Here is a 54,650-nt window from a genome sequence, read left to right on the forward strand (position 1 = left end):
GAAAATGCAAGGTATTTGGGGAGTAAAGGAACACCATGTATACAACTTACTTTTTTTTTTAAGAGGGAGACTCACTCTTTTTTTTTTTTTTTAGTTGTAGATGGACACAATAACATTATTTATTTATTTGTAAGTGGTGTTGAGGATCAAACTCAGTGCCTCACACATGCAAGGCAAGTGTTCCACCACTGAGCTACAGCCCCAGCCCTACAACTTACTCTTAAATCATCAGCGTGTGTGTCTGTGTGTGTGTGCACACATACACATACATACTAAATATATGAAAAATAAAGTAAATACAGCAAAGCAAATTTAAGGAACCCAGATGAAAGGTATCCAGGAATTCTTGTACTGTTCTTGCAATATTTTTGTAAATCAAAAATTATAGGGATAGAAAAGATTGTAAGGGACTGGGGTTGTGGCTCAGGGTAGAGTGCTTGCCTGGCATGTGTGAGACACTGGGTTTGATCCTCAGAACCACATAAAAAAACTAAATAAACAAAATAAATGTATTGTGTCCATCTACAACTAAAAATATTTTTTAAAAAGAACAAAAAAAGATTGTAGGGACAGGGCACTGAGGTAATGAATGCAGCATGCTCAGTCAAGGGCATGGCACAGGTCTCAAGTCCAGGCTTCCCCTTGGATTGTTAGGCCCTAGAAGAAAAGTTCCTCTGCATACAGAACTTGAGCAACAGCTTCCATGACCAAAGGTCCAGGCCCTATGAGTTTTGTCCACTGGAAAAAGCAGATACCCATCCACATTTGCAGCTTTCCCCAGCTCACAGGAGGTGCCTGCCTCCAGTACAGAGCAGAACCCCAGAGTGGGGCACATGAAAGTAAATCAAGGGGTATATCCCCAGGAAACCTAGTTCAGATGGGGAGATCCACCAAACTGTGGGTCCTACTCCACACTCCTTTGTCAGTTAACCAAGACCCCGACCGCTATTTCACTCAAAACATAATGTGAACCTTCAACACTTACATGGGAAAGGGATATTGAAAAGGGTCACCCTCATGGTAAAGTTTTCATGACCTGATTAGTCCAACCACCAGGACTCAGGTGCATATATTTTATAGATTTTTCTTTCTTTCACCTTTTTAATCTTCTCTTCCCTCTTTATCTCCCTTTCCTTTCCACACATGCTAGGCAAGCTCTCTAGCACTGTACTACTGAGCTATATCCCTAGCCCAAATGCACAGATTTGATACCATCAATCCAAGTTCTCAGCAGACCCAACTCACAGAAACACTGCTCATTACCTTCACCCTTCACTGAGGTATCCCAGCTCAGTGACACTGAGTTCTTCAGACCACAGGGAAGAAAGACATAGTCTGCCACCAAAGGTTGGAGTTCTGCCACTGGCTACATTAGAGGACAGGAGGGTCAGGGGCAGGAGTAGACTTGGGCAGGAAAGTGATCATAGCCAAGAAAGGCTGATGAGCCAGGTAGGAACTTTTGGAATTAATGAGACAGATGTCCTCATTTTGAGACTCCTTTCCCAGCAGAGGCATCCCAGAAGCTGTGTTTGTTCTCGAGACACTCCTCCCCAACTGGGAAGCTAGCCATATTGGACAAAGGCTAGGAATTTGGAATTGGGATATATGGTCATTTAGGCCAGTAGCTTGTGCTGATTATGATACCTGATGGCTATGTGGCTTCTCTACACAGAAAGTGGAAAAGTCTACAGAGAAAAAAAGCGGTGGGCAGAAGGGTGTGCAGGGGTGTGCCCTGCTCTACAACTGGCATGCACCTCTATGTTAGTCAGTTTTTTCATCCCTGTGACCAAAGTATCTGACAAGAACTACTCAGAGGAGGAAAAGCTTATTTGGGGCTCACAGTTTCAGAGCTTCTGTCCATGGTCAACTGGCTCCATTGCTCTGGGCCTGAGGTGAGGGAGAATATAATGTCAGAATCACACGGTGATGGAAAGCTGACCGCTTATGGCAGCCAGGAAGCAGAGAGAGAACGAGCAACAAAGTGCCAGAGACAAAATATAAACCCCAAAGGCACATTCTCAGTGACCAACTTCCTCCAGCCACACCCTACTGCCTACAGTTACCACCCAGTTAGTCCATTCAAATTATTAATCCTTCAAGTTGATTAATCCACTGATGAGATTACAGCTCTCATAATCTAATAATTTTACCTCTGAACATTTTCTGCATTAACACAAGAGCTTTGGGGGACACCTCTTATTCAAATTATAAACCTCCCACAACCTCAAAGCATCTGGATTTTACCTGAAAACAGGAGAATTATGAGAAAGGGCAAGAAAATTAAATTTACCTTTTGAAAAGCTAAGAGCACCAAACACAACTTAACAAATGAAGGCAGCAACCATAGAGGAAAAGTCCTCAAAAAGAAATTATAATGCAGTCCATGATACTGCCAGTCCGGGCTGAGCCATGTGGTGCCCCAGACCTGAGCAATCAAAGAACATCCCTGCTGGGCACCTGATCCAGGCTTCTGCCAATCAACACTGACCATCTGGTAGGCTCCTACCTCACACCAAATACAAAAACCTACTCCAGAGCCTGTTAAAGAAGAGGACTTTGGAAAAAGGTAAGAACAAGAGGTATAATCTCAGAATGGCTGGGTGTGCACTCAACACAAACAAACCCAGAAAGACTGAAGTGTTGAACATACCTTTTAAACTTTTGGGGAAAATATTAGAAGCAAATGTGGAAGAACATTTTTATAATTTTGAGATGAAATGCTTTTTTTAACAAGATTTGAAGCCTCCAAATAAGAAAATGAAAATTGAAATTCATAAAAACTGAATACTTTTGTGTGATGAAAGACATTGTTAATCAAGTTTTAAGTTAAGCAATAGACTGGGAAGATAGAACATATTTGATAAACAAAATTTATAGGTATTGTAGGTGGGTTCTAAAAAAATCACAAATCAATTAATTAGTAGAAAATAATAGCAATGGTTATAATATAAAATATCCCTAAAGGAAGAAATGTAACAATGAATAAACATATGAACAGGTATCCAGCATTTTGCAATTAAAAAAACAATTATGTGTGTCTGGTTCTCAATTCCAATAATTTAATGAAGATCTAAATAAAATGCTAGGTTCAAAAGAAACCAATGATATCAGTAAAAACCATAAAGTTTTATCATCTCAAACACAGACCAGGATGTAGCCAAATGTTGGCAAAGAATTCACTGGTGAAGCCATTAGAGGAGGTAATGTTGTCCTATCAATCAAAATGTTAAATGTGTACAGCATTTCAACTAGTAATTCAGCCTCTATAAACTCTCTAGAAGAAACATTTGCACATTTTTACTCAGCTGAAATACTAAGATTTCTATCTCAGTCTTGTTGATGATATTAAAAACTGAAATTGCCTCCAGGACTATAAATAGGAGGTTGATTTTATAATATAATATATCCATCTGGAGAGATCTTACTGCTGCTCCTCCTTGCTTCCTCTGCCAGAGCTCCCTCTGCTTGATCCTGAGTCCTCTTTGCTGTCTCTACTGGACACCATCCAATACGGTAGCCACAACCCACATCGAGTGCTTAAAAAACAGCCAATCCTAAATGAGAAGTACTGTGAGTGTGTAACACACACCAGATCTGTGTCCTAGGTCAGAAACGCCACATTTTGTTCCAGACCATTAAATGAAACCCCAAGCCAGCACCTGAGGTTGCTCCAGCACCTGGCCTCCTGCTTCTCCACCAGGTCTTCCTACTGCACTGCTGATGTCTCCAGAGGCATTTGAGCTGCAAGGATGAGAGATTAGGTGTGCATCCTGGGCTGAAGCTTCTGAGTGGAACAGGAGAAGCATATTGGCCTCAGCTGGACTCATGTGGGCCAAGCCAAAACTCCTTCGTGATCCTCAGCGCACACGGCAGTGATAGCAGCCAAGATGCCAGCTCTTTTCCTCTGGTTTTCAGACATGAAGACCTCTGCTCATTATGACGTGAGTGTGGGAGACCCTGAGACACTGTCCTGGGAACTGAGCAGGTGGTAATGTCTTACTAGGCTGGAAATCACTGTGGTGACAAGGTGACGGAGTAGTCACCATGGTGATGGAGATGGAGGCCTTTGGCCATAAGTCCCAGTTTTCTGCATGGCAGCTCTAATGACAGAATGGTCACTATGGCAACCACGGCCCTCTCAGGAGCACAGAGGCCCTGCAGGAGAGTCCCTTACTCCACACCTGGCTAGAGCAGGAAGTACTGAGTGCTACCGAGCCCAGGGAAGCTGGTTGGAGTGTGAGGGACACAGTCACTTGTGGCCTCATTACTCAAAAGCCGTCCCCAAGCCACTGGAGGATACAGACCTTTTCTGCTGAGTCTGTCTAGTGGACAGCAAGCCCTCACAGCTCAGCATAGCCAGAGAGAAAGCCGACTAGCACTGAGGACGCTGCCTCAGAGACGCCATGGCCCTGCCTAGAGAACACCCGGCCTGATGAGGCCTTAGCAAGGAATAGTCCAGAAGAGAACAATGAAAAGGAGGAAATTGTAATTGAACTTCAAACCCCAAAGCAACCTGAGGTAGACCATATTCTCCCAGAGGCCCAGGGCTGGCTGTGCTCAGTGCTGGGGAGAAGCCTGGGATATCTCTGCTTTGGAAGCCTGGTAGGAAAGGCTGGGGCCCAGCTCCCCCGAGCTGGCTGCTGTGCAGATGCTGGATGACAGAGCCAGGATGGAGGCTACCAAGAAGGAGAAGGTAATTCTGCCTTATGAAGAGTTTTAGAAATGTCTGGTTTTGAGTACCCAACACTCGGGTTCATATGGCACCTGCAATAGTTTGTACCTCGGAATCAGCTTTATATATAGGTTCTTTAAAGATGTGGCTGGGGTGCCCTGTGGGGCAGGAAGGCCCCTGATTTCTAGACTGGCCCTATGATCTGGGAGTCAGGCTGCCAGGAGGCCTGGAAAGCAGCCTCCACTGGGAAGAGGCTGGGAGGGAGTTCAGAGCCCCAGCTAGAGGGCTTGGGGGCTTGATTTTGACTCAGTAGACATCATGATAGGTCAAAGGCACCTCTTCCTCACAGGAAGCACCTATAGGATCCTGAGAGTTGAGGCTCCCTGGTGAGGAGTACAGAGAAGTTAGTTTTTCCAGCAACAAAGAGATCCAGGCATTCTCTGAACCAGCCCTAGGTTGAACAGTGAGCAAGGAGAAAGGTGGGACAGAGGGCATTTGCTGTGAAATGTTGGGGAGAACACACCCACATCTCTCATGCTAGATACTGATCAGAACGAGGAAAGACATGATCAGTGAGCAGGATTCAGTCACTTTGGGCATGTTTTCCTCTGGCTTCTCTCCTCCTCTATGTGAAATGACGTGGTCAGCATAAACACCCCACTGGTCTGCTTCTAGCAAAGCTAATGATGTTAGGAGAAAAACAACCAGCCCAAGTCATAGGGCCTGCACAGTGAAGTCAGAGGAAGGTGCCCAACCAAGTTTAGAGAAGAGATTCTGCCCAAAGGGGCTACTTCAGGCCATCTGGGGAGAAGGGAAACATGTTTTTTGGTTGATGCAAGCAGAGAAATTGCTGAAAGTTGTGAGAGCTGAGTGTATGGGCTGGAGATCTGGTGCTGTTCCCAAAATGGGGGAGAAACCATGGTGTGTGCATGTATATGCTTTCATGCTTGTGTGTATACAATGCCCTTCAAAGAGTTGCCCCCAAACCCCTTCATTCACAGAAGCTTATGGGGTGAGATGTAACTCAGGCTGGTTGAGTATTGATTCTCAGAGTATGGGGCTGCCCATGCCCTTTCCATTTCTGCCCCACAGGGAGGGAGTGCTGGTCTTCACCAGGTCTGTGGACTTCAGGCCCCAGGGGGCTCAAAAATAAACTTTAAAGGAGTAATAAAATGTCAGTCATCAAGATATTTTTAAAAAATATTTACTTTTTAGTTGTAGTTGGACACAATACCTTTATTTAATGTATTTATTTTTATGTGGTGCTAAGGATCGAACCCAGGGCCTCACACGTGCTAGGCGAGCACTCTACCACTGAGCCACAACCCCAGCCCCATCAAGATATTTTATCACAATATTTTTTAAAATATTTTTTTAGTTGTAGATGGACACAATATATTCATTTTATTTGTCTTTATGTGGTGCTGAGGCTTAACTCAGTGTCTCATGCATGCTTAGCAAGCACTCCACCACTGAGCCACAACCCCAGCCCTAACACAATATTTTTAAAAGATCAATATTAATTCAAAAAAATTATGATGAGCAAAATATCAAATGCTAAATGAAAATAGAATGAGTATCACTAATTCTGGCACTATGTAGTAGGACCCAGGGTCAGATGAGGGCTGTGGAACTGCAATGCCCATTCCCCTCCCCTCTTCTATGGCTGGTCAAGGATTCACACCCCCCCCTTTTTTTTCTTTTTTGTTTTGTTTTTAATTTTTTTTTTAGATGTAGATGGACACAATATTTTTATTTATTTATTTTTACATGGTGTTGAGGATCAAACCCTGTGCTTCACACATGCAAGGCAAGTGCTCTACCACTGAGCTATAACCCCAGTCCCCCCTTTTTTTGAGGGTAGCCTGACTTATATTTAGGATTGTCTTAAGCATCTGTCTTCTCTGAGCTTCCCAGGTCCCCAAGGTCTACTTCTTTATCCCTGAGAAGTGCTGTCCCCTGCTCAAGCCCAGGTCTAAACTTGGAGCAGCCCGCAATATCTTTCTCACACTTTCAAAGTTGTTCCCTAGATTTCAACTGTGGTTGAATCTATGCAAGCTCCTAGAAGGAAATGGGGCACTTAACCACTGAGCCACATCCTCAGCCCTTTTTATTTTGAGATAGGGTCTCCCTAAGTTTCTTAGGGCCTTTCTAAGTTGCTGAGGTGAGCTTTGAACTTGCAGTCCTCCTGCCTCAGCCTCCCAAGTTGCTGGGATTACAGGCATGCCCCCTTAAGTTTGGCCCATTTCCTTTTTTGATTGCATTAAAGGAGATCAATTTTGCTCTTTCTATTTCTCTGACTGTGCACAGCCATCTTGCTTGAACTGACCTTCAGGGACTCACCTGTGGTCATTTCTTTATGATCTGCAGAAGCAGCGTGTCCAGTGGATTCCCCAGATGGCCCTCAGCTCCTAAGGGGCCAGCCTGATCCTACTAACATGCCCTTATTCCTTACAGCCCCTTCCCCACTAGCTATGGCTGCTGAGTACCCACCACTTCTGGTCCATTCCTATGGCATTTTCCTCCATTTCTTGATGGACCACCACTTCAGGTGACCTGAATATTAGGCCTTGAGGACTTTTTGGTCCGTATTTTCCTCTCCCTTCACTGTGGTCCTTCTGCTGGTCCAGAAAAACAACTGGGTGACCCACATTTTCCACAGATCACCTGGTGGGGTGATGAGGAGTTCACAGCAAGTATGTTTGTTAGCATGGCACTTTTGAGGAAGGAAACTGAAGAGGTACTATTCAGGTATATTGATCAGCTGGGCTGCCATGCCAATACCATAGGTGGGATGCTTTAGAAAAAGAAAGTCGATTTATTTCTGCCTATCTCTCTCTCTGTGTCTCTCTATTTCTGTCTGTCTTCCTCTGTCTCATTTCTACTGCAAGAGCCTGATACAAACTTTGATCTTTTCAGGACCCAAGTCTAGCAGACTTGAGAATGTCATCTAAATAGAACACTTATCCTGTTGGGAACAAGCAGGCAACAACACACCTGCATCCCTCTTCAGACACTGGTAGGCTACCAGGTTCCTTCCTTCATACCCATTCCCAAGGCCTGGGCCTTGTCCACTAGAATGAAGATGAGTTTTTCTTAGATTCATCTTTAGCTTTTCTGTAGATTTAAAATTCCTACCACTCCTTCTCATAGAACTGCAAACAGTGTCAACTCTGCTTGAAAGTCCAGAGTGGCTGAGGCCCTTCCATAGTAGGACTAGAGGACAGCTTGGCTGCTACTTCTGCTTCATCTTCACTGGGCTCCAGGAGTGTCCCTGAGACTCAGAGGTGCACGTGTGTGCCTGTGGGGTACATGTTTATGGGATCCCATGACAGTGAAGCCTCAGGCACAGGTGAGAATTGGCCAGAGCCAATGTAGTAAGGAACTGTTAGTAGGTGCAGGGCCATTGGGAAATTTTCCAGTCTCTCCAAACCCATTGAATTCCCAATTCCTGTTTCTATCTCCATAGGCCACCAGGTATTCGAGCTCCTAGTTACCTGTAGCTCCTGCTACTGTTGCCACATCCCAGGCCTTGCTGATAGAGCCCTCTGCACCCCAGACAAGGTCTGTGCACTTCCCATATGCATATGCACCTGAGTCTGTCCCTGGGGGAGGTAAGTGCTGGGCCTCAGTAGACAGACAAGCATTGGGGGTCCAGGGGCTGCCACTCAGCCTCTCTGGGCCCCTGGCAGGTCACTAATTGAAATAATGTTTTCCTCCATCAGCTGCTAAGGAAAGGAAGGAAACATTCCTGATAGAGTAGTTAACTGTGGGACAGAAGATGACCTGAGTTAGAGGGAGAGTTGGACATACTTGAGGTGTGGGCACTCAAGTGACCAAAGGCTACAGCTCTGGTGTTTGTGGTCCAGCAGGTACCAATAGCCTTGACCCACTCCCTGGGGATTTCTCACAACTCATCTCTGTGCACAACTGCTCTAAGAAGTGAACATCTCCCCCCGTTCTGTGATGATGGAATGAAGGTTGACTAATGTCATGCTAAGATCACACGGAAAATACAAACTGGGACGGAGCCAGACCTCTCAATTTTGAAGCCATGTGCATGGCTCCATGGCCACTGCTCTGGACCATCCCAACAGCTAGAGCCTTTTACTAAGCAGCAAGTCTGAGAGCTCTAAGGGCCTCTTGAGGTGCAGGGGCAGGGTAGAAGGATGCTTCCTGCCCTAATCCCATGACACTGAAAATTATCTGTTGGTGTCAGCAGGACTGGTTCCTTCTGGGGGATCCAGAGAAGAACCTATTTCCTGTCCTTTTCCAACTTCTAGAGGTTGATGGAATTCCTTGACTCATGGGCCCTTCCTCTATCTTCAAAGGCAGTATTGTATTCTTCTCACCTCTGATTCCATCATCACTGCTTCTCTGACTTTCCTACCTCCCTCTTCTATCTTATTTGCATCCTTGTGATGACATTAGGTTCACCCAAATAATCAAGCATAATCTCCTGATTCTGAGGTTCTTAATTAAACCACGTCTGACAGTAAGTCCCTTTTGTCACATAAAGTCACACATTAATGGGTACTTTAAGTCATCTTTAGGTCACTTTTAACATCAACACAATATAAATGCTATGGAAATAGTTGTTACACTGTACTGTGTAGGGAATAATGAAAAGAGAGCGTATATACATGTTTAGTACAAACACATTTCTTCTGAATATTTTTGTTACATGTTTGGTGGAATCCATGGACACAGAACCCAAGGATACAGAGATCAACTGTGCACCACATATCCCAGCTCCCCCCAGGTGAGGTCTTCATGATCAACTGCTGCCTCATGCCAGGAACCATCAGCACTCCTCTCACCACCAGTGATCCTCATGTCATCAGCTGAAAAAAGTTCCACCTCTAGTGGCTGACACCTAGGGTCACTATGGTACTGACTGTTTTAGGTTCTAAAAGCAGAGCATTAAGATGAGGATTCATACACCTATGGTGTATATGAGTCTCTCTGAAGCAGGGCCATCTTTTGTACTCCTACATCCATCAGTCATTGGGGGTCCCTGGGGAGAGGCTAGAGCTGCCAGATGTAGCACATAACATTTTCAAGATACCCAGTTAAATGCAAACTTCAGATATGCAACAAGTAACTTTTTAATATATATCTCAAATAATGCATGACATACTGTATTTTCTCTGCCAACCACAGAAGACCTAACCACCCACATATTTCTCTCTGAGGCAACTTTGTGGATCAGGGAGCAAGTTCCAGAAGAAGAGCCCAGCTATGACCTGTTAGCAGCCAGCCCTGAGCTTTGGTGAGGGGCCATGGACCAGCAGGTGCCACAGCATCTGCAATATTTGCAATGAACAAGATCATTACATAGATACACAGACATATCTACTCTTGAGTTATTTAAGGATCAAATAATTAGGTAGTTAATGTTTTAAAGGTTTTTATATCATGTGGAAATATTTGGTGCACTGTTATATCTAGAGAGAACTTTAGTGGCATTTGGGAATTAGATGGGTTTATGGATAGGCATCATGCTTTTTCTCATTTAAAACCATTACTCCTCGGCTGGGGCTGTAGCTCAGTGGCAAAGCACTTGCCTAGCATGCATGAGGCACTGGGTTAAATCCTCAGCACCACATAAAAATAAACCAATAAAATAAAGGCATTCTGTCCATCTACAACTACAAAAAACAAAACAAAACAAAAAAACCATTACTCCTATAGAATAATGCTGCTATCAGAAAATCAGCTGTCCTGTACATTTTCAAAATGGCTGTAAATGTATAGATATCAAGATGGGTGACTCCCAGGAATATAATGCATAGCAAAATCCTTAGCACATTTAGCTAGTACCATTTACATAAATCTCAAAGAAGTAGAAAATGAAATACATTACTGAATAAAAGGACATGTAAACTCCACAAAGTAAAAATAAAGGAGTGAAAATTTAAAAAAAAATGGCTGTAAATGTCACAAGTGTGGTTCCCCCATTCAGGAAACCCATGAGGGGCAGCATAAGCTGGGTTTAGTTGAACAGTCAATGCTAAACTAAGTCGGCAAGTAGAATAGATACTTCCTTTCAGTCTTTTCTGACACAGCTCACACCACTGCATCAAGTTACCTTGTGAACTTTAGCCTCTTGGAATTAAGCAAGGTGGTCCAGTTGGGTTGGGAAGATCAAGTCAAGTAAATCCTTGGTATGGAGGCAGTCAGACAGCAAGAGAGCCTCAAGCTGGGAGAAGGGAGATGGCTCAGGGTGATCTTATGCACAGATCTTGGGGTTAAGGCTATAGATGAGGAGGGAAGCTTGTATTGTCTGTGCTCAGCTCCTCCCTGCATGATGTCAGTTTAGAGTGCTTATAACAGAGAAAACAGAAAAGGCCACCAATCAGGCATTTTCCATGCAGACCTAGTTGTTAACCTTTTTTCAGCATAGCACAGGGCTTCTACCACCTTGCAGGAAGCTTCCCCTTGCAGGCTCCTGATTCACCTACTTTCCTGATCCCAACCCCACCCATCTATGGTCACTACTTTGTGTGCCCTCCTTGACTTCTTTAGAGCTCCTCTTCCTCACAGTCCAGGGAAGATTGGTTAACACCACTGTGTCAGTTAGGGCTATAGGCTGTACCGGATACCTGACTAAACTGAGTTCATCAATAGGTTTTATTACCTTGTATGATCAATAGTCCAGAGGCAAATTCTCATTCTGATATGGGACTCTGGGTTAGCTCTTCTGATTCTCTTGACTTTACTCTCATGGCTGCCAGATATTGCCACAAGCTCCAGAAACCAGGTCTAGCAGATGAATGCAGGTGGAATGAGGTGAGGCAGGCCCATTCCTGGTGCTGGGCATATTGACACCTGACCCTGAGCAGAATGGAAGTCCTGTGGGCAAGGAGGAAGTCAGCACTGGTTCATAGGAATAAGAAAGTGTCTGCCTCACCCCCAGGAGCTCACGAGGCCAGGAGCTGTCCCAGGGGCCTCTCCAACACAGAATACCAGGAAAGTGAGCCTGAGCCTGCCTGCAGGGTGTGGCTTTAGGTTTCACTGGCCTCTGGATGATAGAACCATTATTGAGTATTGAGAACCCATGATGGACCCAGCCCTGGGACTCAGAACCTGCAGAAGACCCACAAGTTCTGCTCTTATGGGATCTGCCTCTTAGAAGATGGCAATGGCACTTAACCCTAAACAAATAAAATGGGAAGTGGTTTCCAATAGTGACAGTCTCTGTATTAGTCAGATTTTTGTTGCTGTGACAAAAATGCCTGACAAAAACTTAGAGAAGAAAAAGTTTATTTAGGGCTCACGGTTTCAGAGGTTCATTTCGTGGTTGGCCAACTTCAATGCTCTAGGTCTGAATGATACAGAGTATCCTGGAAGAAGGGTATAGTAGAGGATAGCTATTCAGCTCAAGGCAACTGGGAAGCAGAGTCAGAGTGGGAGGAGCAAAGGACTAAATATATAATCTCAAGGTACTCCCACTACCTCCAGCCATACTCCACCTGCCTACATTTACGACACAGTAATCAGTTCAAATTATTAATCCACTGATTAGGTCCACAGATCTCATAATCTAGTCATTTCACCTTCTACATTAAAATGGAAGCTATTGGGGATCATCTTATATCCAAACCATAACAGTCTCCAAGTGACATTTGGGCTGAGAAAGGAAATTGGATTTTGACCAGATACCTTGCTTTCATGATATTTATTCTCCCACACTCAGGAGAAGTAGCCTGAGGTCCAGGACACTGGACTTCAGGAGTTCTGGCTCTCTTGGACAGAGAACAGAGTTTTCCCCTCTGGGAACCACATCTTCTTGGCTCTATAACAAAATAAAATCTCGTTTGAATAATAGGATTTCTCATCTAATCCTTTGGAGTCAAGTGGCATCTTATCTGTTTTATAGGAGTGGACACAGAAGTTTTCAGGGAATAAATTGCTTGTCCGTAGTAGCTAATAGGAGTCCCACCAGCTCCCCAGAGCCTTGTCTTCTGCCTGAAGTACCATTGAGAGAGCTGGAGAATGGGTTCCTTAGTGCTCTATCCCCAAAGGGAAAGATGTAGCTCCAGTCTCTCTAGGCAGCTGCTGGCATCTGAGTATTTTCAACTTCATCTTCTGCTCTTCATTAAAAAAAAAAAAAAGCTTAAGGTATAATGTCCACACAATAATATCCACCTTTTGCTGGGTGCAGTGGCACACACCTGTAATACTAGAGGCTTGGGAGGCTGAGCCAGGAATAACCCAAGTTCAAAGCCAGCCTCAGCAACTGAACAAGGCCCTAGGCAACTTAGTGAGACCCTGTCTCAAAATAGAAAATAAAAAGGAGTGGGGATGTGGCTCAGTGGTTAGGTGTCCCTGGGTTCAATCCCTGGTAGAAAAAAAAAATCTGTTTTTAAGTACACAGTTTGATGATCTTTGTCAAATGTATATGGTGATATAACAGTCATCACCACCAAGACAATATTTCTATCACCCCCAAATCCCCTCAGGCCCACCCCTTTGGAAACACTTGATCTGTTTGCTTTCCCTTTTGTTTTTTGACCTTTCCCAGAATTCTCTATAAGTGGAATCGTCATGTACAGAACTCCTGAGTGTGGCTTCTTTCCCTTGGCATGAGCTTTGCATAGATCAGGAGTATATTAGTCTTCCCCCTGCCTATTGCTGAGCAATGTGTGTCTACAGTTGGGTTGTTTTCAGGCTTTGGCTGTCATGAAGGAGGCTTCTGTAAACATTCCAATACATATGTGTGTCTTCATTTTGGAAAGATAAATGTCTGGAATAGTATTGTATGGTAAATGTATATTTGACTGAAGAAGAAATTGCCAAAGTGGTTTACCATTTGTCACTTCCACCAGAAATGTTTAAAGATTCTAGTTGCTTCACACACATGTTCCCCAACTCTTGGTTTTTCCCAGCTTTTAAATGGTAGCCATTCTGAACCGTGTGTAGTAGTACATAATTGTGGTTTTAATTTACATTTCTCTTCTTGACCAATGATGCTGTATATATTTTTGTATCTGTAGTGAGCATTCTTTGGTGAGTTTGTTTATTTGTTAATTGGTTTCTTGTCATTTTATTGAATTTTATGTTCTGTGTATAAGGCATTTTGTCGTGTATGTACTTGCTTATGGGTGTATGGCTCTACATAGATCCTGATAAGCACCCTGGGCCTGAGTCTGTGTTCATTACTATGAACACTGTCCACACTCTCTACTTACAAGACCTATGCCCCAGAATCCTTCATCCATCACCACTCCCTCCGCTATGATGGTTCAGCTTATCTGTCCCTCCTCTAACTCTCAGAACCAGAATAACTCAGTGCTTCAGAGTGGGTCTTAGAAATAGGGTTCAGGATTTAAACTTCATATTAGCGAAGCTGAGAAGCGTAACTAAATTATTTTATCTCTCTGCAACATAAGGACTTCACTGAGGAAAATAAAGATACTTCATAAAGATGTCTTGAGGATCAAATAAATTAGTCCACATAAAAAGTTTAAGACAGTGTCTGACACAGAGTACAGATTCTCCTTGACAGGTATGGGTTTACATCCTGGTAAACCCATCATAGGTGGAAAATGCATTTACCATGCTTAACCTACCCATCATAATTGAGCAACACAGCACACTATAGAGTCTCAGTTGTTCCCCATGGAAGCTGTGGTGGTACCTGCAACTGCCCAGGATTATGACAAAGGATTGTACCACTTGCCCAGGGAAAAGATGAAAAATAAAAATTTGAAGTACAATTTCTATTGGATGTGTATCACTTTTATACCACCATAAAGTTGAAAAGTCAAAAGTCCAGCTGTTGTAAGTCAAGGAACATTCTGAATACATGCATATTAAGATCATTATTCTCCTAGCCCCTCTGTCAGTATCCTGACTCCACATCCCTCACACATATTCCCTGACAGCCAACAGAGCCTGTCTATCATCCCTTATTTATTTATTTTGGTACTGGTGATTGAATTCAGAGGCACTCAACCACTGAGCCTCATCTCCAGCCCTACTTTGTATTTTAAGTTAGAGACAAGGTCTCACTGAGTTGCTTAGCACCTCACTTTTGCTGAGGTTGGCTTTGAACTCGTGATCCTCCTGCCTCAATCTCCCAAGATGCTGGGTGTCATCCCCTTATTTAGTAATCCATTGTAAGTCTATCACCAGCCAAAACAGGCACATATTTTTTAAAAACTAGCTGGTTTGGTGTTCTTGTAGGGAGAAAGTTCTTCTACAATTAATAATATTTTTCTGTTGTTATCCACATATTCAGTTTTTTTCTGTCTTCCTAAGTCAATTTTGAAAATTTATGTTATCTGAAAATCTTCCTTTTCCTCTATATTTTTAAAATGCATTGATGTCTTATATATAACTCATATATTTTTCAGCCTTCCTTGTATCTATAATTAAGTCACTTCCTTGTTCCTGAAGTTATTTATTTGTGTATTTTCTGTTACCCTTGATCAATTACCAAGTGATTATATATTTTATTGGTCTTTTAAAAGAACTGGGTTTGAGATTTCTTAATCAATTTTACTGTTTGGTTTTTTGTGTGGGCAGGGGTAACTGGGGTTGAACTCAGGGGCACTTGACCACTGAGCCACATCCCCAGTCCTATTTTGTATTTTATTTAGAGACAGGGTCTCACTGAGTTGCTTAGTATGTTGAGAGCCACAGCCAAAGGGGCCCCAGCAAACTTCCAGCTGCCAGCAAACTTCCAGCTGCCGGCTGATGATTGGCTCACAGCAGAAGCCTGGCCATTGCTGAGACTGGCTTTGAACTCTCGATCCTCCTGTCTCCGCCTCTGGGATCACAGACATGCGCCACTGTGCCCAGCTACTGTTGTTTTGTTTGTGTATTTTCTATATAAAATACAAATAGTTTCTACTTTTATCATTACTGATTCCTTTATTCTGATTTTTGTTTTATTTATTTTTATCTTCTTTATGTTCAAGCTTTCAGCATCTTGAGAGAATCCTTTGCTCATTGATTTCCCATTTAGTTTCTAGTAAGTGCATATGAGGATGAAAATGTTACTTAAGCATTGCTATGTCTATTATACATATGTTTTCTATTCAGTACATTCATGGTCATTCACTCATAAAGGGTCTATAATCCAATGCTGTGTCCCTCTTTGGCCCAAATGCCACTTACAGAAGTACTTTTCCCTTTCCAAGTGCACAGAATTTTGGGTTGCCCTTTTGTTCATTGCTAATCCTTGGCCAAGCCTCATGTGCCAAGTGGACCCTCTGTGCCTTAAGTCTGAGCCACCTGAAACATTGGTATCTCTCCAGCCACTTTGACACTGTCTTTAGGGACCTCCATCTGAAATGTGCTTCTTACTCATGTACTACAGCCTATGGGAAATTTTCTTAAGAAAGCAAGAATCTCCAGAAAAAATCTATTAATCTCTTTTATGTTTCCTAAAAGTCCCTGTAGCTTTGCCAATTTCAGTTTTTATTAAGTCTTTTGTCTCTTCTGCTAGATGGTAAGCTAAACCCTAGTCACTGTGCTCATTTTGGCAGTGTTATGGGTTAACTATTAGGTGTCCCACAAAAGCTTGTATGTGAGACAATGCAAGAAAACGTAGATGTGAAATGATTGGGTTATGAGACTCTTAACCTAATCAATGCATTAATCCCCTGATAGGGATTAACTAGGTGGTAACTATAGGCAGGCAGGGTGTGGCTAAAGGAGGTGGGTCATTGTGGGTGTGGGTTTGGGATATGTATTTTGTCCCTGAAGAGTGGAGTATTCTCTCTCTCTCTCTCTCTCTCTCTCTCTCTCTCTCTCTCTCTCTCTCTCTCTCTCTCTCTCTCTCTCTCTCTCTCTCTCTCTCCCTCCCTCCCTCCCTCCCTCCTGGTGTGATGTCCTGAGCTACCACACACTCTTCTGCTGTGATGTGCTGCCTCACCTGGAGCCATGAGGAATGGAACCAACTTTCTAAGACTGAGACCTCTGAAACCATGAGCCTTGAAATAAACTTTTCCTCCTCTAATTGTTCTTGTCAGGTATTTTGGTCACAACATTGAAAAAGCTGACTGAAGCAGACAACAAGTATTCTAACATTGGAATGAGAGAGATTAGCATAGCTCCTGTGCAAGAATGACATGCAAACTCATGAAGAGTTCTATATTTTTCTGAACATACCTTCCTTAAGAACTTCCAAAAACAAAAAGAAAGAAAATAAAAACTAGTAACTTTCATAAACGCAGACTGAGCATGAACTAGGTACTCAATAATGTTGAAGGAATGAGTGATCTTGTATTCCCTTCCAACTCGTTTTTGGTCACTAATGCATTCATTCTGAGTTTATAAGGGCACACTTTGTTGCTATAACAAATACACTGAAACCAATACCACATAGAATTGTATTTCCCACAACAATCAAATGCAGGTCTTCATCAGCTGGGAGATTCTCCCCTACAGAGTCATTTAGGAATCCAGTCTCCTTCCATTCCATTTTAATGGCTCCACCCATCCCCTAAAGTTGAGTCATTATCTGCATCTAGTCAGGAAAAAAGTATGAAAGAGTTACTCTCTTCTTTAGTGCCTGAATCCCCAAATGGTATGTATCACTTCCACTCATATTCAATGGTGTTTTAGTTAGCTTTGCATTGCTATGACCAAAAGACTTGACAAGAACAATTTAGAAAAAGAAAATTTTATTTTGGCTCATGGTTTCAGAGGTTCAGTTCATAATTGGCTGACTCCATTGCTTTGGGCCCAAGATGAAGCAGAACATCATGATAGAAGTGAGTGGCAGAGGAAGATAGCTCAGGAAATGACAGCTAGTAAGCAGAGAGCTCTGTTCATCAGGGACAAAATGCCCCAGTGACCTACTTCTTTCCTCCAGTCATGCCCTTCCTGCCTACAATTACCACCCATTAATTAATTCAAATTATTAATCTAGCAAATGGATTAATCCACTGATTGTGTTGCAGCTCCCATAATTTAACAATATCTCCTCTGAACACTCCTGCATTGTTTTACACATGAATTCTCAGGGATTACCTTAAATACAAACCATAACATTCTGTTCCTGGCCCCCAAAATCTCATGCCCACCACACAGTGCAAAATACATTTAATTCATTTCCAAGCACCCCCACAATCTTAACAGTTTGAGCATTTCCCAAAAGTCCAAATCCAAAATCTCATCTGAGACTCAAGGCAAACTCTTAGCTATGAGCACCTGTACAGGTCAAAAGCAAGTTACATATACTCAACATATGATGGTAGAGTAAACATTTTCATTCCAAAAAGTAGATATAGGGGTATAGAAAGACAGGATAGGACCAAAGCAAGAGAGAAATCCAGTTGAGCAAATAAGTCCTGTAGTTCCACATCTAACATCTGGGGCTCATGACATCCTGAGCCCACATGGACTCTCCCTTGGATTGTTTCTGCTTGATTTCTGCAGATTTCCTCAGTAGACATTCCATGTTTCAGGAAATCCTTGGCACCTTCAGTTTTCTTTATATATCTTCACATATTGCCCTCTCAGGGGCTGCCTATAGGGATTCTGACCCTGTTACGCTCTGCCTGCCCTCCCAGACTTTCCTTCAAAATCTCAGTGGAAGCCAGATGTGGTGGCTCACACCTATAATCCTGGCGACTCAAATGGCTGAGGCGGGAAGATCACAAGTTCAAAGCCAACCTCAACAACTTGGCAAAGCCCTAAGCAACTTAGCAAAAACCTGTCTCAAAAATAAATAAATAAGGTCTAGGGATGTGGCTCAGTGGTTAAGTGACCTGGGGTTCAATCTGCAGTATAAAAACACAAAACAAACCTCAGTGGAAGGCTCCATAACCCCTTGACTCCAGTATCCTGCATTCCTGTAAAACAGCCCCATGCGGATGATGCCAAAGTGTGTTGCCATCTTGAGCAGTAGCCAGGCCTCCTGGAACCATGGTTTCGGGGCATCTGAGCGCCTTAGTAGCCAAGCATGATCAAACAACTTCCTAGGCCACTCTGTGCAAGCAGGCTGCCCCCCATGGTCTTTTCTCAAAGGAATTTTTACATCTACACCCTTGAATATACAATATGTATGTCCTTGCCAAGACCAGAGACACCCTTAAGCCATCTTTCCTATTGTCTCTCCTATTTACAAATCACTTAGCAACTCTTTAGTGCCTGTAAAATTTTAAACAACCATAACTTTCTTGGCCCCAGCTTTATACTAACTAACTTTTGTTATTTGCTTTACACTCACTTTTCTGGTCAAATTGCAAGTTTTTCAAATCTTTTCACTATGCTTTCTGCTCCTCTCAATAAACTTGGCTAAAAGCCACTAGCAATGTACATGTACTGCCTGAATGCTGTGCTGCCTTGAAATTTCTTCCACCAGATTAATTAATCCATCACTTTAAGTTCAGTCTCACAGAAAGTCTCAGATCATAGGCAAAATGTAGACAATTTTGCCAGAATGTAACATGAGTGTCCTCTGGTCCAAGTTTCAATAGAGCTTTTCTGTTCCTCTAAAACTATCATGAGCCTTACTGTTCATATTCCTATCAGCATTCTGGTCTTCTCAGTTCCCACCAAAATTGCTCATTAAGGTCTGCTTACTATATTCTAAGGTTTCACCAGCCTGCATCTCCAAACTTTTCCAAATTCCTCCCACAAATGAGTTCCAAATGCTTCCAATCCACATGGTTTATTTAGTCACAGCAGTGACCCCACTTCTGGTACCAATTTCTGTGTTAATTCTGGAAGAGTGTAGGAGCTGGACTCTGATGTCCTCAGGCACTTCAGCAGCAATCAAAGCACCTTCTCAAGAAGAATCAAGTTTGCATCTACATCAGATTCTTCATTCTTCCACATGCCAATCATCCTAAAACACCCTCACTGACAAACCCAGAAACCTCTTAATCTTAAGCATTTCTTAATCCAATCAAGTTTGACAATACAGATAGACTATCATGAATAGATTCATCTCACTTCAAGGGAGGAAGAAAAACACAGAAGCTTGCCATCCAGGTGCTCAGCATTGCAATCACAGTGGGGAAAAAATGTCATGGATCTGGGTCCACAGCTAGCAACCTCTTCCACAGTCCACTCCACCATGTGACTCAATCCACCCATGTATTTCCTTCTTACACACAGAATACACAACCCCTCATGCAGTCTCTGCATCCAAGACAAAGTCTAAGATGGGGGGAAAGAAGAAGTTCTCAAATAATGCTATTTTGTGAATTAAAAATGAGTCACCCAACCACCATGGAAAAGAGGATTGTGGGCAGGGTGTCTATGTTAGCTTTCCATAATCAACTTATAAAGAGAACTTATAAAGAGAAAAGGTTTATTTTGGCTCATGGTTTTATAAATTTTAGTTTATGATCAATTAGCCCCATTTCTTTGGGCCTGCAGCAGCACATCATAATAAAAATATACAGAGTTAAGCAAAATTGCTCATTTCATGGATGGAATGCAAAAGAGAGAGGAAGAGGAAGAGACTGGGTTCATAAAATCCCCTTTAAAGATATACCTCCAATGACCTAAAGGCTTCCCTCCAGACCATGCTTTCTAAAGATGCAGCACCTCCCAATAGCACCACCCTGGGAAATAAAACTTTACCATTCGAACTTTGGTGCTCACTTAAGGTTCAAATTATAACAGTATCTTCTTTTTAAAAAACGATTTGGCTTTGTGTGGTGGCACATGGGAGGCAGAGGCAGGAGGATCACAAATCTGAGGCCAATCTCAGCAGTTTAGCAAGATCCTTAATAATTTACAACCTTTCTCAAATTATAAAAAGGACGACGGATGTATCCAGCACTCCACCCCCGCCCCCAAAATCTTCCATTTAGTAAGAGAAAGGATGGGAAACAAAATGCTTCCATAGCAATAATAAAAATCTCACTTAACAGGCAGGAGGACCCCCACCCCTTGCCAGATTGAGCATGTTTCTTGAAAGGAATCTGGATCTACCTCCACAGTGAACCCAAATGTCCACTGTCCTCTGCAGCCTCAGCCCCACATTTTGGGAGATCCTTTTACTACCACCTACATGATGATCTGAAGTTCAGACTATCCTTCCACAATCTACTTCCACCTGGTAAGTTTTGGGGAGCCCAAGAATTACTTTGTGGCTTGAACACTCAAAGGCTTTTTCAAGCCAAGCTTGTGGGATTTTCCTCTTAAAAATTTAGTAGGCATCTCATCTCTTTGCTCATGGGGAGCAAAATGTACCAATAACTACCACCAAAATTCTCTCCTAGATTGGTTTTTATGCCCACTTTATTTCTTTTTTTGTTAGTCCCTATGCTCCCTTAACTTACTGGTAGGGACTTTAAGGCTTCTGAAACAAGATTAAGGTGAACAGTCCCTTCAAATTAATCTTCACCATAGCATTGAGTCTCTTTGTTTACTGAGATTTCTGAATGGGCCCTTGCCAGAAGTTTCCTTAGGCTTATGTCTAATTTTGAAAGAATCCAGAATTAATTACCTACTCTAACTCTGTCCATGTAGTGTCTGCAACTATGCAAGGCACAGTAAATAGTGTTGAATGAGTGGAACACACAAGTTTTGTACTAGAAATTCTAGCCAGAGCAATTAGGCAAGAGAAGAAAATAAATTGCTCTGGCTAGAATTTCTAGTACCACTGAGTGGCAATTCCATTTGAAGAAGAAAAAATTTGCTTTTACTCTGAAAATAGGCCAGCTTGTTAGTCATCCTCCTTTTTAAACTTAGGATGAAATATGTGTACCATAAAATTTGCCATTATAACCATTTAAAATGTACAATTCAGAGCCAGGCATGGTAGCAAACACCTATAAATCCCAGCAACTGGGAGGCTGAAGCAGGAGGATTGCAAGTTTGAGACTAGCTTAGGCAACTTAGTCAGGCATGCATGCCTCAAAATAAAATAAAATATAAAAGGGCTGCAGATATACCTTAGTCATAGAACACTTCTGGGTTCAATCCCCAGTATTGAGGTGAGGCATTAAGGTACCATTAAGGTACCATTCAGAGTTACTAAGTACACTCAAAATATTGTGCAACTATCACCCCTGTTTCTAAAACTATTTCATCATCCCATTCAGAAACTCAGTAACTCCCCATTCCCCCACCCCCATGTCCCTAGTAGCCACTATTTTGCTTTCTATTTCTGTGAATTCACTTTTTTTTTTTGGGGGGGGGTACTAAGGTTTGAGCCCAGGGGAACTCTACCACTGAACTACATCTGCAACCCTTTTGATGTTTTGTTTTGAAGCATGATCTCACCTCTCCAGTCACAGAATTTCAGCAGGGCCTGGAGGGAGGTGAGGGGCACAGAAAGATGCTACTTGACTCTGGTCTGGCTTTGGGGATCAGGCTGTACCGTGGGTACTAGATATGGAGGTTGCCTGCTTCTCCAGGCAAATTCATAGATAAATAGCATTCCATTGTATGTATAATTTGAAGTCAGGTATTGTGATGACTCCAGAAATGCTGTGTGTGTGAGTGTGTGTGTGTGTGTATGTATGTGTGTTTAGAATTCATTTGGCTATTCTGGTTTTTTTATTCTTCCAAATGAAGTTTAGAATTGTTTTCTCTAGTTCTTTGAAAAATGTCATTGATATCTTGATGGGCATTGCATTGAATCTGTATGTTGCTTTTGTTAGTATGGCCATTTTAACAATATTAATTCAGCCTATTCATGAACATAGGATATCTTTCCATCCTCTTGTGTCTTCTTCAATTTCTTTCTTAACATTCTATAATTTTCATTGTAGAGGTCTTTTACCTTTTAGGTGCTTTAGATTTATTGCTAGATATTTTATTAATTTTTTGAAGCTATTGTGAATAGGATTGTTTTCTTGATTTCTTTCTCAGCAGATTTATTATTGGTAAACAGGAAAGCTATCGACTTTTGTATGTTGGTTTTGTAACCTGATACTTTGATGGATCTGTTATTAGGTGAAGGTCTTGTGGTAGACCTTTTTGGATCTTCTAACTATAGGATCATATCATCTGCAAACAGTGATAATTTGACTTCTTCCTTTCCTAATTTTTTATCTCTTTTATTTTCTTCTCTTGCCTAATTGCTCTGGCTAGAATTTCTAGTACCATATCGAATAGGAGTGGCTGAAAATGGACATCCTTGTCTTGTAGATTTTTAAATAATGCTTTCAGTTTTGTCCATTCACTTGATATTGGCTTTAGGTTTGTCATATATAGCCTTTATGATGTTGAGATAAGTTCCTTCTATCCCTATAGTTTCTTCAGTGTTTTTATCATGAATGGGTGCTGAGTTTTGACAAAGGATTTCTCTGTTTCTATTGAGATGACCATGTGAATTTTGTCTTAATTATTCATTTGGTAAATGACATTTATTCACTTGCATATGCTAAACAATCCTTGCAACTCTAGAATAAAATCAACTTGGTCATGATGTAATTTTCTTAATATGTTGATGAATATGATTTGCTAATATTTTATTAAGGATTTTTGCATCTAAGTTCATCAAGGATAGTGGTCTATATATATTTTTTAATTGATGTGTTCCTATCTGGTTTTGGTATCAGGATGATACTAGTTTCATGAATGAATTTGAAAGTGTCCCCTTTATGTTTCATGGAATAATTTGAGGAAAATTGACATTAGGTCAACCTTTAAAGGTCTGGTGGAATTCAGGTGGGAATTCATCTGTTCCAGGATTTTCTTTGTTGGAAGACTTTATTACTGATTTTATCTCATCATTAGAATGTATTTAGGTTTTCTGTACCCTGTAGATTCAATTTTGGCAGGTTATATGGTGTCTAAGACTGTATCCATTTCTTCTGGGTTTTCTAATTCATTGGAGTATAAGTTTTCAAAAGAGTCCCTAAGAATCCTCTGGATTTCTGTGATGTCTGTGGTGATTTCTACTTTTTTATATATAATTTTATTAATTTGAGTCATCTCTGTTTCTCTCAGTTAGTTCTGTTAAGGGTTTATTTAACTTTTGAAAGACCCAACTCTTTATTTTGTTGATCCTTTTTGTATTATTATTTTATTCTCTGTTTCATTGATTTCAGCTCTGATGTTAATTGTTTTCTTCCTTCTGATGGTTTTGGAATTGGTTTTTCCTTGTGTTTTGAGGACCTTGAGATATATCATTAGATTGCTTTTTTGGAATCTTTCTGATTTTCTTATGTAGGCATTCATAGCTATAAACTTTCCTCTTAGAACTGCCTTAATAATTTTCCAGGGGTTCTGGTATGTTGTATCATGATTCTTATTTGACTCTAAGAATTTTTAAGTTTCTCCTCTGATTTCTTCTAACACCCATTCTTCTTTCATAAGTACATTGTTCAATCTCCATGTGTTCATATGGTTTCTAAAGTTTTTTTCGGGGGTGGACGGGGGGTGAGTATTGATTTCTATTCCATTATGATCAGATAAGATGCAAGGTATTAAATTTTTCTGGATTTCCCAAGAGTTGCTTTGTGTCCTAAATTATGGTCTATTTTAGAAAAGTTTCCATGAGCAGCTAAAAAGAAAGCGAATTTGGCTATTGTTGGATAAAAGTCTATAGATGTTTGTCAGGTTCATTTGATTTATAATATTTTTTTAGGTCTGAAGAGTTTTTACTGAGTTTTTCTGGATGACCTATCTATTACTGAGAGTGGTGTGTTGAAATAACCCAGTATTATTGTACTGGTGTTTATCTGATGTTTTATTCAAGTAGTGTCTGTTTTGTGTAATTAAGTGCACCAATGTTTGGGCATAAATATTTGCTCTCATTATATCTTTTCAAAAAACATCTTTAGTTGTAGATGGACACAATACCTGTATTTTACTTACTTATTTACTTACTTGTTTACTTATTTATTTTTGTGGTGCCAGGGATCAAACACAGTGCCTCACACATTCTAGGCAAGTGCTCTACCACTGAAGGCAAGTGTTCTACTTGTTGCATTGTTTGTTAATTTGGCCTTATTTGTTCTTCTGATTTAATTTTGGCTTGAAGTCTGCTTTGTCAAACATGAGAATACTTGCTTATGATTGTTTTCAGTCTCAATTTGCATGATATATAATTTTTTATGATATATCAATTTTAATCCTTTTACTTTGAGCCTATGATTGTCTTTGCCTATGAGTCTCTTGCAAACAACGTATCATTGGGTGACTCTGTCTTTTAATCAGACAATTTATATTTGTTGCTATTATAGACAGATGTTTATTTCTGCCATTTTGATTTATTTCTAATGTTTAATTTGGTCCTGTTTCTCATTTGCTTAGCTTCTCTTCAAATAAGATTGATCTGTTCTTGAGCTCTGTGGTTTGTTTTAATTTCTTCTGTGTATAGTATTTTCTTAAGTATATTCTGTGGAGCTTAGTGGTCATTAATTCTTTTGATTTCCACTTATCTTGGAAGATGTATATTTCCACTTCAATTCCAAAGAATAGCTTTGTTGAATAAAGAAATCTTGGTTGACAGCTATTTTCTTTCAAGTCTTGAAACACATCTTTATAAGCCCTCCTTGGTTTTCAAGTTTGTGCTGAGAAATCACAAGTAATTCTGATTGGTTTGCCTCAAAGATGTAACCTGATGTTTTCTCTTGAAGCTTTAAAAATTCTATTATTGTTCTGAATGTTAATAATTATAATGTGTCATGGGGATGTCTTTTTTGGTCTTGTCTGTTTGGGTTCTGAATGCCTCCTGTAACTGGATGTTTATCTCATTTTAAGGTTTGGAAATTTTTCTGTTATTATATTCCTGGAGAGTTTATCCTGGCCATTAGCCTGCAACTCACAACCTTATTTTATTCCAACAGCTCTTAAAAATTTGGTTTCTTAATATTGTCCCACATTTCTTGTATATTCTGGTCATGGTTACTTATTTTCTTTCTTAATTTTTTATTTTTTGGTGCTGGTGATTGAACACAGAGGCATTTTACCACTGAGCCACATCCCCTGCCCCCCTACCCTCAAACTTTTTGAGACAGGGTGTCTCTAAGTTGCTGAGTTGCCAAGGATGGCCTCAAACATATGATTCTCCTGCCCCATCATCTAAGTAGCTGGGATTACAGGCATGTGTCATTGCATCTGGTTCTTATTTTCTCACTTTGTCTTCCAGCTCTGAGATTCTGTCTGAGACATGATCTACTTTATTAGAGAGACTTTTATCTGAACATTTTATTTGACAATTGTGTCTTTCATTTCCAAGATTTCTATTTGTTTCTTTTTCAATATCTCTATGTCCTTATTGAATTTCTCATATATATCTTATACTGTGCCATCTGTGACCCACACAGCTAAACTAGAGGTCACTCAAGTAAAATTCCTAAGGCATCAAAATAAAACATGCCATGCTCCCTCTCCCTATCCCACTATGAGTCAGTCACCTTATATCAGAGAAAACATTCACCATTTGTTTTTTGGGGATTGGCTAACTTCACTTTGCATTATCTTCTCCAACTGCATCCATTTACCTACAAATGCCATGATTTTATTCTCTTTTAGTGCTGAGTAATATTCCATAGTATATATGCCACATTTTTTAAATCCATTCATCTATTGAAGGGCATCTAGGTTGGTTCCACAGCTTAGCTATTGTGAATTGTAGAGCCCATCATTCTTCAAGTCAAGTTTATGCTGTGCCCTTGCATAATGGAAAGGGCAAGAAAGCTCTCTGAGCTTCATTTATAAGGCACTAATCCTATTCAAAGGACTCTGCCCCTCTGAATTAACTAATTACCTCCTAAAGGCCCCACCTTCTAACACCAACACATTTGATATTAGGATTTAACACATGAATTTTGAGAGGGCACAAACATTCAGACCGTAGCACTTTCCAATTTACCCATTTTCCTTCCCTAATTGCTTGGGTTAGAAATTGCATATTATGTTGAATAGAAGTGGAAAAAGTGGTTTTGTTCCTGGTCTTATGCAAGAAAATTTTAAGTCTGAGTATGTTGCTAACTGTGGAATTTTCACATATTACTTTTATCATGTTGAGGAAATTTCCTTCTAGGGATTATGTGTGTGTGTGTGTGTGCGCGCGCGCACATGTGGTCACAAGTGTGCTGGAGATTGAACTGAGAGGTAAGGGGCTTTTTACAACTGTGTGCATCTTCAGCCTTTTTATTTTTTATTTTGAGACAGAATCTCATTAAGTTGCTGAGGTTCTCACTAAATTGCTGAGGCCAGCCTTGAACTTGTGACTCTCCTGCCTGAGCCTCCTGAATCACTGGGATTACAGATGTGTTTCACTGGGCCCAGGTCTAGAGTGTTTTGATCGTGACACAGAGTTGGATTTTGTCAGATGCTTTTTCTGAATAGGTTGATATGATCATGTAGTTTCTTTCTCTTATTCTAATAATGGATTGATTTTTGTATATTGAGTCACCTTCGCACTGCTGGGATAAATTCTACTTGATCATGATATATAATTCTTTCAATGTGCTGAAGAATTTTGTTTGCTGGTATTTTATTGAAAATTTTTGCATCTAGATTCATGAGAAAGTTGGCCTATAGTTTTCTTATAGTATCATTGCCTGGCTTCAATATCAAAACAATGCTAACCTTGTAGAATGAATCAAGAAGTGTTTCTTCTCTTCAGTTTTTTTGGAGGAGTTTGAGAGGATTGGAGTTGATTCTTTTTTAAATGTTTAGTAGAATTCACCAGTGAAGTCATCTGGGATTTTCTTTGTTGATAAGAGTTTTGATTACTTATTCAATTTCTTTATTACTTGTTATTAGTCTAATCAGATTTTCTAGTTCATCCTGAATTATTTTTGGTAGTTCATATGTTTTCAGAACTTTTCCAGTAATTACAGTGGTTCAAAGTATTCTTTTATAATTCTTTATATTTCTGTAAAGTTGATAATAATGTCTACTCTTTCACTTACAATTTTGGTAATTTGAATTCTCCCCTCCCCCATCATAATCTAGATAAAGTTTTGTCAATTTTGTTGATCATTTCAAAGAGCCACTTTTGGTCTTACTAATTTTTCTGTATTGTTTTTCTATTCTCTATTTCCTTTATATCTACTCTAATTTGTATTATTTCCTTCCTTCAGCTAGCATTGGATTTAGTTTTCTTTTCTTTTTCTATTTTTTTTATTATTAGTTGTTCAAAACATTACAAAGCTTTTGACATATCATATTTCATACATTTGATTCAAGTGGATTATGAACTCCCATTTTTACCCCATATACAGATTGCAGAATCACATCGGTTACACATCCACGTTTTTACATACTGCCATACTAGTGTCTGTTGTATTCTTCTGCCCTTCCTATCCTCTACTATCCCCCCTCCCCTCCCCTCCCCTCCTATCTTCTCTCTCTACCCCATCTACTGTAATTCATTTCTCTCTCTTGTTTTTTTCCCCTTTCCCCTCACTTCCTCTTATATGTAATTTTGTATAACAATGAGGGTCTCCTTCCATTTCCATGCAATTTCCCTTCTCTCTCCCTTTCCCTCCCACCTCTCATCCCTGATTAATGGTGATCTTCTTCTCATGCTCTTCCTCCCTGCTCTGTTCTTAGTTGCCCTCCTTATATCAAAGAAGGTATTTGGCATTTGTTTTTTAGGGATTGGCTAGCTTCACTTAGCATAATCTGCTCTAATGCCATCCATTTCCCTGCAAATGCCATGATTTTGTCATTTTTTAGTGCTAAGTAATACTCCATTGTGTATAAATGCCACATTTTTTTTTATCCATTCATCTATTGAAGGGCATCTAGGTTGGTTCCACAGTCTAGCTATTGTGAATTGTGTTGCTATGAACATCGATATAGCTGTATCCCTATAATACACTCTTTTAAGATCTTTGGGGAATAGTCCCAGAAGGGGAATAGCTGGGTCAAATGGTGGTTCTATTCCCACCTTTCCGAGGAATCTCCATACTGCTTTCCAAATTGGCCGCACCAATTTGCAGTCCCACCAGCAATGTACAAGTGTACCCTTTTCCCCACATCCTTGCCAGCACTTATTGTTGTTTGACTTCATAATGGCTGCCATTCTTACTGCAGTGAGATGGTATCTTAGGGTGGTTTTAATTTGCATTTCTCTGACTGCTAGAGATGGTGAGCATTTTTTCGAGTACTTGTTGATTGATTGTATGTCCTCCTCTGAGAAGTATCTGTTCAGGTCCTTGGCCCATTTGTTGATTGGGTTGTTTGTTTCCTTATTGTTTAATTTTTTGAGTTCTTTGTATACTCTGGATATTAGGGCTCTATCAAATATAAATCAAAGGCATTCCTGTATATCAGGGACAAATCTTCTGAAATGGAAATGAGGACAACCATCCCATTCACAATATCCTCAAAAAAAATAAAAAATAAAATACTTGGGAATCAACCTAACAAAAGAGGTGAAAGATTTATATAATGAAAACTACAGAACCCTAAAGAGAGAAATAGAAGAAGATCTTAGAAGATGGAAAAATATAGCCTGTTCATGGATAGGCAGAACTAACATCATCAAAATGGCGACATTACCAAAAGTTCTCTATAGTTTTAATGCAATGCCAATCAAAATCCCAAAGGCATTTCTTGTAGAAATAGATAAAGCAATCATGAAATTCATCTGGAAAAATAAAAGACCCAGAATAGCAAAAGCAATTCTAAGCAGGAAGAGTGAAACAGGTGGTATAGCGATACCAGACTTCAAACTATACTACAGAGCAATAGTAACAAAAATAGCATGGTACTGGTACCAAAACAGGAGGGTGGACCAATGGTACAGAATAGAGGACACAGAGACCAATCCACAAAATTACAACTATCTTATATTTGACAAAGGTGCTAAAAGCATGCAATGGAGAAAGGATAGCATCTTTAACAAATGGTGCTGGGAAAACTGGACATCCATATGCAACAAAATGAATCTGAATCCCTTTCTCTCGCCATGCACAACAGTTAACTCAAAATGGATCAAGGAGCTTGATATCAAAACAGAGACTCTTCGTCTGATAGAAGAAAAAGTTGGCTCTAATCTACATATTGTGGGGTCGGGCTCCAGATTCCAAAATAGGACACCCATAGCACAAGAGTTAAAAACAAGAATCAACAAATGGGACTTATTCAAACTAAAAAGTTTTTTTCTCAGCAAGAGAAACAATAAGAGAGGTAAATAGGGAGACTACATCCTGGGAACAAATTTTTTTTCTAGTTTTTTTAAGGTGTAAAGGTAGGTTATTGATTTGAGACTGTCTTCTCTTTTAATATAGGCATTTTCCATTGCAAATTTTCCTGTGAACACTGATTTCATTGCATCCCATATATTTTGGAATCTTGTGTTTTAATTTCATTCATATTCTCCAATTTTCCTTGTGATTTTTTTCTTTGACCCATTGGTTGTTTAAGAGTATTTATTTAGTTTCTACACATCTGTGAGTTTTCCAATTTTCCTTCAATTATTCATTTCTGTTTTCATTCTGTATGATCTGAAAGTTATTTTGTATGATTTCAATCTTTATAAAATTATTAAGTCTTCTTTTATGACCAAAATATAGTGTATCCTTGAGACTTTTAATGAACATTTGAGAATAATGTTATGCTCTTAATGGGTCTATTAGATCTCATTGGTTTATAGTGTTTTCTGAGTTCTCTTTTTTTTTTTTAATCCCAACCTAACTATTCTGAGAACAATCACCCATGCCATTATGTATATCAATAATTCATTCCTTTTTTTAGAGAGAGAGAGAATTTTTTAATATTTATTTTTTAGTTTTCTGCGGACACAACATCTTTATTTGTACGTGGTGCTGAGGATCGAACCTGGGCCGCACGCATGCCAGGCAAGCGCGCTACTGCTTGAGCCACATCCCCAGCCCTCTCTTTTTCTTTATTGATTTTCTATCTGGTTGTTCAATCCATCATTGAAAGTGGTATATTGAAGTCTCCAATCATTAGTGTAGAACTATTTTGTCCTTTGATTATGTAAATTTTTGCTTCATGTGTTTTGGAGCTCTGTTGTTTATATATTTTTTTTGCATCTTGATAGATTGGAAATTTTATCAATATATAACTTTCTTTTGTCTCTTCAAATTTTTTTGCTTAGTATCTATTTTTGTGATAATAACTTAGCTAACACATATCACTTTTGATTAGTTTTTAAATGGAATATCTTTTCCACTTTTTAACCTTTAAACCATTTGTGTCTTTATGCCTAAAACGAATCTCTTGTGGATAACATAGTGATGGATAATGTTATTTTATCCATTCTCCCAGTCTCTGTTTTTTAGCTGTTTTTTAGATTAGAGTTTAATCCCTCTACATTTAAAGTAATTCATGTTAAGGAAGAACTTCTACCACTTTGCTATTCTTTTTATATGCCATCATATATGTTTTTGTTGCTGTTTTTGTTTTTGTTGTTGTTGTTCCTCAATTAATCCATTGCTGGATTTTAAATTTTAGTTTATTTTTGTGCTATTCCATCTTTATTTCCTTCTTTCAATTTCCATTTTTGAATTATTTTCTTAATGATTGCCTTGAGGGTGACAACTAATATCTTAAACTTATAATAACCTAGTTTGGATAACAGTTTCAATACTGTACAGATACTCTATTCCCATACCTCTCCATCCTTCTTTATTTATATTATTATTCTCACAAATTATGTTTTATCTGCTGTAGCCCACTGACAGATTTATAATTTTTTGTGTGTGTGTTTGCCTTTTAAATCATATAGGAAAACGAGAGGAGTTATAAACCAGAAGTACACTAATATTGACTGTTATAGTTACCTCTTAGTGCTGTAGTGATCTTCACAGTCTTTTATTTCTTAAGCTATTATCTAGTATCTTTTTACTTCAGTCTGAAAGTCTCCCTTTAGCATATCTTATATGGCAGGTTTACTGGTAATGAATTCCCTCAGGTTTTTTTAAATCTGAAATTTCTTAATACCTCCTTTATTCTTGGAGAATAGTTTTTCTGGTTACAAACAACTAACTGTCTTGATTGACAGGTTTTGTTTATTTCAGTACTTTAAATATGTCATTTCACTGCCTTCTGCCCTCCATGTTTTCTGATGAGAAATCAGCTCTTAATGTTATTGATTAAGATTATATGCAACATGTCACTTTTCTCTTGCTGCTTTCAAGGTTCTATTTTTGTCTTTTGACAATCATACTATAGTATGTTTCCATATGGATCTTTTAGAAGTTTATCCTTCTTGAAGTTCATTGATCTTCTTGGGTTTATGTCATATTTTTTTTTATCAAACTTGACAAATTGGTTTACCATTAGTTCTTCAAATATGTTTATGCCCTATCCATTCCTCTTTTCCTTTTGTAAATCCCATTATACTTACATTAGTATGTTTGATGATGTCCCACAGGTCCATCAAGTTTTGTTCATCTTTTCCTTTCTTTTCTTTTTCTGTTCTACAGACTGAATAACTTCAATTGCCTTATTTTCAAGTTCATTGATTCTTTCTCCTGCTTGGTAAAGTCTGCCATTGAACCCTTCCAGTGATGCTTTCATTTAAGTTATTGTATTTTTCTTTTCTTTTCTTTTTTTATTTGTTTTAATCAGTTACACATGACAGTACAATGAACTTGACATATCATACATTTGAATCAGATGGGATATAAGTTATTGTATTTTTCATCTTAGAATTTATATTTGGTTTCTTTTTTAAAATTTGTTTATTCTAATTTCTTATACATGATAGCATAATGCATTTTAATTCATATTACACAAATAGACCACATTTCATGTCTCTGGCTGTACAAAAGGAGAGTCACACCATTCGTGTCTTCATTCATGTACTTAGGGGTAATGATGTCCATCTCATTCCTCTGTCTTTCCTACCCCATGCCCCCTCCCTTCCCCTCCCTCTTCTTTGCCCTATCTAAAGTTCCTCCATTCCTCTCATGCTCCCCTTCATCCCCATTAAGGATCAGCATCCTCATATCAGAGAAAATATTGAGCATTTGAGTTTTGGGGATTGGCTTATTCACTTAGTATAATATTCTCCAACTCCATCCATTTACCTGCAAATGTCATGATTTTATTCTCTTTTAATGCTGAGTAGTATTCCATTGTGTAGATATCCCACATTTTCTTCATCTATTCATCTACCAAAGGGCATCCAGGGTGGTTCCAGAATTTAGCTATTGTGAATTGTGCTGCTATAAACATTGATGTGGCTGTATCCTGTAGTATGCTGTTTTTAGCCCTTTGGGTATAAACCAAGGAGTGAGATAGCTGGGTCAAATGGTAGTTCCATTCCCAGTTTTCCAAGGAATCTCCCTACTGTTTTCCATATTGATTGCCCCAATTTGTAGTCCCACCAAAGATGTATGAGTGTGCCTTTCCCCCCTACATCCTTGCCAACACTTATTGTTGTTTGTATTCTTAATTGCTGCCATTCTGACTGGAATGAGATGAAATCTTAGAGTAGTTTTGATTTGCATTTCTCTATTTGCTGGAGATGTTGAACTTTTTTTATCTATTTGTTGATTGATTGTATATCATCTTCTGAGAAGTGTCTGTTTAGTTCCTTGGCCTATTTATTTATTGGGTTATTTGTTTTCTATTTGGTTTCTTTTGATAAGCTTATTGTCATTCTCTATCTGTTCATACATTGCTCTCATGGTTTCCTTTAGTTCTTTGTCTATGATTTCCTTTATCTCATTAAACATATTTAAGACAGTTGATTTTTTGCCTAAATATTAAAGTTTATTAATCTATAATGCTATGAACTGAGATCATAAAATGGCTGCACTTTTGTTCATATCCATCAAAATAGAGCTGAGGAGCCATTGAAAGAGTCAGGTCCTTTCACAGTAACAACAGAATATTTTTTAAACTGGACCACACCATAGGAACCACAATATCCTGGACCCTAGCTTGCTCTTGATGCATATGTGAGTAGTGATATAATGAATAGCAGTCATTACTAGACATTTGGGCACATAAATTGACCAATTGCCTCACATAGACATGGGTTTTTGCCTTTTTTACACTCTGGACACCTCCCTCCTTCACAGCACAATCCAGTTGCTTAGAAACCTTGTAAGACATTTGGTTTTAAAATGTCTATGACAAATTAAGTCCAGTGTCTGGGTTTCCTCAGGGACAGTTTCTTTTTAATTCTCTCTCTCTCTCTCTCTCTCTCTCTCTCTCTTTTTTTTTTTTGCTTATGATTGGGACATATTTTCCTGTTTCTTTGTATGCCTTGTAATATTTTGTTAAGAACTGGCCATTTTGCCGGGCATGGTGGCACATGCCTATATTCCCAGCAGCTTGGGAGACTGAGGGAGGAAGATCACAAGTTCAAAGCCAGTCTCAACAAAAGCGAGGCATTAAGCAATTCAGTCTCTAAATAAAATACAAAATAGGGCTGGGGATGGGCTCAGTAGCTGAGTGCCCTGATACCCAAAGAAAAGAAAAGAACTGGCCATTTTGAGTAGTACAATATGATGACTCTGGAAGTCAGATTCTCCCTCTCCCTTGTTGCTTGTTGGGTGCCTGTGTGCATGTACCCATGTGTCCACACACACTATATGTATATATATGCATATATATATATATAAAACCCAGCATGTATATCTCTTTAAATATTCTTATAGATGCCACCAGGGAAGCTACAGCAGCCTGAAGGGGCAGAAGCAAAGGAAAGCTCTACTCTAGGCCCTCAGGGACCCACTAGATCAACAATATTCCCAACCTCAAATTTCTAGAAGCCTAGGTCCTTTCTGCATTTTCTTGCTCCACTCAGCTGCTCTGGAAACATGAACATTGTTGCCATCACCATAGGAGGACTGAGGAACAGTGAATAGTTGCTAGTTTTCCTGTGATGCTCACTTACAAACTGTTAGTAGCCCTCCCCCCACCTCCATCAGGCATTCCTATAATTGCTGTTAGGGTCCAGTCAGATTGCAGAATTATGAAATAGTTGATGCTTAGAGGGATTTTGCTAACTTAATGGTTAGTTAGGTGGAGGGACCATCCCTGGAACTTTCTATTCTGCCATTTTCCATGACAAAACCTCATAGTCCTTCTGTTTTCAGACAAAAGTTTCATTGATTTAGTGTAGGAATAGCGCCAAAGAGAATGTGCCACCTGGCCTGACTTCTTAGAACTCTCTGAAATAATCAATAGGTAGTGGAGGGAGTTTGGCATTAGACCTGCCATAGATCAAGAGCTTGGGATAGCCTGTGTCCTCGACTGGAATTGTGTTAATTGTTTTTCTGTCACTATGACAAAATATCTGAGAAAATGATTTAAATGTCAAAAGATTCATTTTGACTCACAATTTCATAGTTTTAATCCATTGTAACTTGGCTTTGTTGATACTGGGCCTGTGGTGAAGCAGAAAATCATGACAAAAAGTATGTGGCAGAGCAAAGCTGTTCACCTCACAGTGACCAAGAAACAGAAAAGGGGAGAGAGGGAGAAGAAGGGAGTGGGAACAAAATATAAATCCTTCAAAGGGCCACCCACAATGAACTACTTCTCCCAACCAGGTCCCACTTCCTGGGTTACTTACACCATCTCCTAATAGCATCACAAGCTGGCAACCAAGCCTTTAGCATGTGTCTCCCCAGCTAACCAAGGGGTTGAAATATCTATTGTTGGTAGCAATAATAGTTACAAACTATTGAACAACTTATGTCAAGAGCCTTATCTGCATTATCCCATTGAACCATCTCAGTTGCCCTGTAAAGTAGGTGATTTGTTATCCCCACTTTTGCTGAGGAGAAAACTGAGGCCTAGAACCACTAAAGGACTTGTCAAAGCCCAGGAGCCAGTGAATGCAGAGTGCATCTTTGGACTCCAGCTGGAGACTTCAACTTCCTGTGTTACCTGGTATTGTCATGTTTCACTGCATGGGGTCCTGAGTGATCCTCCCACCATTCTGACCCTCCCTAGCCAATATAAGGGACTTCCCCCATCCCTCACTCAGACTCTGTCTTTGTCTTCTACATAGCACTGGCCTTTAGTCTTAGTTCCAGGCCTCTACCCGCTTTGCTATCAGAGGCAAGTGCTGAGGCAGGGGAGAGACTCTGTGGCTACCCTGTTCCTACCCTCTGCCAGCTGAAGCTGAAGCCTTCAAACATCTCCAGCTTGGAAGCAGCCCTGAAGAATACTTCATAGCCCCAGAGTGTGCTTGGCCCTTAAGAGCTACCCATCTAGTCAAAAAGACTAAACTTTAACAATCCTGGAATCTGAATGACCTGAGGGTAAATCTGGCCAAACCTCTTATAGCTAGTTCATTCTAGCAAGTCTATTAACTCCTGTTGACCTCAGTGTCCCTATGGCACACAGTCAGTGGTAATCCATATTAAGGTGCTGACATAGCAATTTGCCTATGGAGTCCACTGAGCACCCATTAGCTTTGGCATCTGATCTTGGCATATTAAGCTGTCTCTCAGTCTCTCCCTTGCTCTCTGTCCCTGATATCCTGGCTATAAACCCTATTCACTGCCTAACACCCTCCCATTCACCAGGCCCCTGGACTGCTCTTAGCACAAAGGCCTAGCCAATCTCAAATCCACCCTGTGATAAGCAAACTCTTGCAACACTTGCTGACCTTAAGTATATTGCATCAGTGTGCCTGTGCTTGGTGCCCAGATGGTGCTGGGGGGAGTCAGGAACAGGCTGGTAATGGAGGAGCTGGCACTGTGGAGTCCCTGGCTTCCTGAACCCCATTTTCTTTCCTATTTGCACAAGAGGTCTTGCAATTTAGTCAATGTGACACTGAATCTCTATCCTTTAAAATCTGGTCCTGGGAGCTTCTACACAAAAATATTAGATAAGGCTCAATCTTTCAAGTTGATTTTAAAATATTACTGTATCAATACACATCATTGCAGGAAATAGAGTAAATAACAGATAAGCAAAAATGAAAATAGGGCTGAGGATGTAGTTCAGTGGTAGAGAGCTTTTCTAGCATGAATGAGGCCCTGAGTTTAATCCTTAGCATTGGGCATGTGCATGCGCACGCATGCATGCGCGCGCATACACACACACACACACACACACACAAAATGCCTATTACAAAAAAGATAATAAATTAAAATCTCTAATATTTTCATCATCAAGAATAATGCTATAACCATTTTGCTGTATTTCCTCCCATATTATCTATATCATCTGTATCTTCTACACATATCTATGACAAAAATGGATCATATCATGTTTTCTAACTATTTTCCCCTGTATCAGTCATCTCAAGATTTAGTAGCTTCAAACAATAGACCTAAGCATGGAGGTACACACCTGTAATCTCAGCAGTTCAAGAGGCTGAGGTGGGAGGATTGCAATTTCAAAGCCAGCCTCAGCAACTTAGTAAGGCCCTATGCAACTTAGAGAGAACTTGTCTCAAAATAAAACATAAAAAGGGCTGAGGATGTAGTTCAGTGGTTAAGCATCCTTGGGTTCAATTCCCAGTACAAAACCCAACCAAACAAACAAGAATAACAACAACAAAAAACAAATCTAGGCCAGGCATGGTGGTGAACACCTGTAATGAGGCCCTGGATTCAATCCCTAGTTCTGCAAAACAACAATAAACCTTTACTATCTTACATATTTTCTGTGGATCAAGAATTCAGAAGCATCTCAGTGAGAATCATTTGATGTCATGGACATCTTTCAATGCCAACAGAGGCAAACCAGCCTTTCTATTTTTTAAATGACTGCATATAAGTGTGTAATTTGTTTGGCCAGCTCTCTGTAGTTAGATACATAGGGCATGTACCATTTTTTGGTTCTAGAAAGAATAATCTTGAATATCCATCTTTGAATGTTATAGTTTGGATCTTGTATGTTCCCCAAAAGTCCAAGTGTTGAAAGTTTAGTCACCAGCCTATAGGCATTATTGGGAAGGGTGGAACCTTTAAGAGATGAGCCTAGGGCTGGGGATATAGCTCAGTTGGTAGAGTGCTTGCCTTGTATGCACAAGGCCTTAGGTTCAATCCCCAGAACCACCAAAAAAAGAAATCTTATTAAAAAAAGAGATGAGCCTAGGGGGAAAAATTAGGTCACCGGGGCATGCCTTGAAGGGGATGTTTATACCCTGGACCCTTCCTTTCTACTTTGTTTCTATGCCATATACACCAGCCATGATGTGCTATACGGCCACAGGTCAAAGCATCAGGACCAAAAAATCATGGACTGAGACCTCTGAAACCATGAGCCAAAATAAATATTTCTCCTTTAAGGTGTTTATCTCAAGTACTTTGTCACATCAATGGAAAGCCACCCAACACACTGCACTTGTCATATTATATCCTTGAGATGAGTAAAAAAGTCCTGACTATCTGTCAGTTCCTTGAACAGCAAAAGACAGGCATACCAACTAGGACATAGAGTAGGGTCCCTTCTAATCTGCCCTGCCCTTTTTCTCCTCATTAATTCAGAGTTCACTATCTATGGAAACATCTTAGCTCATTAATGCACAGCTCTGTTTTGTTTTGTTTTGTTTTGTTTTTAAAGAAAGTTCCAAACAGAAACAATGTTTGTTCATCTTCCTCAGACAGCCCTTCAGATACTGAAGTATGTCCTGGGAATCCCCATGGACCATCATCCCTGAAGCCCTTCTCTTCCTGGCCTCTCTTTTCTGGACAGGCTTGTCCGTCCACAATGCTTTGAGTGTAGAAATGTCTCTTTGCCGCACTGATCTTTACTCCAATGAGGTGCTGGCCCATTGATGCTGTTTCCTTACCCACTGAGGCAGCACAGGAAGGTTGGCGTGGGTGCTAAAATCTGATCCTGGAGGCTTGTCTAGTGTAAGGAAATGGTGTGCTGAACCTTTTTCTGCCCTCACAGGTGCCAGTAAAGAAAAGGAAGTCATCCTCAGGAAATGGCTCTGATAAAGGGTGCTTGTTACTCAAAGTACAAGCAGTCCAGCCAAACCACAAAGAGGGCCCATTTGCCTTTGGCCCTCCCTTAGCCCATACCCTCTGTTGATGAATTTGGATCCTCCTCACCTGTACTATAGCTTGGCTTAGGAGAAGGACAGAACCCCTGGGCAGCTGTTCCTTGGCCTGACCAGTCCAGAAGAAGACTCACCACTCCAAACTCGGACATGAGCCTGCCCCCACAGCAAACAAGGCTCTAAGCCAGGGGTGGAGTGGTCAGTGACCTGTCACATGAGGTCTGGTGAGGCCATCTTTGCTCTATTTTGGGAAAGGGATCAATTGTGTTAGGGAATGACCATACTAACCGTTGGCAGGAGAACCTGGCATTCTTACAGGGCACCCTCTGTACTCTGACCCACTTGCCAGTTGCAGCTAATTTTAGCAAGGCTTGACAGGTGCTGGCAAATGCAGGATAAGTGAGGGTTACTCTTAGATGAACCCAAGGAGGGGCTCCAGGAAATATGTACACCCCATGGATGCACCCAAAGTTAATCCTGGGTCTGAACTTTGCAGTCACAAAATCTAATGTCCTCCCTACTTTATTCCTTTTTATTATTGTTGTTCTGAGAATTTTGAGGGGAGTCTATGATTTACTGTTGAAGAGTAAAATGCATATTTTTATGTGGGGGACATGTGAGGGTAGCCCTGGGGAACCGTACCTGTTTCTGCTCATGTGTACATCGGGTTATAGCTAATTCCATACATTAGGTACAGATAGGCTTTGTACCTAATGGAACAGAAGGATATGATGCCCTGAAATCCCATAAACTGCAATGAGCATCTCAGCCCCTAGACCCTCCAATGCCGACTTGTACACTCCGCTGTGGTCTAAGCTGGGCCCTTCCCACAAAAGCTTTGGCCTTCCTACTACTCAAACACCATTCAGGAACCCCAGATTATATGAAAAGCACATCAGACCTCTCTACAGATGAAAATCCATGAGAATCGCCATTGCCTCCAAGGCCAAGTCCAGACCCTCACTGGCACAATCCAGGCCCCTTGGCACCCCTACCTATCTGTTCCTCCTGTACCCCCAAGTCAGCCTAGTGATGTTCTTCCTTCATAAGTCCAAGGAGTGTAGAGTGGATAAACTGGCTCTGACTAATCACCACTCTCTTGGCAGCAATCCTGACCAGTGCTCAGAGGGCATACCATCCTGCCCTGGAGCCATGTCCCTAAAATTCTTATTGACCCTGACCCCACATGGGCCTCCTCTGTCCTTCTGGCCCTGCCCCTGACCCCGTGACAGTGGGCAGAGTATTTCAGCAACTTCCCACTGGGTCTTTTAGTGCAGAAGCCCTTGGTTGCCTGTCTTGGGCAACACTTGGCCAGGCAGCCTTCACCTGTGACAGGTGGCCTCAGATGCCACAGCTACAGCTTCGTCCCAGGCCTCAGCAAGCAGAAGCATCTCCACCTTCCAAAAATACCTCCTTCCTGTGCCCTTGGAGAGATGCAATGGAGTCCATGAGGAGCCAGACCCAGACAGCCTTGACCCTGGTAAGGGCCACTCAGATCCTAGGGATCTTGGATTGGAAGAGCAGCCCCAGACCAGCACCCTTGGGTTTTTTTTTTTTTTTTTTTTTTTTTTTTTTTTTTTTTTTTGTTGTTGTTGTTGTTTTATTCAGATTGGGGACAAGGGTGGAAAGCAGGTACTGCACCACTTAAAGAAGGCATGTGGGCCTCTCGGGGTCTTAGATATGACCCCTCTCAATATTAACCCCTCCTTACTGGGACCACCATTGTCATCTCTCAAGGAGCCTTAGGCAATTTATTCCTGGGACTGATGGTGCCTGGTCTCAGGCTTTATCCAGTACTATTTGGCTTTTAGGGGCTCTTTAAGGCAGTTCTATGGGTGGTGGATTGCGATTTTCTTCCTCAGAAGTATCTGGGCAGCTAGTCCAGGGTCACACACTACTGTGGCTGGACAACATGGTACTGGGATTGGCTCTGAAGCCCAGAGGCTGCAATGTTTTCCCAGGGGTTGCACTGGTTCCTGAATGGATCCTTTGGGTCTTGCAGTCCCCTCTGAGCCACCCATCCTGTGCTAGGATGGAGACCTCCATAGGGTATCCTGAATCTCCTCATTAGTCAAATGCACTGCTCTCTGGTGTCCTGTTTTGTACTGCACTCTTGGGTGGGATCTCAAGCCTGCTCACTGCATCCTGCCCAGTCTTCTGCCCTTCCCAGTTTGCTGTTCAACCTGGATACTCTGGTGACCTCATCCAGGCCTGTGACCTTAAGGATTTCTCCATACTGTCTATCTCCAGCCAGACATTTCCCTGAATCCTGATTTTACATGGCCAGCTGTACTTGAGACAAATGTGCCCTCGGTGGGCAGATCTGTTAGTGAATCTAGACCAAGTCCTCATTCCCTCATCTGACCTACCCCAGTGAAGTCTCTCCTTCTTGCTGCTCAGGCCACCCCATAGGGTCCTCTCAGATGCTTCTCTTCTTACTCCATTCCTCAAACTGTCTGTAGATATATTTTTTCTATAGACTCTTGCCATCTCTCCACCCTCTGCCCACTGTCTCTGCACTCAGATTGTCAGGAAAGTCTGATGCCCCCACTTCCATCCTGCCTCAAGATGCCTCCACTCTGCATCCAGGAGCATTCAGGCCTCTCACTCCCAACCCCCCTACCCTTCACAGTCTTCAGGGTCACTCCTTTCTTTCCTCAGGGCAGGTCCCTCCACCACCGACCTGCCTCCCAGGAAATAGCAACTGCCCACCATCCACCCTCAGTATGGCATGATTATTTCCTATGGTTTATCTACTTTCAGCTCCTGCTCCACATACCACACCATAGACAGCACTAGGTTTATGGTTTATACCCTTCAGGGAATGGGGGAAGCCCTCAGGTGGGAAAAGTCCTGTGTTTGATTGTGATTGTGGATCCCCATTACATATCCTGTGACCTCTTGGGCAAGGTTAGCAAGAGGACTTGTAAGTTAACAGGGGCTGCCTCCCCAAGGTTGCTGTGGCAGGGCCAGGCACTGTCTGTGCTTTTCTCTCCGGAATACATATACCTGAGGAGCTGAGGCAGTGTCTCAAGCTCCCTAAGCAGCATCTTCATTTCCTATCCTGCTCAGGAACGTCTTGTAAGCTTGACACATCAGAGAGACACTTGTAACTGGGGTCTGGGCTCATGGAAGGTCTGAAGGCCAGGGGAGTTCAGGGGCAGGCTCAGATTGTTGCCTGGGTTTACACCCAGCTTACGCCTTGCCTCTGTGGGTTTGGGGAAGTTTGTGTTTGGTTCCCTTATTTGTGAGAAATGAGAATAATAAAAGTACCTGTGTCAGGGAAATTATAGGAATGAAGTTGAAACCCAGGAATGTCACAGTGGGCCTGGCCCACAGTCCCTGCTCCTGGGAACTTCCCAGAGAATCTGTGAGGCAGACCTCAGCTCATGATATGATACCCATTTTTCCCTTCCTATGCACACAGCCTTGAGGTTGTAAGGTCATGCCTGGTTGGAGCTCCCTTCTCTGGGCTGCACAGACCTGGGCTAGGAGTATAGGGATCTGCAGGTCTGATGTACCCCGAGGAAGGAACTTGTACCCTCCAAAAATGAGGCTTGCTTTTGCATGGAGCTCCCCACAGCAAAAGCTGAGCCCCCAGGTGGCTGTAAGCTCGGAACCTTCTAGCACCTGCCTACCAACCTATCCCAAAGGTTGGGGAATGTTCATAAGTATGTCTGTGTGTGTGTGTGTGTGTGTGTGTTTAGGGTTCCCACAGCCCATGTGGCATAGATGAGGATGAGAGAATCTGCAGCACTTGGTTTAGACAGAGCTCAGACCTGTTTTATGTCCTGTGACCTGGCAACTTGGACTAGCTAAACACACCTTATTGGAACCCTAATGAGAATGCAAACCTATTTTAATAGAAATCCATATTTTTATGCATCTCTATTTAAATAGATTTTGATTATTGACAGCAAATTTAAGCTTTTTATAATACTATATAGGGAAAATCAGACCCACAGACCAGATGCAACTTTATTGTGTAGGATGGGATAGGCTGCTGCCAAATGTTCCATCTCACTTCCTCACTGATGCCCAGACATGCTGTCTGCCTTCTTCTCTGTAAAGGCCAGCAGAAGGTCCAGTAGGTGTCCTGGGTTGATGTAAGATCCCTTACAGGGTCATGTGAGGGTGTTCTGTTACAGCAGGCCACACCCCCATGTGCTTCTTACAAAATGCTTTCAGGATTCTGCACAATGGATTCTTAGGAGAGAAGCTGCTAGATCAAAATTAAATTTTGATAGAAACTCCAAATTGTCCTCTAGACAGGTAGTATCAGTTTAAAATCATGTGATGCCTGGGATTCCTCAGAGGCATCCTTTCTGGCCTAGAAGCTGGCAGAGGCAGGGCCAGTGACAGGGCCCTCTACCACCTGGGTAAAGAGAGGTAAAGACACAGGCTTCCCTGCACCCTTTGGGCCCTGCTAGCCCCAATGCCTGTGATGACAGAAACAGCAGCAACAATTTATCACATTCTCACTGAGACCCTCAAGGGCTGGGCAAGTTCTCCCTTCAGACCTGCAAGACAGGGATCACTCAGATCCTTTGTCTGATAATATAGCCACATTCCAACCAGCCACCATGGGCCCAGTCCCAAGACACAAACTTCCTGCAAGACCTCAGCCTGAGTATTGGCTCTTCTCATCAAGAGCCTTGGGCTAAAGACCAGAGTCCAGGTTACCAGGCACAATATGGGCTTTTAGATAGAGGAGCAAGGATGGAGCCCAGAGGGGCCCAGGGATTAGACCCTTACAAGACCAGCATAATGTAAGAGCTTCACAAATGTCTTATAATCAGGACCCTCTGAACAATTGAGTCTTGGAGGAAAAGCCTGGCAAGCTAACAAGGACTTCCTGCCAACCACACCTGCGTGTGGCTTCAGGCACTGGCCCCAGGCCTGTGACTATACACATAACTTCTGTAAGCTTTTCTGCATCTAGAGGACAGGCAGACGCTGGCCCCTCAATTCTGATGCTGATGTAATAAGGTTGTGAGGTAGCTGTGAAAGCACTCGGCTCAGGACCTAGCATGTTGGAAGGATTCAGCAAATATTAAGTACATTACTACTGGTTGTTCCTGGCAAGTGTAAGAGAGAAAGAAGAGGGGACGGATGTAACTTTGGGACTTTGAACATAACCTGGATTGTTCCAGCATGCTGAGAATATCTCCAGGGACATGCCTCAAAATGCCAATGGGGGATTTGGGGTTTGGGGGCTACACTCCCAACTCATGCCCAAAGTGGAAGAGTGCTACCTGTCCAGCCCACATAGGTATTTGATTCCGTTTTTGGTCAGAGCCCTTGTCAGTCCGATTCCTTTCTGATCTTCCCTGAGTTTAAATTTTTAGTGTGGAGCCTCTTTAAGAAAAGTGATTCTTAATTAAGGATCTATATTCAGTAGGAATGTTTTGAATTATAGGAAACCAAAAATCTTGACTGCTTAAATGGTTATTACTTATTCTATAATCAGCATGTGGAGTTGGGTGGGTCCATGGCATCAATCTTTCTTCCCTTATTCCCTGCGCCCCGTCTCCTCATGGTTGCCAGTCATTCTTATATAGTTGCAGTCACAAATTTAGAGGGACACTGAAGTTTGCCCTCCTGCTAAAATCAGGTTTCCCTTCACCTGTCATTGACCAGAAATGAGTCACATGTTCAATCACCAACAAAAAGAGAAAGAATTTCTGTGCTCGGCTTAGCCTAATCATGACTTAATGTGCTACTCTGCCCATCTGAGAAAAAAAAAAAATCTCAGTTTTAGAAACTGAAGAAGGGGCAAGTGGCTGTATTGTTTCTTGGCTGTAATCCAGAGTATCTCCAACCTTCTGAACTTATGTGAAAGACAAAAAGAGTACAAGTTCTTAAAAAGAGTGGATCTCATTAAGAGTGGCTTTTATCAGAGGATCTTTCCTTTTTGGAATGAAAATATCTTTGTAATTGGCCAAGGGAGACCCTCCTCCCTCTGCACTTATAGTCTTCATACCATGGATGGTTGTGTTTTGCTAACCAGACCCCTGATGGGCATACAGCCCATCCCTAGTAACTTTGCCTTGGCTATCCCTGTGTATGCTGGTGCCAGTTGGCACATTTTACAAAGCCCTAGAAGTAGAATAACCTGGTCTTTACATAATCATACCACTGCCTTTCCCCCAATCAGGCTGCAGCCCTGTCTTACTAACTCTGCAGCTAGCACCCTCCTTCTCCCCTCCCTTCACCAATATGGAAAGAAAAAGGAGATTCTACAAGACATTGTGCCACAAGGAAAGCCTCAGGGACAAAGGACACCCTGCTCCCTGCCAGCTACTACAGGCTAATTATTGAAGTGCTGGTTTTAGAACTCTTCAAATTTAACTGTGGTAGTTTGAAATGATGGGTATGTTAGCTTTCATCATGATAATAAAATACCTGAGATAAACAACTTAAAAAGAGGAAAAATTTATTTTGGTTCTTGGTTTGAGAGGTTTCATGGTCAATTGGCTCCATTGCTTTGGGCCTAAGGCAAGGCAGAATATTATGATGGCAGGAGCATTTGTCAGAGGAGATTGCTCACTTAATGGTGAACAGGAAGCAGAGAAGAGGCACGAAGGGTCCAGGGACAAAATATACCCTCCAGAGCCTACCCTCAGTGACCTACTTCCTCCAACTAGGCCCCACCTTCTGAAGTTTCCACCCTGCCCCACCCCATAGTGCCACCAGCTGGGGGACCAAACCTTCAACCCATGAGCTGTTAAGGAACATTTAGATCCAAACTATAACAATGGATCTTCCTAGACCCAGAGTCAGAGGATAAAAAGAGATCCTTGATGTGTGGAGATCTCTAGTGACAAGTCCACCTGGCTATTCCCATTCCCTCCCTGTGCAGGTGGAGCAGATCCTGGCAGAGTTCCAACTGCAGGAGGAAGACCTGAAGAAGGTGATGAGACGGATGCAGAAGGAGATGGACCGTGGCCTGAGGCTGGAGACCCACGAAGAGGCCAGCGTGAAGATGCTGCCCACCTACGTGCGTTCCACCCCAGAAGGCTCAGGTACCACAGGGATGGCCCCACACCTGAGCCAGCTGTTGGCCAGGCCTTCCAGAGGCTCAGCTGTCCCCAGACAGGACTCCCTGGGCAAGCGATAATGTCTCCACCTCACTGGGCCAGTTCTTACCATTTACTCCAAAGGTTCATCTCTGGAGCTGATGGGCCTTACAAAACTGGCTATTTAAAAATCTCACAATGAATGAATTCTCTCCAGGGTCACTTGGGAGATCCCAACCCAGTCCTGAGACTGGGCCATTACCCTAGGTCCTCAGTGGTTCCCTGGGTTCTTGGTGTCTCCATCTAAAAGAGCAGTTCCCCCTGACATTTCCTTAGTTTACCTTTGACCTCTCCCACAGCTTGCTCTGGCATATTCCCAATGTGTGGGCCATGCTCCATGTCCAACTCCCCTGGGACCCTTGTTCCTGCCCTCCTCCACTCTCTTGCTCTGAGGTCATTTGCCCAGGTCCCACCCAACCCAGGTTTGGTGGGTGGTGCCACAAGGCTGAGCATATCTCCCTGTGCCTGCAGAAGTTGGAGACTTCCTTTCCCTGGACCTGGGCGGCACCAACTTCAGGGTGATGCTGGTGAAGGTGGGGGAGGGTGAGGCAGGGCAGTGGAGTGTGAAGACCAAACATCAGATGTACTCCATCCCTGAGGACGCCATGACGGGCACTGCAGAGATGGTGAGCAGCTTGGGGATAAGAGGTGGGGTCAAGACAGTTCAAAACCTTAGGGAGTCACCAGTCCTGGAAAAAAGAGCCCACCCACCCACCAGAGACAGGGGAAACTGCGGTCAAAAGGTCCAGTCAGCCTCAGAGGCACAGCAAGGCCCCTTAGAGGCCTCAGTAGACAGCCACTAGGCATGGCCAATGTGTTCAAGTCTCACAGTCACTGTCAGGCCAGTGTTGGAGACAAGAACTGGCTAAACTGAGGTTAGGGGCAGAACTCTTAGCTGGTATGACCCTGTCCCAGAAGAAAAGTCAAAGGGTGAGGACTGTCTGACCTCCTGAAGCTGTGCAGCCTACCCTCCCCATTGCCTTCCACCAGATGCATGCCAAATTGGGTGACAACAACCACAATGTCTGCCCAGGCAGCAAGGCCCTCCACCATGGGGAAGACTAGAGGGGGAGCATAGAAGTGAATGAACCCTGAGGGGAGGGGCAAAGCCAGAGTCCCTAGACATGACCAGGGGCAAGGCCAGTTCCCAGAGGGCAGGGTTCTAAGGCAGAGGTTGCCCACAACTGCCTGGCCCTCATCCACCTGAAACTTGCTCTCTATCCATGGAAATGGATAGCAGGGTGGTATGGGCACCTCCCTGGACTCTGGTGCTCAGCAGGGAGCTTGGTCCATCTGCAGAGTACTCGGAAATGCCCCATTCTATAGATAGGCCTTTTGAGGGGATTTGAACTTTTTGCAGGTATAGGGCAGCAAGGATACCTGGGAGTAGCACCAAGAGTCTCACAGGACAGTTAGCAAAGCCTTGGTGCTGGGGAGGCAGGTGACAGGACAGCTAAACTGGGCACCAGCCTCAGGAGCTGCCATAAACAGAGCTCTGCATCCAGGGAGGTGCAGGGCTTGAGTTCTGACAAACAGTAAGAGGTGAACTGTAGACAGGCCTGGTGGTCATTGGAAGGGACTGATTGCTTAGCATCCCCTGAGGAACACCTTGGCACAAAGTCCTGGGGAAGGGCTGCCAGGTGGCCCAGGATGGTAACCCAATGACCATTTTGGTGCATCTCCCAGCTCTTTGACTATATCTCTGAGTGCATCTCCGACTTCCTGGACAAGCATCAAATGAAGCACAAGAAACTACCCCTGGGCTTCACTTTCTCCTTCCCTGTGAGGCACGAAGACATTGACAAGGTGGGCCAGGTAGAGGGGAGGGATAATGAAATGGATGGATATGTACCCCAGAGGAACTCCGCCCCTGTTGCCTTCATATGCAGCACCCCACCCTGTGCTGGGAAAGAGTCCAAACTCAGCAGGGAGTAAAATATAGATTCAAATTGTGGCCCCATAATTTACTGTCAGTGAAACTTGGGAAAATAAGAATAATTTCAGCTGATTCTTACTATGTGCCAAAGCCTGCCTACAATCCTGAGAGGCATGTGTGCAATCGCCCCTGCTACAAATGAGGAGAAGAAACTGAGGTTAAGCAGCTCATCACAGACCACCATGACACATCATCACTTCTTTTTTATGTATACATTTTTTAGTTGTAGATAAATACAATACCTTTATTTATTTTATGTGGAGCTGAGAATCGAACCCAGTGCCTCACATGTACAAGGCAAGCGCTCCATCATTGAGCCACAACCCCAGCCCAACACATCATCACTTCTGGCTGAGTCAAAATTGTGAAGGATCTGAGATTTTTACCTCACCTGCAACTCACAAGCTAGCCTGCCAGTTATGACCAAACACACACACACAAACACACACACACACACATTATCTATATATACACATATAATACATACATGACACATAAATTTTATATATGTATGTCTCTATACATATACACATACATAAAACATGAGGCCTCTGGGTCTGAAACAAAGCAAGGTCATAGCTCAAGGCAAAAGCTACAGCTGGAGCAACATCTCACATGGTTTTTCAAGGCCCGAGCTCCCTTAGAGACATAGAAAGGGCCGGGTGGTACTTCTTCTGCTACAGGAGAGGAACTCTGATCTTATACAGTTGCTCCCCTTGGGACCTATCTTTACTCTAGGGTATACTGTACAAACATTCTTGGGCTGGGGGTGTAGCTCAGTAGTAGAGGGCTTATCTAGCATGCTCGAGGTCCTGGGTTCAATTCCTGACACTACATACAAAAAAATACACATCACATTCTTAAATTGGCTGGGACCTAGCCCTGCAGAAATGTGAGATATTTATGGAAAATTGTTTCCAACATTTATCAAAGCTGTGTGGATACTCAAAACTTGTTTCCTCAACTGTAAAGTGAGATACATGTCCCTGTGACCTGAAAAGGAACTAGTTTAAGGCCATAGTTCTCTGCCTAACACCAGCAACCATAAGACCTTCCTCTCCCCACAGGGCATCCTTCTCAACTGGACTAAGGGCTTCAAGGCCTCTGGAGCAGAAGGAAACAACATTGTCGGGCTTCTGCGAGATGCCATCAAGAGGAGAGGGGTGAGAACACCTTCATCTGCCAGGAGAGGGAGGCCCTGGGCCCCTCCTCACTGCACCAGTGGACCCTCTCCCAGCCCTATCACTGCAGCCCCATCTGTGCTTCTTGGCAGGACTTTGAGATGGATGTAGTGGCAATGGTGAATGACACTGTGGCCACAATGATCTCCTGCTACTATGAAGACCGCCAGTGCGAGGTCGGCATGATTGTGGGTAAGGGCTCCTTGCACTCCTGGCCCTTCCAAAATGGGCAGGGGCTCTGCATGAATAACTGGTTTCAGTCAGTGCAATGCCTAGGGCTAGAGCTAAGTGGTCTTGGAATATGTGGTGTTGGCTCTACGTGCTGGTAGAAAGCATTTTGTAGCATCATGGTATCAGATGGTCCACCGGCTGCACACCTGCCCAGCCCATCAGATGTGATTAAAACCCTTTATCCAGGGCTGGGGATGTGGCTCAAGCGGTAGCGCGCTTGCCTGGCATGTGTGAGGCCTGGGTTTGATCCTCAGCACCTCATAAAAACAAAGATGTTGTGTCTACCAAAAAATAAATATTAAAAAATTCTCTCTCTCTCTCTCTCTCTCTCTCTCTCTCTCTCTCTCTCTCTCTCTCTCAAAAACAACAACAACAAAAAAACTTTATCTGGTAAATTGACCACACTGACAGATTTGTCCAAGTGGAAGAGGATAAGCAAAAGTGGTGACATCCCTTCCTGCAAGGTCTTCCTATGGGCCTGTCCTGCCCAGGCTCCTCCTCTAACTCACTACCTTTGCCCCTAGATCCCACCCTGCCCCAACCTGGAGCAAAGCAGGCATCTGAAAAGGGAGCTGCAACCCTACCCTCCCATCCAGGTCCTCCACAATAATCTCCAGAATTTCCCAGAAGATTGGATCCTTAGAAGGAGCTAGCATTTCCTGAGTAACAATCCAGTCAGACCAGATACCTGCTGTGCACACAGATGTGGGGGTGTTTTTCTATACTTTCTGAGCCCTGGTTACCCAGAAAGTCCATGTTAAAAGTTATTTATGGGTTTGGGGATTTATCTCAGTGGTAGAGCACTTGCCTAGCATGCATAAGGCCCTGAGTTTGGTCCTTGGCCTTAAGGGAAAAAAAAGTTATTTGCTTCTAAGGGCCCTTCAGAACCAGCTCTGAGAAATAATGTATTTGTATTGGTAGGTTCCCATCTATAATTATATTTCCCCCAAAAAAATATTATATATATATATATATATATATATATATATATATATATATATATATATATACATATAAACATCATAAACATTTATGTACATGTCTCTTAAGCTCCAGGCTGACCTCACTTTGTCTCTTGTCTTGCTTCCTACCTTCATTTTCACCCCAGTACTGGGAGATTGAACCCCAGGTCCTATATATGCTACCAGCACTCTACCACTGAACTACATCCCCAACCCTTTTTTTTTTAATTTATTTTTCAGCTGTAGTTGGACACAATACCTTTATTTTATTTATTTATTTTATACGGTGCTGAGGATCGAACCCAGGGCCTTACATGTGCTAAGTGAGCGCTCTACTGCTGCGCCACAACCCCAGCCCCTCCCCAGCAGTTTTTGATATTGTCTTGAGACAGGGTCTTGCTAAGTTGCCCAGGCTCCCTCAAATTTTCAATCCTATTGCCTCAGCCTCCCAAGTAGCTGGCATTACAGCTGTGTGCCACTATTCATAGCTCTTTCACTCTTGCCTTTCATAGAGAAAGTTGTCTTTAAGCCCAACATCTACACATGAGCTCTAGTTGGCCCTAGCTGTGCCCCACCACCACCACCAACCCTCTCCCTTGGAGTTACCTGGGGTTTCCAAGAGACCTCAACCTGAATTCTCACCAGAACAAGCTACAGCTGTTTGGCCCAGGCACACCCCTCCCAGGATGCTCTTTGGTGGCCCATGACTCACATCTGCCCACACACACTCTTGGTGACTGCTCAGTGTTTAAAATCATGTTTACAATAATTTCCAAGGTCTAAAATTGGGAGAATTAACATCAAAGTCTGGATTTCTGTTCTAAAACAAAAACTGAAAGGCCAGGTATCACTGGGCTCTAATTCCTATAAGCAGCCCTGATGACCAGCACTGCAGTTGTCCCTGCTGCCTTCGGGGCTGTGTAGCCCACATAGTCAGCTCAGTATGATACTCTACCTTCACTATCAAAACTCTTAATAACTTATGAACAAAGGACCACACATTTTTACTTTGCTCAGGACATGGCAAATGACAAACCTTGCAGCCATTCTTGCCTGTGGTAATCTCTGGGCTGTTCCAAGAGTTTGCACTATGCCTTACTCACTTTGGGGTGCCCCCCAAACAGGGTTCAGAAAACAGGGCAATTTGACAAGAGAAAGCCATAAAATCTCACAGCCACCTCTAGTTGGCAGAATACGTTGGCACACAGTTGTTCTCCATCCACCCAACCAGCCAGGTAATGGGTGGGGAAGGTGTTACTCTCCCCTTTTAGAGAAGAGGACAGCCCAGAGACTGGCCCATTTACCCTGGGTCACACAGTCAGCCCAGATCTTCCAATCCTCTCCCCTCAGCTTGTGTAGCCTAATGTGTCCCCATCCCTGTAGGTACAGGCTGCAATGCCTGCTACATGGAGGAGATGCAGAATGTGGAGCTGGTAGAAGGGGATGAGGGCCGCATGTGTGTCAACACTGAGTGGGGTGCCTTCGGGGACTCAGGTGAACTGGATGAGTTCCTGCTGGAGTATGACCGCATGGTGGATGAGAGCTCTGCGAATCCCGGTCAGCAGCTGTAAGGACACCCCCCAGCCCATCTCTGGGCTGCTCTCGCTGGGAATGCAGCAGTACATGGGAGCCCCACCACCACAGATAATGGCTTGTTTTTAAACAGGGGAAAACAACCTGCTCATTCCCCTGTAAGCTGGCTCTTCTTCAAGTCAGTCATGCCTTGCCCCTGTGAACCCAGAACAGGGAGAGGCACTGCTTAGATAAGGCCAAACTTCCCCATTCTGACAGGTGACCTTGGTCACAGAGAAGGCTCTGACCCTCAGCAGTTTACCAGGTTTAACCCAGAGTTCCTTAAAGCACATATTTGTCTCCATTCACAAAATGAATATTAGTGTTTTGTGAAATGCTATAAATTGGCAGAATACATCTTGGGAACACCACACAGATCATAGCTATCACTTGTTAGCCACCTGCTAGGTGCCAGACCCATGCTAATTCCTTTATGAGCTTCATCTTCATCACAGGCCTCTATTAGGTAAGTAGTATTAAATAAATTTCAAGATAAAAATGTGGAAGCCACCAAGAAAGTTTCAGAAGGACTGAATAGAGGCTTCAACTTCATCCCTTTCCCTCACAGGGCCAACAGCTGGGCCAGATGTGTTGAAAACGTGCACATTCCTAGTATCCAAAGTTTCTAAAACCCCTGTTTATAAACGAGTGAGAAGCATGAAACCCAGGATGTGGGGCAACTGGGAGGGGGTGAAACCAAGATACCCCTGTGGCTACCTCAGAACCCTAAGGGGGAAGTGATGGAGATGTCCCCAGCAGGTCAACTGGTGTAACCCTCCTCCCATGTCCAGGTATGAGAAGCTCATTGGTGGGAAGTACATGGGTGAGTTGGTGCGCCTTGTGCTTCTCAAACTGGTGGATGAGAATCTGCTATTCCACGGGGAAGCCTCAGAGCAGCTACGCACTCGCGGCGCTTTCGAGACCCGATTCGTATCTCAGGTGGAGAGGTGCGTGGAAGAGATGGGGACCCAGGCCAGCGGCAAAGATCAAGAGGGCAAGGGCAGGGACACAGAAGCCCTTGTGGGCAGGGTCCTAGGGGAGGCAGAATCTCTGGCCTAATTCACCAGGATGAGGAGGAACTGGGAGCAGAATCCTGAGTGTTCTCTGGCCCCAAGCCGAGCAGTGGCCAGGTAGCTACCCTGTGCACATTTCCCCCACAAGATGGTTCCTCACTCCCACAGACACCTTCACACGTCATTCACACTACAGCTCCCAGGTGCAGCAATGTTTTTGCACCACATTAGAGCACAGACCCAGGGCTTAGAGGGAGCAGTAAAAATGAAGTACTGGTCTCTGGCAAAATTGGCCTGCTGCCTTCCAGAGCACAAGTCCCGAACACTTTGACTGGGTGAGGTGGGTAGGATCATCCCTTCTCCAGAGAGGGCCCATGGCTCTGCTAGCCAGACCTGGACAACCACCCTTCCACCTCCCACCCCGCAGCGACTCAGGTGACCGCAAGCAGATCCATAACATCCTGAGCACACTGGGGCTGAGGCCCTCCGCCACTGACTGCGACATTGTGCGCCGCGCCTGCGAGAGCGTGTCGACGCGAGCAGCGCACATGTGCTCAGCAGGGCTGGCGGGTGTCATCAACCGCATGCGCGAGAGCCGCAGCGAGGACGTGATGCGAATCACCGTGGGTGTGGATGGCTCTGTGTACAAGTTGCACCCCAGGTAATTCCCCCCCTGCACCCTAGGTGACCCTCCCCACCCTGGCACCCCTCTCCCTACTAAAGTGAGATCCAGATGGCGTGGCCCCCAGGAATTCATGAGCCTCTTTGGGTTGTCCCCCTAGGCCTGGATGGGATGGAGGGTCGGCTGGGTTCTGGGCGCCCAGGAGAGGTGGGGGTTAGCAGAGGTGAGACCTGGAGGGCCGGAAGAGCTTCTAAGGCAGCCCTGTTTCCCTCCGGTTCAGCTTCAAGGAGCGGTTCCACGCCAGTGTACGCAGGCTGACTCCCAGCTGTGAGATCACTTTCATCGAGAGTGAAGAGGGTAGCGGCAGGGGTGCGGCCTTGGTTTCCGCAGTGGCCTGTAAGAAGGCCTGCATGCTGGGCCAATGAGAGCCAGGCTGTGAGGGCCGAACCTGGACTCCATGGGGACTGCGCTCCCTGTAGTTGCTCCCAGCTCACCAGGGCAGGAAGCTGCCTATCCTGCTGCTAATCCTGGAAGATGGTGAGAGATCACTGGAGCCCATCAGGCCTCTTGGCCTTTTCTCCAGAAGTCGGTGGGACAACCCCAGAGCCCTGGGGTAAGGGGCTGAGAGGAGCAGAAACAGAGACTCCAAAGGCCCTGGCCCTTCCTGCTGAAATCAACTACGGAGATGTAGTTGCTCACTCAGGACTTTGTTGCATTTCCACACTGTCTGCTTCTCAGAGCTGCCAGCCTGGCCTGGGCTCCTGCTTTGAGATGGGAGTGCCCTTGGGCACCTGCTGTGGCTTGGCTTCTGTGGAAGCTCACCCTGCTTGGGAGGCAGGGGGCAGGCAACTCCAGCAGCTTGGCCAGACCAGACCTGGGCCCACAGGGGACAGTGGGCTGCTGGTCACCCAGGCCTCACTGTTTCTTGTGTCTGACCCAAGAGGACAAAGAGCCATAGGAGAAGGCCCAGCTGTGGGGAGAGGATTTCCCAGTCTGCAGGTGACCCCAAGAGGCCTTTTTCTTCACACACACACACACACACACACACACACACATCCCTGAGATAGGCCCTTACAGGTGATGAGACAGAGCCCCAATATCCTGCCCCAAGGGTCCCACAAAATGGAAGAGACACCATCAGGAGTCCTTCAACCTGCTCCCAGAGGCAGGAAGGTGTCTTTGGCTCTAAAGGCACTAGTCCAGGAAGAAATCCCAGAAGCATTCAGCATACCTCCAAGGGACCATCTCAGCCCCCTCTCATCCTCATCATATCTCCCATGTGTCACACCACCCTTTCCATGCCCAACCTGGGACTATGTGGGGTTTTTAATTAAAAACTTTAAAAAGTTTAAATATGGCCTTTATTTGACCTCTGTGCATAAGAACCATACGGACAATATATGAAGAGACAGACATCGTCATGTGGCTATATCTTGGAATGCGTTATCCTCCAGCCTGTTATGCCTAGGGGAATGTGAAGAACGACAGGATAAGCTGTGGGAATGGGATGATGTGGGGGATCAGAGACATAGGACACTGCCTGCCATGCAATGAGTGTGGGATGGAAGGAGTACCAGGCAAGTCATTGTTCTAGT

General features: G+C 42.9%; 1 protein-coding gene and 1 pseudogene across 3 annotated transcripts; both read left to right on the plus strand.

Moving 5' to 3' along the window:
- Window positions 1-4,545: 4,545 nt before the first annotated feature.
- Gck (glucokinase) lies at window positions 4,546-54,408 on the plus strand. Of its 3 annotated transcripts, none has more exons than XM_058576853.1 (10): window positions 4,546-4,693; window positions 45,322-45,484; window positions 46,010-46,164; window positions 47,225-47,344; window positions 48,542-48,637; window positions 48,748-48,847; window positions 51,232-51,415; window positions 52,212-52,367; window positions 52,861-53,094; window positions 53,336-54,408. In XM_058576853.1, the coding sequence occupies exons 1-10, from the start codon at window positions 4,649-4,651 to the stop codon at window positions 53,478-53,480; spliced, it is 1,398 nt and encodes a 465-aa protein (XP_058432836.1). In that variant the 5' UTR covers window positions 4,546-4,648; the 3' UTR covers window positions 53,481-54,408. The 3 variants fall into 3 exon arrangements, with proteins under 3 accessions (XP_058432836.1, XP_058432837.1, XP_046293866.1); XM_058576854.1 differs by having other exon boundaries at window positions 4,547-4,693; window positions 45,322-45,459; XM_046437910.1 differs by lacking the exon at window positions 4,546-4,693 and adding an exon at window positions 39,710-39,939.
- Window positions 16,687-16,785, plus strand: LOC124088355 (U6 spliceosomal RNA; annotated as a pseudogene).
- Window positions 54,409-54,650: the final 242 nt, after the last annotated feature.

This window comes from Marmota monax, unplaced genomic scaffold (genome assembly GCF_021218885.2).
Source record: "Marmota monax isolate L192 unplaced genomic scaffold, Marmota_monax_Labrador192_F-V1.1 WCK01_AAM20220418_F8-fsc00109, whole genome shotgun sequence".
Classification (NCBI taxonomy): Eukaryota; Metazoa; Chordata; class Mammalia; order Rodentia; family Sciuridae; genus Marmota; species Marmota monax.

Excerpts from the sequence above, each read along its gene's own strand:
- Gck (XM_046437910.1), top strand. The coding sequence starts at position 39,805 with ATGCCACAGCTACAGCTTCGTCCCAGGCCTCAGCAAGCAGAAGCATCT. Across the intron at positions 46,165-47,224 it reads TGACGGGCACTGCAGAGATG|CTCTTTGACTATATCTCTGA; the intron begins GTGAGCAGCTTG and ends TGCATCTCCCAG. Across the intron at positions 52,368-52,860 it reads TTCGTATCTCAGGTGGAGAG|CGACTCAGGTGACCGCAAGC; the intron begins GTGCGTGGAAGA and ends CCCACCCCGCAG.